The 69,200-nt window shown below is 57.0% G+C and overlaps 2 protein-coding genes across 2 annotated transcripts in view; one reads left to right on the top strand and one right to left on the bottom strand.

Annotated features, from left to right (window-relative positions):
- GTF3C1 (general transcription factor IIIC subunit 1) overlaps positions 1-21,331 on the top strand; it is a 21,982-nt gene extending 651 nt beyond the window's left edge. The window contains exons 1-14 of the mRNA XM_062180283.1: positions 1-651; positions 1,784-1,926; positions 3,794-3,875; positions 5,674-5,786; positions 8,632-8,694; positions 9,400-9,493; positions 11,646-11,818; positions 13,481-13,771; positions 14,289-14,563; positions 16,441-16,721; positions 17,898-18,288; positions 18,750-18,792; positions 19,773-19,965; positions 20,551-21,331. The exon at positions 1-651 is cut by the window's left edge and continues 651 nt beyond it. Coding sequence (XP_062036267.1) covers positions 352-651; positions 1,784-1,926; positions 3,794-3,875; positions 5,674-5,786; positions 8,632-8,694; positions 9,400-9,493; positions 11,646-11,818; positions 13,481-13,771; positions 14,289-14,563; positions 16,441-16,721; positions 17,898-18,288; positions 18,750-18,792; positions 19,773-19,965; positions 20,551-20,772 — 2,664 coding nt within the window. The 5' untranslated portion in view covers positions 1-351 and the 3' untranslated portion in view covers positions 20,773-21,331. The remainder of the gene's footprint in view (positions 652-1,783; positions 1,927-3,793; positions 3,876-5,673; positions 5,787-8,631; positions 8,695-9,399; positions 9,494-11,645; positions 11,819-13,480; positions 13,772-14,288; positions 14,564-16,440; positions 16,722-17,897; positions 18,289-18,749; positions 18,793-19,772; positions 19,966-20,550) is intronic.
- A 6,451-nt stretch (positions 21,332-27,782) lies between these two features.
- Positions 27,783-58,983, bottom strand: IL21R (interleukin 21 receptor). Its single transcript, XM_062180214.1, has 9 exons — positions 58,827-58,983; positions 43,540-43,603; positions 39,845-39,947; positions 38,578-38,777; positions 32,570-32,724; positions 31,305-31,482; positions 30,898-30,997; positions 29,896-29,980; positions 27,783-28,938 (listed from the first exon to the last, which is right to left on the bottom strand). The coding sequence occupies exons 2-9, from the start codon at positions 43,586-43,588 to the stop codon at positions 28,189-28,191; spliced, it is 1,620 nt and encodes a 539-aa protein (XP_062036198.1). The 5' UTR covers positions 43,589-43,603; positions 58,827-58,983; the 3' UTR covers positions 27,783-28,188.
- Between the last annotated feature and the right edge of the window lie 10,217 nt (positions 58,984-69,200).

The following is a 69,200-nucleotide window of genomic DNA, read 5'->3' as shown; positions in this document are numbered from 1 at the left end:
CAGCCAAGCACTGCTAGCAACATAATGCGGGTACCTGCTGTCATTTCCTTCGTAGCTGCCTTGTGCTGGGTGCTGCAGCCTGGAGCGTAGGCCTCATTGTCCCCACAGTGCTCACACATGTTCCACAGCCAGCACCGTGAGGTCACAACAAGGGAGGGCCTCCTATGCAGTGACACCAGCCCGAGGTGATGCTTCTGTGCAAACAGGCGCTAGGCGTGCTCTGTCAACCTCTGCGTAGGCCGCCTTCAGAGGGTTCCCTGTCACATAGGAGAGGCTGGAGACTGGCGGGCAACTCCCTCGAGGCTGCATTGCACTGGCCAGCCTGTCCCTGTGAAGTCTCAGCAAAGAGAAATGCTGAGCAGGGGTGAACGCCAAAACAGAACAGTCAGGGAGGCTCTGGGGCCGGCGCCTTGTCCAGCCCCGAGCAGGGTCAGGAGTGACAGCTGCACACCTGATGCTGGAAGCTCCCTGCTCTCTCCCCTGCTGTTTCTAGAAGAGCCCCCAGAGGAAAAGAGCAAGCGGCTGCGCTACCACGACGAAGCAGACCAGAGCGCCCTGCAGAGGATGACCCAGCTGCGCGTCACCTGGTCCACGCACGAAGACCGGCTCATCATGCTGTGCCGCATAGCCAGCAACATCCTCAACACCAAGGTACCACCTGCTGGCCCTGCCCTGCCCACCTCCCAGCCGCCACAGGTAGTAGCCGCTGGACCCAGGTGCACCAGCAGCTGTGGCCGCAGTCTGGCTCACCAGGTTTCTGTTGTTCACCCCCTTAGCTGTGACCCCGAGTCCCTATAGCCTCTGACATCACTGCCCCCCTGTCACCATCATGTTCCTCCAGGCTCCTCACTGCTGCCCTGGTCTTGCCGTGCAGCAGGGCATGGGGGAGCCGCCAGGGTAGACAAATGGCCCAGCGAGCTGAGAGCAGAGTGAGCCCTGCCCCTATTGGCAGGCAGTGCTACCCTAGGTCAAGGCTGTGTGCCCTTGTTCTCAACTGTGTCAGCCAGAGAAACCCAGAGAGGGGGTCCTGTGCCCACTGGGCGCTTGGCCTGCAGGCTCACCGGGTCGCTTTCTGGAACATTTGTCTCATTATAGCCCCTCACCCCTCAGTCCTCTCCTAAGTTCCTATCCAACCTCGCCTCCCCGGAAGGACCTGGAAGGCAACAGGTTGCTGCCTCCCCGCATTGCTGTCCCCAGTTTCTGCATCTACCATGGCTTCTGCATCACAGCTCTGATGGGAGGGCTGTCCCTACCTTTGACACAGCTGGGGGAGCCAGGAAGGGCCAGCAGACTCCGTGCTGGGGGACCCTGTGCCCTGTTTCTTAGAGTTATAAGAAATCTGTCATCAAGCGGCTTCCTCCCCTTAGCTCTGCCTTCCTGTGCATTGCTATTGGATAACCTGTAACACGAGCTCCAGAGTGGCCCTGCGCAGATGCACTGTGTGACGAGGCCTTCCCAGCCCTCTGACTTCACACGTGTTACACACCTAGAATCTCCCATGATGCATCTCCCTTCCCGTCGGTTCTGCCCAGTGTCCTCGGCGGGCCTCTGTTAGGGTCCTTGCCAGAAACACTGTCTTCCCACTGGACAGCGAAGGCCTGGCCTGCTCTTTTCTGCCCAGTGCCCAGTTCCTGTGGTTGGGTCACCTTGTGAGATGACAGCTTTAGATAGCCATCAAGGCAAGGCGTCCACAGCACACGGTTTCGCCCCTTGCTTTGTGTTAACTCCCCGGACACGGGCTCTGGGGCCACTGATTGCTGTCTCGACTTTGCTTCCAATCCAGGTGAGCGGCCTGTTTGTCCCCTGGCAAGTCGTGCGTGACATTTTGCATGCTACCTTCGAAGAGTCCTTGGATAAAACATCTCACTCGGTTGGAAGAAGAGCTCGCTACATTGTCAAAAATCCACAGACCTATCTGAACTACAAGTAAGCCACTCCCGCACACAGCTGTCTCAGGGCTTCTGGTGCTTTCTGTCTTCTTTCATCGTGCTGGCTCCGACTCAGAGGTCCCCTTCAGGTGGGGCACAGAGCTGCTGGAGCTGAGCGGTGGGGCTGCACTGGTCTCCCAAGGGCCGGCCTAATGCTGCGTGCATGCACATGGTATTCCTTGGACTTCAGAGAACCTAGCAAAGAGGCACTGTCATCCATTCTTCCAGATGGAGAAATGGAAACTGGACTCTGAGCATCACATGACTGGTGTGTGGCAGAGGGAGAGGCCGACTTTCATGGCTATTTTTAGCTCTCAGAGTAGCTCCTGAGAGCTCTGTATTAACAGCCCATCACAGCTCGCTCCAGGAAAAAATCGAGACAAGACCCGGCTCGTTGGACAAAGTGCACTCCACCATGTCCTCCCGTGCTCCAAGAGCTGGGTGTCCCTGAGGGCTTCCAGCCATAGCCTGGAGGTGGGGGTGGGGGTGGGGGTGGAGGTAGGGGTGGGGTGGGGTGTCCTCTGCCCGGGAATCTCAGGGTCGATTGTCTCTTGCCAGTGAGGCTCGCCTGGTCTCCCTCTCCCTGGGCCAAACTGTAGAACACTGCCAGCCCCGGTGTTGAAGCCAGTATGAGTAGGGCCAGCAGGGGACACAGGGCCGGGGCAGGCAGAGACCCCTGCCCCAGCTGCCCGTCATGCCCCAAGTCAGTGAGGGCTGTGCCCCGAGTCTGTGAGCTGGCTCTGAGCCACCCTGGATTGGGCCCTACAGAACCCACATCATAGAGAGGAGTCGGCCCGGCCAACTGACCCTCAGCGCTGTGCACATGCGGGCAGGCCCTCTCCCTGTTGTGGGGCCGTCCTGTGCACTGTGGGATGTTGAGAAGCACCCTCGGCTTTCACACACTGGATGTCAGGAGCACCGCTCTCCCTGCTGTGACAACCAGAGAGGTCTCCAGAAATGCCCTGGAGGCCCGTCGCTGCTGTATGAGCCCATTCCCCTGTGCACTGGCTCTCCGAAGGGCTCTGATCTCCTGATCCAAGCTCTTTGCAGAGACGGAAGCAGGCCTGCGGAGAGAATGCCAGTGGGCCAGGGTGACAGTGAGTTGATAGCAAAAGGAGGGCTGGAATGCGCCTCCCGACCCTGACTCCTGCCCGTACTCTTCCCCCTCGGCAGCTGTGCAGGGAGCTCGGCAGCTCTCCAGGGTCAGCAGCCCTGGGTGGGGCTCCCTCCTCACCCCACATTTCCTGAGGTCAGGCGCCTGGGGCCCGACACATGGGGGCCGTTTCCCCTGATGTGAAGCAGAGCGGCAGTGGTGCTGCTGACCCCACGCCCTGCCTGCCTGCCCACCCCAGGCCTGGGCCGTGTAAGGCCCGAGGGCACCCTGTGCCTCCAGGCACTGCTGGGGAATGACCAGCTCCACCAGCAAGCTCTTTAGACTGCTGCCCGTCTTGCCCTGCTTTTCCTCTGGGACAAAGCACTGTCCGTGTCCATCACATAGATACAGAGATCTGTGGCATGGGCAGAGGAGAGCTGTTTGTCATAGGAATCGCCAGTGCCTGGAGATTGTTAAATTTACAGTACGCTTGCAAATACGTACGGGTGCCTCATGCAGCCCTGGCCGGGGGCCGTGGGCAGCGGGGAGTGGCTGTTCTTAGGTTACCCATGCAGGATGTGAGGTGTGAGCTGGTGTGAGGTGTGAGCAGGTGCTTTCACACGCATGAGCCCAAATCCCTCATTTTCCGAAGCTGTCCCCCTCCAGCAGGCTCATGGGTGAATCCTACTCCACCATTAGCTGAAGCCAGAAAGGTTAGCCCAGAGACCTTCTGAGGCTTCCCTGACTTGGTCTTTGTCTTTGCCTCCCGCAGGGTGTGCCTCGCTGAGGTGTACCAGGACAAAGCCCTCGTCGGAGATTTCATGAATCGAAAGCGTGACTATGAAGACCCAAAGGTGGGCTGTGGGCGGGTGCAGGAGTAGGCCTGCACTGCAGACGGGTCTTGTTTCTAGGGGCTGTCCCCAGGGCCCAGAGCCCCCACCACCCTTGTAAGCATGGCTGTGTTTTCCTATTCCCTGGAGAAATCGCGTGTCAGTTCTCTGGCCTCGGATCTCATTTGATCTGGCTCCAAGCATCCGTTTGTAAAGATGATTAGGATTTGACATGCCACTCTGCAATGCTGCTGCACTTGGAGCTGTTTGGTTAGGAAAATAGGGCAGCGCTTCAGAAATTACACACAGCTGGCCTGTTTCCTGGAAAAGCTGGCTGAGAGGGTTTGGGTTCCTTTGCAGGTTTTCTGTCCAGGTGGGGCCGGGGCAGTGGCTAGCAAGGCAGGAGCTGTTTTTGTGTAGACCTGACTTTCCTGCTCTTTGCTCGCCTGGGCCCTGTTACATGGATCTAGCCTGGTCCAGGCAAGGCCCTTGCTCTGACGACCCCACAAGCAAGTGGCACTTGCAGAGAAGTAGACAGCCATCCCAGCACTGTGCTGTCAGCCCCCAGAGAGAGGCAGGCACAGGCCCGCCTAGGTCAGGCAGTGGATAGCAGAACACTTGGGGTGCAAATAACAGAAAAGTCCAACCCTCTCCTCTCCAGAGCCCCTCTCTGTCCACTCCACAAAGCCAACAGCGGCTTAGGGCTTTGTTTTTCTCCTGTGCCAAGCCTCTGGAAGGAGGCGTCCTGGCTGGTGCAGCCAAGCAAAGGTGTCATCAGGTTCCCAATTGCACGCTCTCACTTTGCTCTCTGTCCCTTGTGGTTAGCTTTCCATCTGTCTGGCTCTCACCCATTGGTTGCTCATTGACCCCTGGAGCTCCGGTCCTCACAACAGAGTCCCAGGGCTTCCCAACAGGTAGTGGAAAGAGGGGCTGGCCAAGCCCTGAGAGGCAGCCTTTCCCACAAGCCCCTGGCAGCTGGGGCCACGTGGCTGGGCAGCAGCTACCTAGCAGAGAGCACTGAGGCTGCCTCAGTTGGCGTGGACGGCCTGCTTCATCCCGGGGCCACATCCTTCCCAGACCGAATCGGAGCCGGGAAGGAAGAATGGGGTGAAAGAAATGAGCTGAGAGAGACTGTGTCTGCCTCAGAGGGCTTTACAAAGGTGTCCGTGCTGGTCCGAGACACAGCAGCCTCAGCCCATGGAGGCAGAGGCAGTGGGAAGAGAGGGCACAGGGCCCCCCGGGACGCAGTGTTAGGGCCACAGACGGATGCTTCAGGGGCTGTGGCCTGCATGGTCTCAGCACCCGAGGGCAAGGTGGGCGTCTACCCTGTCATAGGTAGATGGACACAGGGTGACATGATGAGTTTGCTTCTGGGAGCCGGGTCTGGAATGAGACAGTTGCAGTGTGGATGTGGGGGAAGGGATGGGTTGGGGTCCACCCAGCAAGTAGGGGTCTGGAAGAGGAAGGAGAGCCAGGAGGGGGAGCCAGACCTGGGGGGAGCAAAGTGGTGGGGGATCCCATAGGCACTCTGGGGCCAGCATGGAGCAGGTTTCAGTCTTCCTATCTGGGGTTGCGGAGAGAGCTGATGGCAGGGCCAGCAGTGGGAGATTCCTGAGTGTGGTGCTGAGTGTGCTGCCTTCTCAGGTGACGGGTGACCTCTGGGGACCCGGCGAGACAGGACAGGCAAGGGAGGCAGCACAGTCAGCATTGCCTGTGCTTAGCAGCCACGGCTGTCTGTCACAGGATGTTCTCCCGTGCTTCATAGATGAACATCCCTTCTGGGAACGGAAGGGTTAACATCTCCTTCCCCTCTGTCCAAAAGGTTTGTGCCAGTGAGTTTAAGGAATTTGTGGAGAAGCTGAAAGAGAAGTTCAGTTCCAACCTGAAGAGCCCTGGCCTTGAGATCCCAGACACGCTGCAGGAGCTGTTTGCCAGGTAAGGGCCTTCTGGGAGGTTCCTTGTGATCCTCACAGGGCAAGAAGCCCAGCCCGGCCAGCCGGGACTACCCAGGAAGTGTCCCCTTGGTCAGCAGGGCTGCGTCTGGCTATGCCCTTCACCCTCCTGTCTCTGGATCCCCCAATCTGGCTTGGGGACCAGAGACCGGGGAGGGAGCTGTCATTGCTCACCGCCCCCCACCCGGGCCTCACACCCCCTCTCCCACCGCATCCCTGCTGCCCACTCAGTTCAGGCTCCCACGTCTGGTCGTGCCCTCTACCAGGCTCACTCACTTCCCGGGTGCGGAAACTGCGTGGTGGAAGTGCCGGGCCCAGGGCCACAGAGCGTGTGCGCAGCAGGGCTGGCCCTGGAGCCGAGGCAGGGTCTGACTCCAAAGGCGCGGTTCCTAGCAGCTCAGCCACCCAGCATGTGGCGGAGCAGCCTTGGGTTGTAGAGCACAGAGCCCTGGGAGATGGGAAGGGCTTCCGTTCTGAGAACTAGGCCCACTTTCTTCGCATCGAGGACGACCCTCTCGCCACCGCCGATCTCAATCTCCCTACCAAGAGATGCCGTCCATCCATCAAGTCCTTACCTTGGCGCTCTGCGTTCCAGCCGGGGATCTCATTCCTTCACTCATCCAGTGACCCATCTGTGTGGCGCCCGAGGAGCCAGCTGTGGTCATTTTCAGGGTTGACGCCCTGTAGCTGTTTTCAGGGTTTTATTTTTGTTTCTGCGGCACACTGACTCCCAGAATCCCAAGTGGCGCGGCTGATGTCCCGTCTTCAAGGTAGCTCAACAGCCTGCTTGCCCGTTTGTGATTTACAGCCCCGAGTATTTTCAGCTGAATTATGGGGCAGCGTGTGCTCATAAAAAAGGACAGTTAGAGATTTTTAAAGGAGAGCTTGGGAGCCGTGTAGACGGCAGGGACGTTTGTAGCTGTAACAGCTCAACGCTGGTTTTGATCTTGGCCAAACGGAATGGAAAATGCTTCCATAGTTTTCTTCATTTGACTGAAAAGAGTTCACATGTTGTTACAGGAAGCTCCTTTTTCCTGGCGGTAGATGGAGGCAGTTGCTTTTGCAGAGATGAATTTCTCCATTAGTTTTCTAGAAGCCAAAGACGCGCCTTACAAATGGCCAGGGTCTTTGAGACAGCCCATTGTGTGCGTTATTCCTGGAGGTACTTGCTTGGTGTGAACACAATACAATGATGTTAAATGCAGCTCAGAAAAGAGAAGGAGAAATTGTCTGTTATCCTCCCAACACTTCGTCCTGCCACTGCCTTTAGGTGGCTTCTGCTTGTCTTCTGTTGGCAAATGGTTACATTTATTTATGAGGCACAGTGGGCTATTTTGACGGACGCATGCGTTGTGGGAAGATTGAATCACGCCAATTAACATCTCCATCACCTCACCGCATGTTGGTTTTTTTTTTTTAAATAAAGATTGATTTATTTATTTGAAAGTCAGTTACACAGAGAGAGGAGAGGCAGAGAGAGGTCTTCTATCTGCTGGTTCAGTCCCTAATTGACCACAATAGCTGGAGCTGCGCCGATCCGAAGCCAGGAGCCAGGAGCTTCTTCCAGGTCTCGCACGTGGGTGCAGGGGCCCAAGGACTTGAGCTATCTTGTACTGCTATCCTAGGCCATAGCAGAGAGCTGGATGGGAAGGGGAGCAGCCAGGACTCGAGCCGGCCCCCACATGTTATTTTTTTTTTTGTAGCGAGAACATTAACAACCTATGCTTAGAACAGTCCAGAGATAGACACCGTTACGGCCTGTGTTCCTCCAGCCAGAGACCTGGCAGGCTCGGTGACCAACTCCCCTTCCTCATCCCTCCGCTTCCTCCCTGTCTCTGCTCACCTCCTTTGTACTCTCTTTCTGTGGGATGGACATTTTTAGAGGACTTCGATATTTTCTCCCATTCTTCTGTCGTGTGCTTGTTTTTTAATCACAGTGAGCCCACGGTTTTGTATCTGCTTCCTTAACCGTTAGCAATGGCTCCACACCGGTTTACATTTTTCCATGTTACTTTGTAAGTGAACATTTCTCATTGAAAAAAAAAAAATTTTTTTTTTTTGACAGGCAGAGTAGACAGAGAGACAGAGACAGAGAGAGAAAGGTCTTCCTTTGCCGTTGGTTCACCCTCCAATGGCCACCGCGGCCGGCGCACTGCGGCCGGCACACCGCGCTGATCCGATGACAGGAGCCAGGTGCTTCTCCTGGTCTCCCATGCGGGTGCAGGGCCCAAGCACTTGGGCCATCCTCCACTGCACTCCCGGGCCACAGCAGAGAGCTGGCCTGGAAGAGGGGCAACCGGGACAGGATCCAGCGCCCCGACCGGGACTAGAACCCGGTGTGCCGACGCCGCAAGGCAGAGGATTAGCCTAGTGAGCTGCGACGCTGGCCAAAAAATTTTTAATTATTTATGTGAGCATGAGAGAGAGTGCATGTGTGAACTCCCATCTGCTGGTTCCCTGCAAATGCCTGCAACCCCCTCTGAGAGGCTGCACGGGAGCTGAAGCCAGGAAGCAGGCGCTCAGTGCAGCTCCCCACGTGCGTGGCAGGAACTCGGTCACTTGAGCCATCACAGCTGCCTCCCAGGGTCTGTGTTATCTGGAAGCTGGAGTCAGGAGTCACACCCAGGATTCCAGTGTGGGCAGTGGGTACCTTAACCACCAGGCCAAACACCCTGCAGCCCTCAGTGCTCTCATAAGCAGGTCGCGATGCATCCTTGTTGAAAATGACCTGCATAGTCCTAGCTTTTGGTGAGTTAATTATTTTTGCCGCAGGGAACCATCCTGGGTCTTATTTCCATGATGCATGCTCTCCTTCTGTTCTCTTGCAGATACCGAGTTTTGGCCATCGGAGATGAAAGAGATCAGGTCAGGAAAGAAGACCAACTTCACAGGCAAGTGCTGCTTAGCAGGGAACCTTGTCTTCCGCCACCCGGGTTGGTTGCGTACAGCCTACCACGGGTGTTACCCCAGGGCCAGATCTAGCTGGCTGCCTGTTTGTAAATAAAGTTTTATTGGAACATGGCCATGCCCACACTGCCTGTTACTTGTGCTTGTGGTGGCAGAGTCTCCACAGCCCACAGACGCTGGCATCTGGCCCCATCACAGAGAGACACTGGCCCTAACTGGCACAGAGTGACACTGGCACCTGTTGCTGGCCTGCTCTTGGGACACTGGGAGAGGATCGGAGCTCTCGGCCCCTGGATTTTCCAGGCAGAATGCTCTAGAGAAAGTTCAGCTTTGCCCGCCTACCCATCTCAGAGAATCAGCATTCAGCTTGATTTTCAGCTCTGTTTCAATGAAAAACCAATCCCCTTAGAGGACAGCTTGTTTAGAATCCAAGGGAAAGAAAAGGCGAGTACTCACTGGCTGCTCAGCTGCCCCGTGAACCCACGCTGGCTGCTGCTGCCACTGCTCACCCGCTAGGCGGCGACTTCTTCCTGCAAACTGGTGCAGCCAGTAAGCCCAGAACCGCCCGGGCATTCGTGCTGTGTCACGACTAGTCGGGGCAGATCGGCAGCTCTTCTCAGCCGGGCGTCGCGTCTGCGCCTCCCCCACGGCGAGCCATGCTCACGCTGCCGTGCCCTCTCCCCCTGCAGCTTGGACGACATCCACTTCCTGGTGCTGCAGAACTTGATCCAGAGCACGCTGGCCCTATCGGACAGCCAGATGAAGTCCTGCCAGTCCTTCCAGGTGGGTACCGGCTTCCGGCATTGAAGGTACGTCAGGGCCAGGAGAGGCGTTCGCACCTGTGCTTCTCGGCTTTGCGGTCTCAGGGGACGCCAGCCCTTGCTCCCTTCACCTTATTTTGTTGTTGTTGTCTTATTTATTTGTTTGCATTGTGTAAATTGAAGGCTTGCCACTGGATGATTCAGTGTGTGTATGCCTCCCACTGAGCCAGGGAGCACATCCGTCTCACCTGTGGTGTACTGAGAACGCTCGGGCTCCCATCTCCCAGCACGGTCCACGTGTATGCCGCAGTAGTGCCACCTGCACTGCTGAAACTGTACCCTTTGACCTGTGTCTCCCGGTTTCTGTCTGTCGGCATCAGATCCAGGGACCGCCACAGTTCCTCCCAGGACTGAGGTTCGAAGACTGAAGCGTGCCAGAGGCGTCGATTGTGTTTTCAAAGGCTGACCTGTCAACAGCCGCCCCCCCTCCAAGCCTGACTGCCCAGGGCATCCGTCTCCCCATGTTGAGTGACCACAGCAGTCCAGTCTACCTCGGTGTTTCGTCTCTAAACCCCCAAATCTGCTCCTCTGCCTTACATCACGTTAACTCAATTTGGAGCATGAAGGGGGCAGAATTAAGAAAACAAAAAGATGGTATTTTCTAATCCCATGGATGAATTCCAATGCGTGGAGTCCCAAAGTTCAGGGGGTCTCAGAGAGCCCTGTTAGCTTTGGGGCTTCCCCTCACACAAGGAATTGCTGGTGTGGGCCCAGCAGGGGGCGCTGTAGCATCTCGCAGGCCTGTGCAAAGAGCAAGATGACAGAGTAGGACACAGCCCCAGACAGGTGGCCCACTGACCACAGCTGCTCCCTGGATTTCTTTTTTTGAACCCATACTTGCTTAAAGCAAAGAAACCCCAAAAAGTGATATTTGGGAATTTACCACCAGCATTGCACTTGGCCAGGTTACTGTGAACTAGACCTTCCCACTGTCCTGCTCGTCACTGGGTCAGAGCTGGACAGGACCCCAGGGATTCTTCCCACCACCCCTCAAACGAGAAGGCCCAGCCCTAGAGAGAAGACACTGACGTTCCAACCAGTGACAAAAGCCCGGCCCCGGTGGTCCAGCCAGGGCCCTGTCCCCAGTCTCGTCCTGCTGCCTTGCCTCCAGTTGTGCCTCCAAGTGCCATCTGGTCTCCCTGCGAGCACTGCCACTGCACCGGTCACTGTCCCTGTGGGCACGTGTGTAGCCTACAGGGCCTCTCTTCCCCCCGTAGCAGTGGAATCCTGCCATCTGGCAGTGAGGCCTGGAAAAGCAGCAGCCATGATGCCACAGGCCCAGCAGAACCCCAGTCAACTCTCCCTGCAGCCCAACGCCCCAGGAAACAGAGGAAGTGTGCGGAAGGCCAGCCCTGAGCGGCCAGGCAGCCAGGGGCTCGCTGCCCTGTGACAGCCCCGCCTCTTGGAGATCTGAGTGGGTGAGCCAGGCTCCCACCCCACCCAGCACAGTCTGAGCTCTCCTGTTGCGCAGCAGTGGCCATTTGAGTATGCCTGTCCTGTCGTCACCTTCGAGTGACAGGGAAGAGCAGAAGTCACAGGGGCCTGGCGACAAGTGCTGGACCCAGTGTCCACTCCTGCCGCTGTGGGGAAAGACTGATGATACAACAGCCACCCCGTCCTCTGCCCCATCAGGCCTGACCACACACCCAGGACTGCCGCACAGGTGCCAGCTGGAGAACTCCACCTAGCACAGGCCCCGAGCACCCTCGCTGGCCCTCGCTGGCCTCGACCACCCCCTCTCTGTCCCTCGATGCTGAGGTCACTCTTCTCTCGCTGGTTGTCCCCTGCCTGGGGTCCCACTCAGTGTGTCAGTTAAAGGCTGCGCCCCTCTGTGTCCCCTGACACTCAGAGGGCCTGGGCCAGTGCCATCAGAACCCCGCAAGCCCTGATAGTGACAGCGATGTTTCGTGGCTGGCACTCATGGGAGACTGTGTCACGGGGCCCATCCCTGAGGCCAGTGCATGCTGGGGGTTCAGACACTGCTGCTCGGGCTGACCCTGAGGGCAGGGACAGCCACGCACAGCCCGGCTGGGCCTCCCTGCCACTGACGGATTATTCCCTCGGTGAATGGCGGCTGGCACATCCGTGCATCCACCCTGCCCGCTGTGTTGCAGACCTTCCGCCTGTACCAGGAGTACAAGGACCAAATCCTCGTGAAGGCCTTCCTGGAGTGCCAGAAGAGGAGCCTGGTCAACCGGCGCCGGGTCAGCCACACACAGGGCCCCAAGAAAAACCGGGCCTTGCCCTTCGTGCCCATGTCCTACCAGCTGTCTCAGACCTACTACAGGTAAGCACCTGCCCCCTGGTGCTCCAAGCCCGGGCTCCCAACCAGGAGCAGTGCTGACCTCCTGCAGCACGGGTGCGAAAGGCAGGCTCTGGGCAGGAGTCCCCTCCCCGGGGGAGGAGCAAGGCGACTGCGCACGGTACTCGGAGGGGCCTGACTGTTGTGCGGTGGTCTGTTCTCTTTCCTCCCGTCTGATGGGTAAACTCAGTTCCAGATGGAATAACCGGCTCAGCTGGCAGTGTCCCCTTGGGGCCGGTGTAGCCGGTGTCCCCTTGGGGCCGGTGTTGTAGCACAGGGATTAGGCCACTGCTTGGCTCACCCACATCCTAAATCAGAGTGCTGGTTCAAATGCCGGCTCCCTGCACCTGGGGGGCAGCGGAGGATGGCCCAAGTACTCGGGTGCCTGCCACCCACATGGGAGACCTGGATGGAGTTCGGGCTCCTGGCTTTGGCCTAGCCCAGGCCCAGCTGCTGTAAGCATTTGGAGAGTGAACCAACAGATGAAAGAGCCCTCTCTCTCTCTCTCTCTCTCTCTCTCTCTCTATTATTCTGCCTTTCAAATAAATAATAAATACTTAAAAAAAAAATGAGCTGCCCCCCTCCGCCCCCCACTGGGCATTATCTTGATCACGTCCCCTACAGCTCCGAGACCCAGGTGGCCTGTTACCTCTGCGGTCTCCGAGGTGCAGCCCCAGCAGCCTGCACAGGGCCGGGACATGAGCTGTGCTCAGAGAAGTGTCTCCCCGGAGCCCGCTCCTGAACGCTCGCCCCAGTCAGCGTTGCACGCTAGGCATCCTGCACCCCCAGCCTCCCAGCCACATGCAGGGGGTGTTTCCTGGATGCCTGCCCCTTCTCCACTGTCCTCTCTGGCAGCAGCGAGGGGCTGCATTTAGGCACAGTGACGGCACCAGGTGGGCCCCTTGTCATCCTGGGAGGTGGATGTGGCCACAGAATGTCGAGGGGCACGCTCTCGGACAGACCCGAGGCCCGCCCCTCGCGGTGACCCTGCAGACCTGGTGCAGTTGCACACACTGTCCTGTGTCTCTGTGAGTCCAGGCCCGGTTCTAGGTAAAGCCGAGAGTGACAGAAGTCACAGGCAGCCCTCTGCCCCAGCTCGGCAGCTGTCTGTGGCAAGTGCCCGCACGGCACAGGGTATCAGGTCAGGCTGCACTGGCCAAGGTGACAAGATGGGGCCCTGCCTCGAGGGTGCGCGGTGAGTGGGGCAGACAGACAAGCCCTGGGAGGTTGCAGCAGGCACAGGTTCAGGCACAGCTGCTCAGGCAGCACTTGGGTGGCACCCGTGTCCCGTGTCACAGAGCCTCGTTCACGCCCCGCCTCTGCCTCTGCCCCAGCTTCCTGCCAGGGTGCCTCTTCGGAAGGCCTCGGGTGTTGATTCAAGTACTTAGATCCCTGCCATTGATGTGGAAGACCAGATTGGAATCCTGGCTCCTGGTCCACTCTGGCTTTTGTGGACCTGTAGGGAAGGAACCAGCAGATGGAAGATTCCCTCTCTCTCTCTCTCTCTCTCTCAAAGAACGAAAATAAATTCAAAATTTAAACAAAGCAGCCCCTCAATTTGAGCGGGAGAGGGCGCAGGGGAGAGGTTGGAGGGTCCGGTGGCCCCCCGTGACCCGGCTGGCCCTCAGCGTCCGTCTGTTCTTGCAGGATTTTCACTTGGCGGTTCCCAAGCACCATCTGCTCCGAGTCGTTCCAGTTCTTGGACCGCCTCCGGGCTGCCGGCAGGGTGGACCGGCCCAACAGCTTCTCCTTCCGGGACCAGGATAGCGGCAGCGAGTCCGCGGGCGACATGGTGGCCTTCTCCTTGGACGGCCCTGGTGGACACTGCGTGGCCATCCTCACACTCTTCTCTCTGGGCCTCATCTCTGTGGACGTCAGGATCCCCGAGCAGATCGTGGTGGTGGACAGCTTGATGGTGGAGAACGAGGTCATGAAGAGGTGAGCGGCGGGCCCGGCCTGCTGGGGGCTGAGCGCCTGCGCCGGGCTCTGCGTGGTCATTTCCTCGCCGCCATGGTCATGTTTGCTCAGCTTCCTAGTGGGCTGGGTTGGGGGGTCTTGTGTCTGGCGTTGGGCAAGCAGGGCCTAGCAGTGGCTTTGGGTGCCCGAGGGGAGAGGGTGTCACCCATCAGTAACTGGGGTACAGCACAGCGTCCAGGGAGCCTCCTGGATCCGCCTCCCCGCCGCTCTAGGAAAAATCTGCGCAGGAAACACAGCAGGGAGGGTCGGGCGAGGAGGTGGGATTGGCCCTGGGTCCCCTGAGACTTGAAGGGAGGCAGGGGTTGTACTGGACAGAGCCCCCCCAGGCTGTTCTGGGCACAGCGGGTGGAGCCCGGGAGGTGGGGAGGGAGCCGGGTCAGAGCAGCAGTCCGAGCTGGCCTTCGGGGACATGCTCGCAGCCAGGTCCCAGATCCCGGAGGGAGGCCACGGGGCCTGGTGTCACTCTCTCTCCCCCCAGCCTGGGGAAGGAAGGGAGCTCTGACAAGGACGGGGGCCTGGACGACGACGAGGATGAGGAGGAAGACTTGGACGAAGGCGCAGGGGGCAAACGCCGCAGCTTCGAGGTGAAAGCCCGCCAGGCCTCCCACACCAACTACCTGCTGATGCGGGGCTACTACGCGCCCGGCCTCAGCATGCGCGGCCTCAGCCCCAACGACAGCATCGTGGTCAATTCCTGCCACATGAAGTTCCGGCTGCGCCGCTCGCCAGCACCCATCCACCTGCAGCCCCCCAGTGAGTGCACGCCCTGCTGCTGGGCGGGGCTGTCAGCCCCTGCAGGGGGCACCCGCAGGCCAGGGGCACACAGAGAGACAGAGCCCGTCCTTGGCAGAGGCCTCACAAGGCGTACGTCCTGAGCCGCCTTCCCCGCCTGTCTCACACCTCCTCCGTGGGAGCGTGCGCGCTGCCGCCTCGCCCTGTCGTTTGCGTCAGGGTCACGCACATGTGCACTTAGCGGGTTTTACGGGAAAGCAGCCCCGGCCTCCCCGCCTCCTGCCGTCCCCGTTTTCGTTTCTGCTGGAGACCTTCAGAGCTCCGGCCCCAGGCTTCTGTGCACTTGCTGAGTGCGTCGTGGCCCTGGCCGGGAGAGACCGCGGTCAGCTCACGTCCTGCTCTCCCGCCCGGTGCCCTCCAACACAGACACGTTCTTTTGATGACCTTGGAAACTTTGAAAATTGATTACATGATTCCGTTTTTGAAGTTTATTTATTTGAAAAGCAAACCAACAGAGAGAAAGAGCTCTTCCATCTACTGGTTCACTTCCCAAATGCCTCTAACAGCCCAGACTGGGCTAGGCTGAAACCAGGAGCCAGGAGCTCCATCTGGGTCTCCCATGTGGGGGCCAGGGACCCACGTACTTGAGCCATCACCTGCTACATCACAGGGTGCGTTAGCAGGAAGCTGCATAGGAAGTGGAGGCAGGACTTGGCCCCAGGCACTCCAGAAGATGATGTAGGTGTCCCAAGCAGTGGCTTAACCTGCTGCGCCACAAGCCCTACCCCAGCTTTGAAGCTTTAACAACTTACTGACACTTCGGTTCAGGCCTTCTCTGCCTCCTTCCACCGCCCATAACAGGAGTATCAGGGCCCACTGGCTTCCCTGCTCCTCCTCCTCCATCCCACCCTTTCCTCCCTCAGCCTCAGGGCTGGCCAGGCTGAAGGCAGGGGTCCAAACGCTTGGACCATCTTCTACTGCTTTCCCAGGCGCATTAACAGGAAGCTGGATCAGAAGTTAGGGCAGTTGGGACTCGAACCAGCACCCATACGGGATGCCGGTGTCACAAGCAGAGGCTTAGGCCACTGTGCCACAGCACCGGCCTCATAACCACACTTTGAATTCTGTGTTGTGCCTGCCAGAAGTCTAGTAACAGCATACAGATGTGGTCCTGACAGGGACGTCTGTTACCAGAAACGACAGAAACTAGCGTTGGGGCCAATGTTGGGAATGCTAGGCTAAGCAGCTGCCTGTGACAGTGGCAGCCCATGGAAGAGCAGGTCCCCACTGCTCCAGTTCCAATCCAGCTCTCTGCAAATGCACTGGGGAAGGCAGCGGAAGATGGCCCAAGTGCTTGGACCCCTGCCGCCCACATGGGAGACCCGGATGGAGTTCTAGGACTAGCCCCTGCCAGAGTGGCCATTTGGGAAAGGAACCAACAGATGAAAGATCTTTTCTCTTCCTCTCTCTCTGTCGCTCCACTTTTCAAATAAATAAATATTTTTTTAAAAAGTTTATGGAAAAACTAAAACAACAATAAGAAATCAGGGTAAACACGTGGGGACTTGATGGAGGGGCCTGAACTATCTCACTGGGTCTCAGGAGCCTGTGAGCATCAGAAGGGTGGGCCCAGGGCAGCCAGCTCTCCCCTCCAGAGTCCTCAGACCCCAGGCCATGGCCTCTGGGCCCTTTGCTGTCAGTCTCCAGTGGGGGACCATGCTGGGCTGGGGAACCTAGTGCAGATGGGGTCCTGACTGCCAGGACCCAGTGTCCCCGCAGCAGGCGACCCTGTAGCTGGGGGACAGCAGGGAGTTGGTGCTGCAAAGTGAGCTCCTGGGTGTTGGGTGGGGAGAGGGGCTGCCGCCAGGCTAATCCTGAGCTTCCTCCTGGTTTTGCAGCCTCTTCTCTGGAAGAGCTTTCCATGGGGGGCTCCTGCCTGCCCGCCTCGTTCACCAGGCTGATAGACCCCCAGGAAAGCAGCGGCAGCCTGGAAGAGCTCACCCGCCAGGTGGAGCTGTCTGGGTATACACCTGCAGACGTGGCTGCCGCCTTGGAGATCTGGGGAGCCGTGGCAGCCGCTGGCTGCTTTGGGGTTGACAGGCAGGAGCTAGGCAGACGGTTCTGCGCCTTGGAGAAGCCGGCGGGGGAGCGCACCAGGACGTTCCCGGACTACGTGCAGGTGAGCCGTGCCGGAGGTGAGGCGGAAGTCGCAGCTCCCAGCTCGCATATGCAGGCTGCAGAGGGGCCCGGTGGGGGGCATGGCCTGGCGTGGCACCCTCTGCAGAGCAGCACAGATGGACAGTTAGGAGCCCTGCCTGCCCGGTCCCAGCTGCGTCCTCATCTCTCGCTGTCCCTGCGACTCCCTGGCAACCCACACCTGACCCACTGTACTCACCACTGGCCTGGAACTCACAAAAGAATGAGATAGCAGATGGGTGCTTCGGGACTGCTGTGGCCTCTGTGAGATGTCAGCCGCAGCTGTGGGGCTCAGATTCCTGTCCGCCTCGCAGCCTTCCGTGGAAGGAGGGCTTGGCGCGTGCCGCTCCACGCCCGGGCCTCGAGAGACCTGGAGGACACACAGGCTGTGCCGGGAAGTCTGTCACTTCCTTCCCCAGGCTCAGCGTGGAGGCCAGTGTTGGTCATTGTCAGGGTGTTCCCGGGAGCGCAGGCAGCCCCGTCCCATGGTACTTCATTCCCTAGAAGGCTCTTCTATGGCCGGGGCGGTGGGCAGATGCTCGGAGAGAAGTGAAGGTTTTTCTCACGGCCACCAGGTGGCGCCTGGGTGTCAGAGCCCCACGATGGCGGGGTGATGGCTCAGGCATCAGCCGGGGCCCTGGATGGTGAGCACCCGCAGCACACCTGCCCCCGACCCGCACGGCCCAGCTGAGAGTCCTACTTCCAGGCTATGGGATGGGGCAAATTCCTGCAGCCTGCATCGTGGGGTTCCATAGAAGAATGAAAAGAAAGGTGCTGGGGCAGACAGGTGCCGCCAGGAGCTACAGGTGGCCGTGCTCGGGAATAATAGTGCCTTCTGCAGAAGAACTTGCTAGAACCTGGGCGTCGGGGCCCACGTGAGGACCCTGCCAGGCGGGTGTGCACTCGTGGGTCACGTCAGCTTTGAGAGTGCAGCTGTGGCTGTGAGGTTCGCGTGTGTGACCTGTTTCTTGAACAGCCATGCCAATCCTGGACTGGGAAGGGCGCTGCCACAGCCAGGGGGCGTCCCGGTGGAGCTGGCCTTGTCGCCTGCTCAGGACGCCTGACACGTCGGCCAGGGGGCCGCTCTTCCTCATGCGTCGTGTGAAGCCCGGCTGTCTCTGGTTACCAGACAGACCCTGTGTGTCCCCTGCTTTTCCAGGACCTCTTGGAGCAGAACCAGGTGCTAGAAGTCGGTGGAAACACCGTTCGCCTGGTGACCATGGCCTCTGCCAAGCCTTGGCTCCTGCACTTGGTGCAGCCGAAGGGCCGAGAGGGGGATACCGACGTCCCAAGAGAAGATGCCCAAGGCAGACCCCAGGAGGGGGCCTCCAGCAAGGATGGTGCCCCCGAGAGGCAGGTAACCCCTGCCCAGGGCACCCAGAGCACCAAGAGGCGTGCCAGCTGGACCATGCAGAGCGAGGCCGGCACCGAGAGCTCTGAGAAGCCCCCCGCCAAGAGGCCTGCCCTCCAGGACGTGCGCTTGACCCCTGACCTCAGGCCTGGGCCAGAAGAGAAGATGGAAATGCAGGCTACAGCTCCTGAAGACAAAGGTACAGGGGGACCCAGGAGGTGTTGGGAGTACCCCATTCCTCAGGCCAAGAGCAGCAGCTGCTTCTAGAAGGTTCTGAGATCCCAGCTCTGCTCCCACCCCACCTGTCCTCTGGCCCCAGACCCCTTGGGCCCCATCCCCTCCTCCCAGGTTGGGCACTGGCCCCCTGCCGCCTAAGGGGTTTTCCTGCGGTTTTCCCAGCCTTAACCCCGAGAGGTGACTAAGACATGCCTGCTCCTGTCTGTCCACTAGAGGGCAGAGGCCCCACAGCAAGCTGCTGCCTGCTGCAGTGGCTGCTGCACGTGCTGGCCTTGGCCTCCATGGCCTGGCCCTGCGGCCCCGCAGCATTACCCGGGCTTGTTGGAGGTCTGGGAGGCAGAGCCGCGCCCTCCCGCGTTCTGCGGCTCTGACTTGCGTCTCCTCCGTGTCTGACTTTCGTTTCCTCCATGTCTGGGTGTACAGGGAGCTCCATGGCCAGCAGCTGTTTGCAGGCAGCCCGGGAAAGGTGAGCACAGGACTCCTGATGGGGGCCCTTGGCAGGGCGTGAGCTGCAGGGGAGGTTTGTTCTCGGGGTTCCCAGGCAGGGGGCCCAGCACAGCGCTTCTCCACGCGGGGCCGTGGGCAGGTGCAGTGTGTGAGGCCGGTGCTGCCCGCCGCTTGCCATCCCTGGCTCATCTAGGGCGAGAAGCTGCTCTTTCAGTCCCCAAGTAGCGCACGCCAGGCGCTTTGACGAGCGTGTCCCTGGGCTCTCTTCACAGCCTCCAAGGTGTTCTCACCATTTTACAGGTGAGCAAAGGCCCAGAGAGGTACTGCCCTTGCGCAAGGCCTCACCACCAGACCAGATTAACCCAGAGCGCCTCCTGTAGGCCGCAGGAAGTGCTGTGTCCAGAGCTAACAGGTGCCGCTGGCATGGGAACCCGTGTATCAGGAGGGACCATCCCCATCAGACCCCAAGAGCCCCTTCTGGTACCCTCGCTGCCTCAGGCGCTGACGAGGGCACCTCCAGTGGGCGTGTGTATGGCCCGGACCTTGGCAGGGCCCAGCCACAAAGGTCAGAGCCAGAGGTCCAGCTTGCCTGGGGTCTGCCCCCAGGGCCCCGTGTGGCCAGGCAGCCCACGGCTGAGTAGCAGAGTAAATCACGCCTGGAAGCCCATGCGCGCCAGAAGCAGAGCTTCCTGAGAGGCCTTGGGGGAGCTTGGCCGAGGGCCACCAGCCGTAGGCCAGGGCACTGGGGGAGCCGGCAGACCTGGGACCCTCATCCCTTTCCCGCCAGCGTGCGGGGCGGCACAGGGCCATGGCTCACTGCAGCATCCGTGAGTCCCCACACGCTGTGGCTCCCCTAGGCAGCCATCACGGCCCTCTGTGTCCAGACAGGGGATGGGGAGCTCAGAGCGCAGAGCAGCCCGTGCCCAGGCCTCTGACTCCAGCCAGCATCGCCGCCCCACCCTGACCCCCCGCCCTGACTCCCACCGCCCACCCCCACAGGGACTGCGAGCGCATCTGCTTCGTGAGCCGCCCGTGGCGCGTGGTAGACGGGCAGCTGAACACGCCCGTGTGCAAGGGCATGATGGAGGCCCTGCTGTACCACATCATGAGCAAGCCGGGCATCCCCGAGAGCTGCCTGATGCAGCACTACCAGGGCGTCCTGCAGCCCGTGGCCGTGCTCGAGCTGCTGCAGGTAGGGACCGGGCGGGCCCAGCCGGGGGTGTGGTGGGGGTGGGGAGGCAGGGTGTGCCCCCTGGGGCAGCCAGGCCCCTCCCAAGAGTCTTGCGCTCCTGGTATCCCCCTTGTGAGTTCCCCTTCAGTTCCCTTCCTTCCATCGCTCACCCCTGAACCCCACTCTGAAGAGACCACTGCCTGTAGCCCAGGGGCCCTGCGCTGGCTCTCAGCAGTCTCCCTGCTCAGCCCGCGCTGCTCCGAGCTCTCTGCCTGGCCTCCGGCACCAGCTCCATGCTGCCCCCCGCCCAGGCTGAAAGAGCCTTGAGCCTCCAGCCCCGCCCCCACCATGTGCAGCTGTGCCCAGCCCGGCTGTGGGCTGCCCAGGGTTCCGCAGCAAGCTATAGACTTGAAGTGCAACAGCTGTTTCCTGAACTTGAGTAGACCAAGCAGACCTGGCTGGAGGCAGCTGTGGCCCCAGAACCCACGGGCACCCTGAATGCAGCTCACAGCAACCCATCCTCCCCGCCACTCCCTGCCCCGTGAACCCCTGCCGAGGGCCCTGCCCCAGGCAGCAGCTCCCCAGTAACCTTGTCCATGCCCCCAGGGCCTGGAATTCCTGGGTTGCATCCGGAAACGCTTCCTGGGGAAGCCCCCAGCTGTCTCGCTCTTCTCGGAGCCCAAGGTGGACGGAGAAGAGCACGCGGAGGTGCCCCCCAGCCTCAGCGAGCGCCCCACGGCCTTCTACGAGCCCACACTGGAGTGCACCTTCCGGCTGGGCTGCGTGTTCCCCCCCGAGGTCAACTGGAACAAGTGGATCCACCTGTAGGGCGCCGGCGGCTGGCCCCTCCCCTCCGGCAGCTCTCCATGGGGCTGGAGCTCTGGGAAGAGGGGCCCACGGCCCGCCTGCCCCTGGGAACCTGCTCCATCACACCATGAGTTTGCTGCTGTCCCAGCGCGGTGCAGCCTGGTGGTCCCGCCGCTGTCTCCTCGCCTCGGCCATGGCTGCAGCCGAGAGTCCGTGTTGGGCTCAGGCTGAGGCTGAGGTACCCGGGAGGGGGTCTGCCAGAGCTTCTGGTGACGTCATTGTTGGCAGCCTTGGGCGGTGGGGCTGGGAGTTCGGGGCTCACAGGGCTTGCCCCGTGGTGGCCAGCTCACATTCCAGACTGTCACCGTGGCAGCATCTGCCTGAGGTCCCCCAGGCAGCTGCCCCCGGCTCCTGCGGGCACCCCTGCCTCCCACCCGCCTGGCCACACACGGAGGGGATGGGGGTGGGGGTAGGGTCCCTGTAGTTCTGTTTCATTTCATTTTGTTCTTTTTTGCCTCTTTCCTCATTTAAAAGGGTGGTCCTCCTGGCATGTTTGTATTTATTTTATAATTAAAGTGAAGTGTATTTGAATTTCTCCTACATTTCCTAAAGAATCGCCAATATCTGGAGATTCCTAGCTTTTAGGTGTGGAGCAGCCAGGAGTGGCCATTGTCGGGAAAACCCATGGAGCAGGCACTGGGCTCCGCCAGCCCGGGGCATAGCATCCTGGAGCAGGTGAGGATGCTGGTGGACAGGGAGGGCCACACAGCCCAGCTGTGCCCGGGCCTGCTCCTTCACGGGACAGTGGCCAGCCCAGGCCATGGCCAGCCCCGTCAGCAGGTCACAGCCGCTTGTGGCCTGGGGTGGCAGCAGGGAAGGAGAAAGAAATGGCCCCTTTAGGGTCTCTAGCTCATGTCATTGAGGGCTTTTTAGTTGATTACGAACCTTTTAAACATTTAGAGGATTCTTATTTTAAAAATCATCCCAATTTCTGTCTGTTGACATATAGAAAGTTCCAGCAGCTGTGGGCTTCCCCCTGCCTGTGAGCCAGAAGTGCTGAGCAGGGGCTGTCTTGGGTCCCATGGGCCTCCCCAGTCACCTGCGCCCCACTCCAGCTCCTCTCACTGACCGCCCTGGGGCCGTGTGGCCCAGAGACCCCTAGTCTCCCCGGCAGCATCGGGGCCCCAGTCCCTCGGACGAGGGCGGGCTCGTGAGGGTGAGGCTGGCACAGCCGAGCCTGCCCAAGTCAGCACTGTCCTTTTCTGCTCTTTCAGTTTCATCCCAGTGTAAAGAGCAGTGGGGTTTTCTGGAGGAGATGTTGTGAAATAATGGATGTGAGCTCTAAACAGGAAACACCATGCGATCACTGCCTGTTGTGTGGGGAGAAAGGTGGGTTTGGAGATCTGGTCTTGGCGTTCATCTCTCAGAGCCTTGGTTTTCCCATCTGCAGAATGGGGGTAGAACATCTCGCTTGAGGGAGGCGGGGGAGCTGGGAGATGCCAAGTGCCGGCTCAGAGTAGGGTGCTCAGTGTCTCCTAGAGAAGAGATGAGACACAGCTCCTGAGGAGAGATGGGGTCTGTGAGGACCACCCCACATTCCAGCAGCCATCCTGCCCAAGAATGGCCTGCTCTCTCATGCCCTCCACCCGTCTACCCACCCACTACCTGCCCATCTATCCACCCACCTAACCGTCTGTCCACCCACCCATCCACCTACCCATCCACCCACCTGCCCATCTGTCTACCCACCTACCTACCCATCTGTCCACCCACCTACCTATCCATCTGTCCACCCACCCATCCATCCTTCCATTCAGTCAACCAACCATCCAGCCATCATCTATCCATCCAAGAGAGCTCTCTCCCCTCCAGACTCTAAACAAAGGTCTTCAAAAGCCACTGGTGTTGTACCTGAGCGAGTGCAAACAGGGGAGCACCACACATTGATAAAATGTGATGGTTCTTTGTTGCCAGCAGTGGAGAGTGGACTCGTGTGCTAAAGAACTCTCAACCCCGAAGCTCAAAACAGGGTTTATAAAGGGGAAAACCACAAGGAGGGGAGGGGGAATACGTAGTTGCTGGGTCAAGCTGACCTAAGGCCTATGCGAAACTAGTACCAATTACAGTCTTTTTTTTTTTTTTTAACATTTATTTATTTGAAAGTCAGTTACAGAGAGAGAAGGAGAGGCACGGAGAGAGAGAGAGAGGTCTTCCATCTGCTGGTTCAGTCCCCAGTTGGCCGAAACAGCCGGAGCTGCACCGATCAGGAGCCAGGAGCCAGGAGCTTCTTCCAGGTCTCCCAGACGGGTGCAGGGGCCCAAGGACTTGGGCCATCTTCCATTGCTTTCCCAGGCCAAAGCAGAGAAGTGCAGCAACTGGGACTCGAACTGGTGCCCATATGGGATGCCAGCACTGCAGACAGCAGCTTTACCCGCTACACCACAGCACTGGTCCCCCAATTACAGTCTCAACCATAGGCAAAATTCAATCATGACATTAATCCAGGTGAGCCTATCTGTGTTAAGCAGCCATGCTAGGGAGTTTCTGTGCTCTGCAGAGTGGGATGCAGTGGTCCGTTATCATCTAAGTTTTAGATCATAGTTTCAGACCAGTCTCAGGGTGGGGGTGCCGTCTCAAGATGGAGTCTCGGGTGCTCCAAAATGGAGTCCCTGCTGTGTAGACCAACTGTGAGTGGCAATGCCTGCAGGGCAGATGCCAAAGATGAGGCCTCAAGTCAAATACAAGTGAAAAGTAGCAACTGTGGAAGACAAAAGTGTGCGTGCCCAGGCTATGAGGGGATTCAGATTCAGGAGGAGAGATGCTAACCACGGACCACCAGGTGAAAAGACTCCCAAGGGGCTGAAATGGGTGTGGCCAACGGAGCAGCCTCAGGAGGCTGTATAGGCCACATAGAAGGAGGGGGCACGAGGCAGGTGGACGCATCTTCTCACACCTGGCCAGCTACCCGCACGAGGCGCCGACACCCTTGGCTTTAAGCCCTTGGAGTCGCCCCTCCTCCGCAGTCTCGCCTTCCTCTCTTATTGCTTTCCCTGTTTCCTTAGGCAGAGCAGCCCCCCTCAGTAAGCACAGGGATTGGTTCCAGGACCAACCCCTGTGGAGACTTAAAGCCCAGGCTGCTCAAGTGCCACGTGTCATGTGAGCAGTGTTTGCACACAGCCCCGGCACGTGCGCCTGCTGCTGTCTGTCAACCCTTGGAAGTGCTCTGCAGATGGTTGTTATGCTATATTGTTCAGGGGAAAGCCTTGGGACTGGTGTCTGGTGCAGAGGTGACGACACCACTGAGGACACCCACATCCCATGTTGGAGTGCCTGTATCAGCTGTGATCTGACACAACTTCCTGCTCACAAGCACCTGGGTCCCTGCCTTCCATGTAGGGGACCAAGATGGAGGATACAGAGAGTGCCTGCGTGTTACCCTGTCATTTCAAACACCTGGAGCACTGCGGATACGGCAGAGCCTCTGGGCCCCTCTCCAGGAACCCTTTGCATTGCATTTGTCTTGACGTTTAGCGGCACGCGCCCCCGGGAAGGTGGGGACCCACCCTGCCACAGACAGTGTGCCATTGGTGCAGCTCGCTCGGGCCCAGAAGCACCCCTCGTGCATCTGCTCAGTGTGTAGAGACAGCGACTTCCTTTTGATTTTCTTTATTTGCAAGGCAGAGAGACAGAAACAGAGATAGGCTTGCAACAGGGACTGAGCCAGGAACTCAATCCAGGTCTCCCATGTGGGTGGCAGGGTCCCAAGGATCTGGGCCATCTCCTGCTGCCTTCCCAGGGACATTAACAGGGAGCTGGATCAGAAGCTGAGCAGCAGGAACCCGTCTCTTCCCTGATGGCAAGCATATTACTTGCGCCTCCCAGGGTTCCCACGTGCAGCTCTGCTCTGTGGAACATTCCCCAGCCACCTTGGGCTCGGCCTCCCCTCCTCCCCTTCCTCAGATCATACTCCTCTGCCACTCACAGCCACTTCTGGGGTCCCCAGCCCTCGCTTCCAACCCCAGGCCTGCGATGGCCTCCGGATCAGTGAGCTCATGGCCTCTGTTGGCCCATCTTTCCCTTGGCTCCTGGACAAGCCTCTGCCAGGGGCCTTCCAAATGCAGGTGTGTGTGTGCATGCGCATGTGTGTGCATGCGCTCCCTGCTTACTGTGTGCACGGCAGGTCCACCCATCTAAAGGGCAGAAGTCAGCGTTCATTGAATTTTTAGAAAAAGCTGCCACAGAGGCTCCCCTGCGGAAGCCCCTGGAAGATGCCTGTGTGCACCTGCTGGTGCCGCTGCCTCTCAGCAGGTGGCATCAGCCACCAGGCAGTAGTTGTTTCCTGCTGGCTCCCCCTGGTTTCCTCATGTCTGTGTGAGACTCTCGACAGCTGGCTCAAGTGAGGGCTGCCTTATCTAGAAAAATGATAATACAGGGGCCCGCGTGGTGGTGCAGTGGGTTAAGCTACCGCCTGTGATGCTGGCATCCCACAAGAGCATCAGATCGAGTCCCGGCTGCTCCACTTCCCATACAGATCCCTGCTAATGTGTCTGGGAAAGCAGTAGAAGATGGTCCAAGTGCTTGGGCCTTTGCACCCAGGTGGGAGAAATAAGAGCAACCATCTCTTGCCTTTATACACATGAAGGTCCTTGAAACAGTTCATAGAAAATGGAATTAAAAGATAACTTTATTACCCTGCTCCCTATAAAAATATACAAGTATTACATGTTAATCAAAAAATATACTTAAAATAGTAACAAATTTATTCTGGTGCAAAAAATCTGAAATCTGTGCATCTGCAGGGTCTTCAAAAAAGTTCCTGGAATTCATGGATTTCAGACTTTGCACTCAAATTTAATTTTTCATTTTTTCCACAAACCTTTCAGGGTAATACTGGTATTAACTTCTGGTCCCACAACGGCCCATGAGTAGGCCGGTGGCACGGAGGAGGAAGCTGGAAATGGATCCGCCGTTCTTCCAATCCAGGCTGTCCGGTCCCGAAGCCCCGCCCACACCGCCCCCTTGCAGGGGTGGGGTTTGTCTTGGACCAGTGATGCCCCCTACCCACCCAAGTAGCAGATGGAGATGGCTGCTTCTCTGAGGTCGTTGGTTTCTGCAAGAAAACGCTTCACATTGGTTGCCCCCCCTCCCGGGGATGGGGAACACCCCGACCGGGGGAGGGGCTCCCGCCCCATCACAGCCCTCCCAGGAGGCCCCTCGTTCCCTCTCCGCTCAGGGTTCTGTGCTTTCCAGCTCGTGCCGCCCTTTGCCCGCTACTCGGCCGTGACGCACGCAGTGCGGGTGGAGGGGCTGCTCTGTGCCAGGCACCGCTGGACGCTCCGAGACACCGCAGTCACGCACATCCCTGCTCTAAGGAGCAGGCAGGAAACACGGCGCCGTGGTCTGAGGCTTTGTCTCTGAAACCGAGGCGGAATTGTCCTTGGGATCGCATTAGGATGTACCATCCGCCTTGTGCCCAGAAGACCAAAAGCGAGAAACAGTTGGTGACTGACTAGCGAATGACTTTCACGCTCAAGTGCCTAAAAAGTCCAGGGGAACTAGGGCTTCAGGTCTGGCTGCATCCAGGAACTCCAGAGACATTCCTAGGAAGGCACCTCCCTCCCAACCCTGCCTTCCAGTGTGTGTTGCCTTCCTCTCAGGCCAGCTGACCTCCTACTCCATCCTCCCAGCTCTTCAATGTCCTGCACCCCTGTTCACAAGCTGAGTCCCCTTCAAAGATGGAGCCAGGGAGGAGCCCCCTCCCCCTCCTGGCCCCCATCCCTCTGCCCAGTGTCCCGGTTCCTGCACCCGCAGCCCTGTGGGCTGGACAACCCAGCTGGCTTCCTGGGGAGCCTGGAACCCGTTGTCCCCAGAGGTGTGAGAACCGCAGCACACACTGGGCCCAGTGTGTCTCGGCTGCCTGGGGCTGGGTGGGCCGCTCATGCCTCGAGCAGGAACTGGGCTTTCTTCCATTCTCATGCACCCGTCTGAGCCCCACACACCCCAAGCACAGGTTCACCAGCCCATTCCTAAAACCACCGGTGTTCTAGAAGTTTCCAGGCTCATGCCAAGCGCCAAGGACCCTCATGCACGTCCCTACCCTATTCTCACCACGGAAGAGACATCAGCAGAACCCACTCGTGCTGCCTTCCAGCCGGGCCCGACGGATCCAGCCACGCCAGATGGATCGCCAGCTGGGGGAAGCTGCTGGGGGGGGGGGGGAGGCAGGTGCAGGCCGGGGCAGCCAGGGCACCTGAGCTAAGTCAAGGCTTCTGTGGCTTCAATTTGGTCTTGAAAAACCCGAGGCACCTTGAAGCTAGGTGTTTTTTTTTTCCACACAGGACAAACCAATTGAGAAAAAGAAAAAGAAAAAAGGACCATGATTTTTACGCAATGCCTGGCAGCTCCATCTAGCTCCTATCCCAACCTGACAGCTAGCATGCCACCTTCAAAAGGTTTGTAAGAAGCATGTGCATAGCTTCCTAACAGTGCGCAAGTGCTCTGGGAAACCACAGAGGAATGGCCAGAGTCCCCGCTAACGCCCCGAGTGAGTTGGGAAAACCAGGACTGACTGGGAGGAGGGGAGGGGCTGCAGGCCGGGCCCCGCCCCCTCCCCTGCACTGCCAGGCTCCACCTCGAGTGCCCCCCCTCCCCCGTGCGCACCTGGCGCATGCTTGGCGCGTGATGAATATTTTCTCCTGTGCAGACAGGGGATTTTTTTTAAATAGGCGACAGCAAAGGAAACCTTGGTGGGCGAAGGGCTGTTTTTAGAGACGAGGCGGCCGGCTGTGCAGATTGGAAACCCCCCATGTGGCCCTGTGCGAGGTGGGACAGTCCCGCGCGCCCAGGCTGCTGCGGCTGCCTGGGCCCCTTGCCCCCACCCACCTCCGGCACCTCCCCGGGTCCCAGCCCGCGTGGAAGGCAGGAAGCTGACGTGGTCTCGGGGCTGCCCGGGGCTGCCCACTACACAGAACCAGCGCTCCGACGTCCCCCGTGGCAGGACAGGGAAACTCGGGCTCAGAGGCCAACGGGGCGTCATGCCTGTCCCGGGTGGCACAGCCCGGAGCCAACCCTACTGAAACTCGCCTGCCTCTTCCCCTTGCGATGAGTAGGGATGCGCTAGAGGCTCCAGGAGGCAGGACCTGCGGATTGAGGCTGGGCATGGTGGCAGTGGGTGACTCCCACTCACACCCGTGTGGCCAGGGGACACCTGGCACAGCCCTGGGCACACTGCGTGCTCCCCCAGGAAACACACAGCACTCAGGAGTGCAGGCATGTGGATGTGTGCCCCAGCCACGCACCAGGTCAACATCGGAGTCACCAGCAGTCCCGACAGGCAGAGGCCAAGTCCACAGCCCAGCCCCGGGCGTCCAGGGCGTCCCTGTCCTGTGGCCAGCGGCCCAGCAGTGGGACCAGCCCCGGAGGGCCAGGCAGCCTCGCTTAGCTGGCCTGGGGCCCAGGGCCTGCAGGTGCTGGGGCTATGGCCACCCACTGGCGGAGGTAGCTCCTGGGAGGCCCCTCGTCCACGGGGCTGGCAAAGTTACACTCCACGGGGCTGCCACAGTCCGAGCCTGCAAAGCCACTGTCGAACGTGTCCATGTCCAGGCCTGCGGGTGGTGAGCCTGCCTCGCTCTGGGAGACACCTCCAGGTGACCCTCCTTGCCAGGGAGGGCTGGAGGCCCAGGGCTCCTCCCCGGCAAAGGACAGCTTGACCCTGTCGAGGAGGCCACTCCCAGAGCTGCCCAGCCCCGGCCCACAGGCCGAGACCCAGTGGCAAGGGAGGGCTGTGGTCGCTGAGCCCACCGGCGGGTCCTCGGGCTCTGGGCCTGCCTCCAAGTTGACGTCCAGGTTCAGGGCTGGGTAGCCATCATCCCCACAGGTGCAGAGCCAGGTGCAGGGCCCCTCTGCACCCACCACGGTCACCGTGTCTATGATGGACACCACGCCGTACGGCCGGTCCCTCTCCTGGCTGTCAGCCGAGCTGCCCAGGCTGCTGGCCATGGTGGGGCCCGGCTCAGGCCCGTCTGTCTCCAGCCCTGCTGGCTCGGGCAGCTCCGTAGGTCCCGGGCCCTTGGTGGGACTGTGCAGGGAGTGGTCTTCGTGGTCCTGCACCTCCAGGACCGAGCTCACCCTTGGGGCCCAGGGTCCCTCAGCCAGGCTGGAGGGACTGAAGGGTGTGCCCACCCATTTCTGTGAGAGAGAAAGAGAGAGAGGTGTGCAATGGGGCGGGGCTGAGTTAGAGGTCTGGGGACAGACAGGGACCCAGAGGGCACCAAACACCAGGAGAGAGAGGGTAAGGACAGAGAGTGCAATGTCGGCAATGCTTTGCCCTGGCCAGTGGGTCCCCATCGCTGCCCCCCCACCAGCCTCAGTTTCCCCTCTGGTAGCAGGAAGTGCAGCCCTCAGTGGTCTGCCCACGTGCACAGGTGGTGTCTGAGCATTGGTAAAATTAACCCAGAGTCGCCATGGCGTCTGCAGGTCGGGGAAGAGGAGGGGGCGAGGGGGGTCCCATGTGGGTTGGGGGCCAGGCTCTTCCCAGCCCCACTAAAGTGCCTGCCCCCTTCTGAGCTCCACTGTCTGCATGGGGGACACTGGGGACGATGGCGCACCTGCTCCTGTCCCAGTCCTTCAAGAGCTCCTGGGAGGAAGCACCAGGCAGACAGAAGGCGCTTAATCGTTGCTCCAGGTCCCCACTGTCTGATGTTTAGGCTCAGCCCAGGGAGGCAGGGCTGCCTGTCTTGGCCCTGTCACCACATTCGCTGTGTGGGAGCCCAGCGGGTGACACCTGAGCAGTGGGGGTGCAGGGTGTATGTGGTGGACAGCAGCCAGGTTGAGCTTGCTGGGGGAGTGGTCTATGTGCGGGTGGGGCCAGAGCTTTTCCAAAACTGCTCCCCCTCCAGGCCAAGGGCATCTTGCCAAGGACCAGGGACCTCCTGGCTCACCCCTGCCCCAGCCTGGCTCTGTGGCCTGGGGCTGCTCCAGGATCCTGGCCCAGTCCAATGTCAATGCCGCACCCCTGGAATTAGGGTCTGCACTTCACAGATGGGGAAACTGAGGCCTGGCTGGGACCCAGATGCTCTGGGCCCACAAGGTGGAGTTGGGGTCCTAGGGCAGGAGGGTATGGGGGTTCCTGGGGGTGCTGCTCACCTTGAAGTCTCCACTGTGGCCTTGGTACAGGGGCTGGAAAAACTGCTCCGGGCTGGGCACTGGCACCCACACCTTCTTCCACAGCCTGGGAGGGAGGTGAGGAGGGGGTGAGGCCCCGACAGCACCCAGACCCAGAGGACAGCCTGGCCTCCCACTCGCACACTCCCCAGCTTTCTCCCAAGACACAGCCCAGGCGCCTCCCTTCTCTCCCTGGGCGAGGGAGCAGCGAGACTCTCTCATGGGTTCCTGACAGTGCGTGCAGTTGAAGGACATGGCGGCCAGTTGCCCCACTGAGCCTCAGCTTTCTCATCTCCAGCCAGGGATGGGCAGAGAGCCCCCTACCCGGGGCTAGGGGTTGGATTCAAGAGCGAAGGCCCAGCACCTAGTACCCAGCACCTAGTTCCCAGCACCCAGCACGGTGCTCAGCAGGGTCAGCTGTCATCGACCTCCTTGTCTCACATTCCTCTGCCTGTGTCTTTAAGGATCCAATTGAGGACCAACAAAACGGGCTACATTTGCAGAGCGCCATGCCCAGTGCCTGCTCAGCAAACAGCAGGTGCGGTGCCAGGCTCCGGCGGCAGCACCCATGCGGCTAGGGCATGAGTGACCAACAGCCTTCTTCGCTCAGTGGCAATGGGCAGCAGAAACCCAAGTGGTGAGCCAGATCAAGAATGAGCCTCGGCTGGAGTCCCTGAACAGCTGAGGCCCACTGTGGGCAGCGCAGGGTGTCCATCCGCCTCCTCCAGGCCCCAGCTGTGACTTCCGACAAGGCCCCTGACAGCTCTGTGCCTCTGTTTCCCCGTTTGTAAGAACACAGGTAACTGTGGTGCTCATCGGCTCCTAGGGCCACTGAGAGGGTGCAATGAATACTTTGCATGGGTACACAGGAGCTGCTTGCTGTCGCACTTGCTGTCATGGCCATCAGGTTGACTGGCCTGTCGCCCCCAAGCCCAGTCACAGAGGGGCTGAACCCCTCCCACGTCACTGCTCGCCCGGCCTCACCTCCAAGGCAGATGGATCTTCAGGCCCAAGAAGACAAGGATGGGGGCCATGACAACCAGGAGGAGAAGCAGCAGGTGAGGGTCCCAGCCTCCCTTAGCCTCTGGGAAGGAGGGAAGCAAGTGAGGGGTTAAACCGGACCAACCTCCAATGGGTCTGGGGTGGAGTAGAAGGGAAGGGGGCGGGGCTGCAGGTACCTTGAAGTGTGATCGCACCCAGACAAGGGACTTGGTGTCTCCCAGGGTGTCTCAGAATGGACACCATCATTCGCGAGAGGCAGCAGTCAGCCCCACACCCGGGACCCGGCCTGCAGGGGGCGCCAAAGTGTCGGGCAGTTGCCTCTGGGACCAGGACCCGGACCGGGACTCTGTATCAGGAGTGGGGTGTCCGCCCCCCAGCTGCACGCCCACCTTCTGCCTGGGTCTGAAAGACGACAGGGTCGCTCCACTCGCTCCATGTCCCCCGGAAGAAGGAGCCGGGCTGGGGCCCCGCCCGCACCTGCAGCTCGTAGCTCGAGTTTCTGCGGAACTCCCGGGCCAGGAGGGAGACGCTTCTGGAATCCACCGAGACCAGCTTTCTCCCCGGACTCTGCCAGGAACACACGGGGAGGAACACACCAGTCAACATGGGGAGGAACACACCAGTCAGGGCCCCGCCCCACGGAGAGGCTGAGAATTCCCCAGGTGCCCCAGGGCGCGGCCTGAGTGCTGGCCTTGCATGCCCTGTGGTCAGCCAGCGCTGCCCCCGCAAGGCCCATGATGCACTTGGCTCTCTTTGTCTTGGAGCCCCACTCGCCCCGGGACCGTCCCTGCAGCACTGGGGGTATCCTGGGATTGGGATCTCTCCTGGGAGTGATTAAGTGGAAGTGATCCAGACGGTGGGATTCTGGAATTCTTCGACAGCCCAGACATTCTCCACTGACACGCGTCTGAGCGGACATGGACATTCTCAACAGGGGGTCTTTCTGGGAGTCTACAGCTACGCGTATGGAGTCTGCAGCAATGGATACCTCTGCTTCTGCAAGTCCTGCGCCATGTGTGCATATGCACATGTGTGTGAGTGCACATGCATACATGTGCTCACACGCATGTTCACTGTGTGAGTGCATTGCAATGTGCATGTGTATGTGTGCATGCATGTTTCATGCATACACAATGTGTAGGTGCATGTGTACATGTGTGTGCGCAGCATGTATGAGTATGCATGTGCGTACACATGTATGTGCATGCATGTATGTGCACATGTGTGAGTGCATATCCATGTGTGTGTGCGTGCATGTGTGTGACAGGGACAACATCCTACACGAGGGCATTTATGAAGATCTTTAATAAGCCAGGGCCTTCAGCCACAACTGTTCTAAATAACGGGCCCTCTTAGAGCTTCCCAGCAGCAAGCATCCTAAACACAGGACGCCGCAGCCCTGGGCCGTCCTCCGTGATGACAGCTCCCCACTGTGGCTGCGCCGAGCAGGAAGAAGCTTCTCTCCTCTGACCCTTCAGGGCTTGGGGTGCAGCCTGGGCAGAGACAGCCCCTTCCCCTTTGGGTGCCCTCCCCCAGGAGAAGGGAGGACAGGGCAGTCGGGAGAAGTCCAGCTCATGGGGGGTGTCCTCGGTTTCCCTTTGAGGCCCTGCCCTCCCTCCTCCCGCACCCCCACCCTGCCCTCTGTGGCCCTCACCCGAGCCCAGGGGTCGGCCCGATTCCTGTACTGCACTTCGTACTGCAGCTTGCCCCTCAGTGCGTAGAAGGTGGGGTCGTCATAATCGGATCTCCAAGAGACGTTGTAGTATCCCAGGAAGGTCACGGTCACGTTGAAAGGGGGTGCAGGTTTGACTTGGAGGAGAAACCCCCAGAAGATAAAGCAGGTGAGAAAGATTGGGTGATGGGCAGTGTGAGTCCCGCCCCTCGCCCACGCCTGAGCCCATGTGGAGGGGATCCAGGTGAGCGACCCCGACCCAGGGACTCTGAGCGGCCCCGTCTCTGGGTCTCAGTTTATTCAGCTGAAAAACCAGAGATTCAGGCTGGATCAGGGAAGGCAGGGTGCAAGGCAGGCAGGGACTCAACCCACGTGCAGCGGAGTTTGGGGGTTGTGCTTAAAGAAAGCCAGAGGCCAGGACTCAGGGGCCCGCAGGAGTGCAGATGAGGCAGGTTTTCCAGGAATAAAACCCAGCCGCAGCCTGGAAACAGGTGCAGGTGCAGGTGCAGGTGCAGTCGCTGCAATTCCCAAAGCTCAGACCCACTGAGTGTCAGGGCTGGCTCTGCACACGGCCCCGGCCACCTTGGGCCCCGGCTTCCCCAAGGGGTCAGAGTCTGCGCCATGAGTGAGAAGGGCCCCGGTGTGCAGGGCTGGCCGTCCCACGGGTGCGGCTCACTGTCCCCAGCTCCTCTAGTCCCTGCTGGTACTGCTTCAGAGACAAAGCCCAAGTTCCCGTTTTGCTCCATCTCAAATTTGCGTGATGAACTTGAGCAGCGCAGAGCACGGGCTGGACCTCTACTGCCTCTCCTGGGAAGTGGGACCCTGCCCCTGCCACCTTTTTCCTAGGGCTTCAAATTCACCGGGAGCAGGGTCACAGAGTGGGCGACTTCAAGGGGCCGAAGGGCAAGGGGCCTGCAAGCAGCAGTGGCAGACCTGGCCTCACCCCCATGACCCCCCCTTTCTGTCTGCCACCCCTGATGGGCTGCGTGACTCCTCTGCCACTCTGTCCCGTCTGCCTCCAGCTCTGGGCTCTCAGCAGTCCCCCTGGTTCAACCCGTGCCCCAGCTTCTAGAATAACAGTGCCCGGCACACAGTAGGCCCTGGATAAAGCTTTGCCACATCATCAGAAGACCCTTTGGGGCTACCACAGGGCACTCTGAAGCTGCCCGAGCTTCTGACACACACACGGGGGCTCCCGTGGGGCCTGATGCGGCAGGAGGTGGGCATTTCTCGGACGCCAAAGTCCGTGCGGTACTGTCACTGTCACTACTTCAGTGATGGGACTTTTTGATCAAAATAATTCCTAGCTCCTCTCTTTCTTCCTCTGTGTGTGTGTGCCTCTGAGGCCGTTTAGACTGCACACACACACAGACATTCAGAGACACAGACACACACATACGGACACCCACTGACACATGCATTCAGACACACACAGAGACACATACAGATATACACAGACACACACTGACACACACACAGACATTCAGTCACACAGACACACACATGGACACAGATACCCACTGACACATGCAGACACACAGACACAGAGACACAGACAGATATGCACAGACACATAGACACACATGCAGATACAGATGCACACTGACACGCATACAGACATTCGTACTGAGATGCACACACACAGAGACACCTATTGACACACACAGACACACAGAAACACATACAGTCACACACTGACATATACCAGACATTCAGAGACAGACACACACACAGGCACCCACTGACACATACATTCAGACACACACACACACACAGAGAGAGACACACACTGACACACACTCAGACATTCAGAGACACAGACACACACACATGGACATCCACTGACACATGCATTCAGACACACACACAGAGATACACACACACTGACACACACTCAGACATTCAGAGACACAGACACACACACATGGACATCCATTGACACATGCATTCAGACACACACAGAGACACATACAGATATACACACACAAAGACATTCAGACACACAGACATATACAGATACAGACACATACTGACACATACACAGACATTTAGACAGACACACACACGGAGACCCACTGACACACACATTCAGACACACAAATACACATGCAGATACACACATAGACACCCCAACACATGCATTCAGACATACAGACACAGAGACACATACAGATACACAAACATACAGATACACACACATTCAGACACACACAGAGATATACACACACACAGACACACACTGACACATACATAGAAAAGGAATCTTCAACAAGTTCATGGGAATGTTTATTACATAAAAACTACACATGGATTTCAAACTCTTTTTTGCACCAAACCAAACCCATCCTGTCTTCTTATGCCACATGTGAACAGGCTCCAGGTTGGGACACAAAGAAAGATAAGATGTCAAGTTTGAAAAGAGCCCTTGTCAAAGCAACGGGAATTCTGCTAGAATTAGAACAAACTAAGCACTCAACTTTCGGTCAAATTAGGACAGAAAAATGGCACTGACTCCGGTGCTTTATGGAGAGCTGATGGGGACAGTGCCCAAAGCAGCAGCAGGCGACAGACAGATAGCCGGCAGCAGCGCCACATCACTGGATGAGGAACAAATCCCTCTCACTCTGGGTTGTGTCCTACCCTAGGAAGATGCACAGCCGACACCCTGCACATCTCGATGGGTTCAGCTCACACAATTCCCACCTAAAGCTTAAAGCAGCCATTTCTGCTCAGTGGGTACCCCAGCTGTGACCCCACAGAGAAGCTGCAGACAAGAGCAGCACCATCTGTGGAAACTGGATAGCAAGTGGGACCAAGTTTCTGAAGGATTCCTTCCAGGAGCTGTAACAGGACGTGAGACGTGGCTTTAGCAGTACAATCCTGAAGACAAAGCACGACCACATCAACGGCTACCAAGAGGCAGATGTGGTCCAGTGGAAGCAAGAGCCAGGGTCATGGCCACAGCTTTTCAGGGGAAGCTCAAGGCATTTGCCAGAGGGACACAGAACCACAACATCTGCTTGTTAGGACAGGGTTTTTTGAGGAAGTCAGCCGACACTTTGGCAGAAAAACACCCACGAAAGCTTTACCAGGGCCCTCCTCCACCCTGAAAACACTGCTACTTCTCACTCTCAGCAAGTGCATGATTTTGCAAGGATCTCTACGGGAAGTCATTAGGCATCCCTGATTTGTCTCCTCCTGATTTCTTTGCATTTGCTACTACTAAAAAAAAATCTTCCCCGGAGCACTCACTTCTCTGTAGTGAATAATGTTAAAGAGTTTGTGGACCTGCTCAGAGTCCTGTCCTTGGGCTATGGACTCAGTAGCCAGCATTGCCACAACCACTGAATGAGACTCGACCTTGATGGAGCTCAGGTTGAGAAAGAATGTTCAGATTCTTTAGTTTTATTTTTTAGTTCCATTTTTCCCTCGGTGCTCGACAGACACACGTAAAAGAGGGGCTTCAGAGAGGTGGGGAAATGGAATTGGAAGACAATTCTGGGGAGGGCATTTGGCTTCGTGGTGAAGCTGCTGGTTAGGACACTGTACCAGTGTCCAAGATGGAGGGCCTGGGTTTGAATCCCAGCTCTGGCTCTTGGTTCCAGCTTCTTGCAAATTCTTGGGAGGCAGTGGTCACGGCTCAAACAGTGGGTTCCTGCCACCCATGTGGGAGCTCTCCCAGCTCCTGGCTTCAGCACTGGGGCACCTGGGGAAGTGAGCCAGCAGAGGGGTGCACTCCCTCCTGAATTAAAAAAACTTGTTAAATTTATTTTGCTGCAAAACATTTTTGAAGTCCATGCATGTTTTTTTTTAAATAACAAATATTTTCCATTAACATTTTTTTTTAAATTTTTGACAGGCAGAGTGGACAGTGAGAGAGAGAGAGAGACAGAGAGAAAGGTCTTCCTTTGCCATTGGTTCACCCTCCAATGGCCACTGCGGCCGGCGCGCTGCGGCTGGCACACCACGCTGATCCCAAGGCAGGAGCCAGGTGCTTATCCTGGTCTCCCATGGGGTGCAGGGCCCAAGGACCTGGGCCATCCTCCACTGCACTCCTGGGCCATAGCAGAGAGCTGGCCTGGAAGGGGGCAACTGGGACAGGATCTGGCGCCCCGACTGGGACTAGAACCCAGGGTGCCGGCGCTGCTAGGAGGAGGATTAGCCTGTTGAGCCACGGCGCCGGCTTCCATTAACATTTTTTTTTTTGACAGGCAGAGTGGACAGTGAGAGAGACAGAGAGAAAGGTCTTCCTTTGCCGTTGGTTCACCCTCCAATGGCCACTGCGGCCGGCGCGCTGTGGCCGGCGCACTGCGCTGATCCGAAGGCAGGAGCCAGGTGCTTCTCCTGGTCTCCCATGGGGTGCAGGGCCCAAGCACTTGGGCCATCCTCCACTGCACTCCCGGGCCATAGCAGAGAGCTGGCCTGGAAGAGGGGCAACTGGGACAGAATCTGGCGCCCCGACCAGGACTAGAACCCGGTGTGCCAGCGTCGCTAGGTGGAGGATTAGCCTATTGAGCCAGCCTTCCATTAACATTTTTTTTCTTCCATTAACATTTTAAAGACTCCTTGTATGCATGGATTTCAAAGGCTTTTTTGGCACCAAAATAAACTTGTCTTTTAATTCCATTTTTTTCATAAACTTTTTTTTTTTGACAGGCAGAGTTAGACATTAAGACAGAGAGACAGAAAAAGGTCTTCCTTCCGTTGGTTCATCCCCCAAATGGCTGCTATAGCCGGCATGCTGTGCCAATCCGAAGCCAGGAGCCAGGTGCTTCCTCCTGGTCTCCCATGCAGGTGCAGGGCCCAAGCACTTGGGCCATCCTCCACTGCACTCCCGGGCCACAGCAGAGAGCTGGACTGGAAGAGGAGCAACCGGACAGAACCGGCGCCCCAACTGGGACTAAAACCCGGAGTGCTGGCGCCGCAGTCGGAGGATTAGCCTAGTGAGCCGCGGCGCTGGCCCTTCACAAACTTTTTTAAAATAGATTTTTATTGACTTGAGAGGAAGCGAGGCACAGAGAGAGGGAGAGAGAGAGAGAGAGAGAGAGAGAGAGAGATTTTCCTCCTGCTGGTTCCTTCCCCAAAAATCTGCAACAGCCAGGGCTGGGCCAGGCTGAAGCCAAGAGCTGGGAACTCCATCCAGGTCTCCCATGTGGGCGGCAGGGACCCAACCACTTGAGCCATCACTGCTGCCTCCCAGGGTGAGCATTAGCAGGAAGTCGGAGTTGGGAATGGAGCCAGGACTTGAAGCCAGGTACCCTGATTGGGATGCAGGTGTCCCAAGAGGGGGCCTAAGTGCTGTGCCAAGTATCCACCCCTCCGTGAACTCTCTGGAGTTCCTCATACAGACAGACACACGTGCACAGACACAGACACACGTGGACAGGCACAGACGTGCACAGATACGCATGGACACGCACGGACACACTTCAAACCAAAGCTACCTCTCCAGCCTTCCTTGCCCTCCCTGGTTCTGGGCCTGCACACACAACTACCTCTGCTGGCCAGGTTCCCCTGTCCCCCAACCCTCTGTGCCCACTCCACCCTGGAGGGAAGTCCCAGGCCTCACAGCAGCTAATGAGAAGGAGGGGACTCAGAAGATTCTTCCTGGTGATTCAGTGCCCTGCACGCACCTCCTGGGGACAGAACCCCAGAGGATCTGGATTGAAAGATTTCCCTCTACAAATGGGATGCGCCTCGTTCAAGGTCACTCACACAGGCAGAGGCTGAGCCACAGCTGAAGCCCAGAAGTCCTTGGCCTCAGCCCAGCCCCTGTATGTACATCTGCTGCTTCTCTTAGGGGTTAAGGCCCAACCAAGTATCAACCCATCACACCTTAGTAAAAAGTAGCACCTCCACAAAGCAGAACAGTATGTGGTGGGGAGGGCATAGAACACGCTGGTTTTGACGGAGCAGGGAGAGAGTACACCCAGAGAACAGGGACGTGGGGCACCCAGATTCTGCCCCTCCTGGGGTCCATAGGTACTCACTGCTATCAGCCAGCATGAAGCTGCCACACTCCTGCGAGTTGTTGCCAGTCGGGTCCGTCATGTTGACGCTGAAGATGTCGTCAGCCATGAAGCGGAACACATCCATGCGGCAGGTGTAGCTGGAGTGTGTGGCATTGTGGAAAGACCTGTGCAGGCTGCAGGAGGTGACCTCGTCCTGGAGCTCTCCGTACTGGTCCTGCCTTCAAAGACAGCGGCCAGTCACAGCTGCAGGCTGGGGGGTGCTTGGGACTCAGGGCTCAGGGGTGAGGCCCCACGCCTGCAGCATCCTGGACGCCCTGTGCCAGGCTCAGCTCGCTCACCTCCAGGGCACCAGGCACTCACGACCTCATGAATAAATGCTCTCCAAGCCTCCAGCCTGGACCAGGGGACGGCTGCCTGGATGGGGTCCCTGCCTCGCTTGCCCTCTCTGGAATCCATTCCTCTCACAGAGCAGTCTGGGGACTTGAAAACTCCCTGTTGGTGCTGGCATGGTGCTGCAGTGTGTTAAGCAGCGCCCATGATGCCGGCATTCCTTATGGGATGTGTTTGGGGCCCTGCACCGGGGTGAGAGACCCACATGGAGTTCCTGGCTCCCAGCTTCAGCCTGGCCCGGCCCCAGCTGTTGCTGCCATTTGGGGGATGAACCAGTGGATGGAAGACCTCTCTCTCTCTCTCTCTCTCTCTCTCTCTCACTCTGCCTTTCAAAAAACAAATTGGTTTACTCAGCTCCCTTCACACTGATCTCCTCGCTGTTCTGCACATGCATGGGGCCTTCCCGGGCCAGGGTCTCTGCACCTGCACGGCCCCTCCCCCAGCTCACAGGCTGCCCCCTCTCACGCAGAGGAACCTGCTCTGCCCAGCCTGGCCGCAGCAGAGTCTGCCCCGTGCCACTAGCTCTGCACCCGGCCATGAAGGCCCTTTCCTGCCCGCACCTGCCCGCACCAACAGGTGTCCCGTTTGCTGATCCGGGGTTTGCAGCTGTTCTCTCCCAGATACCACCCGGCTATGTGGGGTCTGGGGGAGCCCTGGGTCCTGCTGGATCCCTGGTACCTGCAGCAGTGTCTGGCAGCAAAGTCATCAGTGTGTCTTGAACGCATGAATGAATGAATGAATCATAGATAACAGAATGAAAGGCATCTGTTTTTTGTTTTTTGGTTTTTTTTTTTGTAGCCTGAGCTGCCCTAGAATGCATGGGATGCACGGTTTCCTGAGGCCCCGTGGGAACCCTGAGTAGCACCCGTGGGGCTGGCAGGGCCTGGCCACTTACCAGGTAAGGGTGAGCAGCCAGGGGTGCAGGGTCCAGGTCTCCAGGACACAGGTGACCGTCTGCAGGTAGTCAGTGTAGCAGGTGAGGTCTTGGCAGCCCCAGCCTGGAGGGTCGGGGGAGAGAGGGCCTGGCTCAGGGGCTGCCCAGGGGCTGGGAGCACACCTCCCCCACTGCCACCTCCCCAAAGGGATGAAGATGGGGACCCAGGGGCCAGTGAGACGTCGGCCTGCAGCACGGGGGGCCTCACCACCCAAGAATTCCCTGCAGGAACCTCAAGGTCAAGACCGGCTGTGGGGACGAGGCCCTCCTGTTAGGAAGTGTAGTGCACTGAGCTGCCCTGAGCCCCAGCCCACTGTCCCTCGGGGCAGTGTCCCGTCCAGCTCCCTACAGGATGGCCCCCGAAGCTGCCCACACTGCGCGACAGCGCCCGGCCCCCATGAAGTCACTGGAAGGCCCTGAGAAGGCATAGGCACCTACACTGCCCTGCAGCTGGCCACGCGGGCAGCACTGCAAAGAGGGAGAACATTCTAGAAGCCTTGACACTGCTCCCAACCTCACCACCACCAAGAGGCCATCGATGGATAGGTGGGCTCCCTGGTGGCCTGGTGACCCTGCCGGCTCGCTCTTCGACTCTGTTCTAAAAGACAGGCGCCCTTGCAGGCTTGGCGCCCAACAACGCTGGACAAAAGGCATGCAATTGTTTTTAGTTCTGCTGGGCAAATGCAAGCCTGACGCATTCCCTGCCCCACCCCCACCCACCTCGATGTACTATAAGCTTGTTCCCTTTTCCACGTAGATCCACTTTCAGTGGCTTTTTCCTGGGCTGGTGAAGATCCAGGAGGTGGTGGCGTCTTCCCTTCCTGGGGGTCACTCTGGGAGCAGAACCTCGACCCAGAGCCAAGAGCTCTGAGGCTGGGAACGACCTTTGCCTGCTCCCATACCCACTGTGCAGACCAGAACACTGAGGCTCTGAGATGAGGCCACGCCGCCGAGGCCGCTGCCCAGGCAGGTCTGTGTGGACTCCTCACACCCGCACCCGTGGCAGACATCAGTAATCGATCACAGCACTCTCTGCCCCTTGACGTGGCCTCAGAATCCCTCTCAACACAAGCCTCCAGGCAGCCACGACCACAGGCTCTGACGTGTGGATGCACATCTCACTCTAGGGTTGGGGGGACTTTCCTCCTCCTCTGGGGAGGCTCACGGGGCTGCCCACCGGCCCGTTCAGGCGCTTTGTGGAGCAAAGAGCACCCATTCGGGCAGACGCTCAACCCAGGGCTGGGGGCCGGCACTTCTGCATGGGGGCGGTTAAGCTGCCGCCTGTGATACCCACATCCCATCCTGGCTGCTCCGCCTCCAGTCCAGCTGCCTGCTGATGCCCCCGGGAAGGCAGCAGAGGATGGCCCAAGTGCTTGGGCCCCTGCACCCACATCGGAGATCTGAATTGGAGGCCCTGGGTCCCGGCTTCAGCCTGGCCCAGCCCCAGCTGTTGTGACCATCTGGGGAGTGAACCAGCCGATGGAAGAGCTCTCTCTGTCTCTCCCTTTCTGTAACTCAAATAAATAAATAAATCCAAGAGTGCAGGAGGCTCCCAGTGGCTGGCTCTCCCCTCGCCGGGCTGCAGGCCATCAAGGGACAGGGTTTGAACCAAACTTGGGCCAGAGTGTTGAGGAAGGAGCAGCAGGGAAGCGACTCAGGTGCCGCAGAGAGTGAAGGCCTGAGGCCGAGACCACGGTGAGGACGCCCGTGTCCCACAGCAGAGGACGTGGGCTCAGTACCTGGCTCCTGGCTCCAGCTCCCTGCTAATGGGCACCCTCGGAGGCAGGGGTGAGCGCTCAAGGGTTTGGGGCTCTGCTCCCATGTGGGAGACCTGGACTGAGTTCCGGGCTCCTGGCTTCAGCCTGGCCCAGTCCAGCTATTACAGGAATTTGGGGAGTGCCTCGGTAGATGTGGGATCTCTCTCTCTCTCTCTCTCTCTCAAGAATAAAACAGTTTGTGTCCACCGAGCAGAGACGCCCGGGGTCAGGACAGCATGCAGGGTGCAGCAGGAAGCACACACAGTGGCTGTGCACCTGCGACTCAGAACTGCTCCTTGTCCCCAGCCCCAGGCCGGCGACACAGGTGCCCCGGGAGCTGTGGAGGTGTTAGACGGGCTCACACCCAGGCGACCCACAGGGGCCTGTACGGGGCAGCCACTCATGAAACTGCAGCAAAGCCCGGTGGAGAGGGCCACGCCACGGCCCTCCTGAGTGTCCCCCACGCTTCCCAGGTTGAGGGGTAGAGCTGGGGAAGCCTGCAGCTCGTCTCAGAGGGCCTGGGTTGGAGTCCTGGCTCTGCTACTGCTCCAGCTTCCTGCTGGTGCGCACCGTGGGAGGCAGCAGAGATGGCTCAAGGACTTGGGTCCCTGCCACTCACATGGGAGACCCGGATGGAGTTCCTGACTCCTGGCTTCAGCCTGGCCCCAGCCAGCCTGGATGCAGACATCCAGGAAGCGAACCAATGGATGGGATCTCCCTCCCTCCCTCTCCCTCTTTCTCTCTCTCTTTCTGCCTTTCAAATAAGCTGGAAATAAAGAAATAATTCCCATGTTGAGATTTAATCACCAACATGGTGCCACTGAGGTTGGCAGCTGGCAACGCGCACGCACGGCTGGGTGACCTCACCAAGGGCTAGAGGCACCCGGTGTCTGCTCCCCTTTGCCCTGGGTCCCTCCTGCCACAGACAGGATGCAATGCCCAAGGCGCCCCCCTGGAAGCAGAGGCCCAGCACCCACCAAACGTGGAAGCTGCTGGCTCCAGGACTGTGAGAAATGCACTTCCATCCTTTAGAAACGGCCCCATCTCCAGCAGGACCGAGGGACTGAGGGTCAGGAGCCCATCACGGCTCTGCCACCGCCCGGCTGTGTGGCTGTGGACCTGTCCCCTGTCCTCTGCAGGCCTCTGCTGAGCCTCTCCTGGAGGGCAGGAGTGGGGGATGGGCACAAGCTGCCCAGGGCCTGGTATACAGCAGGTGCTGGCTGTTCGTTGCCACGTGGTGATGGCTGGGGGGAGGGGGTGCTGTGGTGGCTGCCCCCATGGGGCACTTTAGAGCCGGGACAGAGAGGCCGGCCAGTCAGAAAGAGAAACAGAGCCTGCCAGCTGTTTCCCGAGGGAGCTATTTGAGGCACTGGGTCTTTGGGTAAAACCCAGAGAAAAATGCCAATGAGTCAGCAGAGACGTGCCAGGTTCCTCCTCGCCCTGGGCCAGCCTCTGACCTCTTCACAGGCCCCTCCTCCAGGAAGACCTCCTGGATCACCTATCCCCGGGCAGCACCCCCTTGCTGGGCTGTTGCCCTGCCAGCTTCTTGTGGCCCCCCAGCCCCGCCACCAGCCCCGTGGAGGGAGGGGATGCCAGCACCGTGCAGGCTCCAGTGGTTGCTGCATGAGGAGGAACTGAGGCTAGACCAAAGGCAGGACTTCCTCCCTCAGCCAAGGCCGGGAGCAGCAGCTCCCCAGACACCCACCATCCCTGCTAAGACTTGATCTGAGGCCCCGGGGTCAAGTGCACACTTCTGGGTCCCAGAGCTCTCCCCCCTCCCCCGTCTCAGCCTCCAGGAAATGAATGTTGCAGATTCAGGGTTGGTGGCCTCTGGTCACCTCCGGGAGCCCACCAGGCCAGCTTTGTGGGGGGTGGGGTGGGGGAGGGGCCGTTACTTACCGCCCTGGAGCACCAGCAGGAGCAAGAGGACCGCCCAACCACGTTGCATGCTGACTCCGAGAGCCTGCAAGAGATACACAGTAGCAGGGCTGTGAGCCTGGGCTGGAGGCCTCCCTGGGCAGACCTGCCACCGAGTCTCAGCGTCTGAGTGATGTGTGGACGACGCCCAAGGTCCCGCCTCTGCCTCCAGATGGCTGATTCGTCCCGAGATGGCCCCTTACCCTCCCCCCAGCCCCCATCTCCTCCCTCTGCCCCTGGGCACAGGCACAAACCAGCATTGTAGCTCCTGTGAACTTGAACAGATGTTTGGTGCAGGCATCAAGACGTGAGTCAGGACAGCCACGTCCCACATCTGGGGCCATGGCTGTGATGCCCGGCTCTGGCTCCTGTCTCCAGCGTCTGCCAGTGCAGCCCCTGGGAGGCAGCCAGCGAGGGCTCAAGTGATTGGGCCCCTGCCACCCACGTGGGAGGCCTGGACTGTTTCTGACTCTCAGCTCTGGGGCTGGCTCAGCCCCGGCCATTGCAGGGGAACCGGGAAGTGAACCAAGGGACACGAGCTCTCGCCATGTATCTCAAATAAATAAAGAGAACAGCAGCAGAGAGAGAGGGAGAGGACTGCCTTGGCGAGCAGCTCTACCGACCGCTGGGCGGCTGTGTGCTCGCTCCCATACTCCCAGTGAGCTGGCTTCTTACTGAATAACACACCCAGGTTAGCCCCCTGTGGAACATCTACACTTAGCCCAACAGTAAGGCTTCCGAGTCGGTCACAGAGCCCAGGTTAGCCCACCGGGGACCATACACTTAATTCCTCAGGGGGGGGCAGAGAGCCCCTGGGGAGAACAGGGCAGGCTTCTCCGGGCAGTGTGTGCACACCCCAGGCCTGCAAGGCCAGGCTCCTCCGGGTGCTGTGCCTGTCCCCACGCCCCCGCTCCATCTCTGGGTCTGTGTAGGAAGGGGCCAGCCAGAGGCCAGTGGGGCACCTGCCCAGGCTCAGAAGTCACCCCGAGTAGCAGATGCAGCCACAGGCCGGAGGGATGACAGATTCTGGGACCGTGGTTTTTCCTGGATGTCGTGGCTGACTGTAGGTGGGAAGACTCCCCACACGCACCTGCGGTGCCTCCCCTGGCCCTACCCGAGCTCAGCGTGACCTCCCTAATGAGATTACCCAAGATGCAGTGGGAAAGGGCGCAGGCTGTGGGGCCCCGGAAGTCCAGACCACCAGCTGAGGGGCTGAGGGCCTGGCCCTTGCCCTCTCTGAGCCTTCTAAGTGCAGGCAGGAAAGCCTGCCTCCAGGGTTCTTGTTGAGAATTTCAGGAGATTTGGAGCAAGCCCTGAACAACCACCATGAAGGACACAGAACATAGAACATCTGGAACATTCTAGAAGGATCTAGAATGACCCAAAGGCTCTAGCATTCTTTGCTTTCAAAATGTCTGCCATCTTTATTTGTGCATAATGGGTACTATTATTGATTTTATATATATATATATATATATATATTTGGATAGGCAGAGTTAGACAGTGAGAGAGAAACAGAGAGAAAGGTCCTCCTTCTGTTGGTTCACCCCCCAAATGGTTGCTACAGCTGGCGCGCTGCACCAATCCAAAGCCAGGAGCCAAGTGCTTCCTCCTAGTCTCCCATGCGGGTGCAGGGCCCAAGCACTTGGACCATCCTCCACTGCACTCCCAGGCCATAGCAAAGAGCTGGACTGGAAGAGGAGCAACCAGGACAGAATCCGGCGCCCCGACCGGGACTAGAACCCAGTGTGCCGGTGCCGCAGGCAGAGGATTAGCCTATTGAGCCACGGCGCCGGCCAAATGTATTTTTTATAAATGAACTCACTCAAAAAGTTAACTTCAGTGTCACCTTAAGTAATAACAGCCGTGGTTGTGCTTTTGTGTCTAACATACTTTAAAATGGACAACGCCACTAACTGGGGCCGGCATTAAGCTGCCGCCCGCATCACTGGCACACACACCCCCTCAGACATACAACGGCTCCCTCTTAACAGCGGAGAGAATGCAAACTCCTTTCCCCAGATGGAAGACTCCTCTCCAAATTCCTCAGCTCTGCCTAAAGACGGTCGACTCTGGTGATGAACAGCTGGCACCTGCTGCTTCTGGTTCCCTGCCCTCCACCCCCCACCCCCACCCCCCAGCTTCTTATAAAGTGCTCCAGTCAGAGCTCCCTCTGGTGGTTTGGGTAGAATCGACTCCATCCTCTGCTCTACACAGTGGAGTCCTGGCCAATCACAGCACTCGATGTCGGGTCAAGTGGGCCACTGACCAATCACAACACTCAACATGGCTGGCCACTGACCAATCACAAGCACTCCATGTGGCTGATCACTGACCAATCACAACACTCCATGTGCTGGCCATTGACCAATCACAACACTCCATGTGGTGGGCCACTGACTAATCACAACACTCCATGTGGCTGATCACTGACCAATTACAACACTCCATGTGGCTGATCACTGACCAATCAACACTCCATGTGGCTGGCCAGGATAGGCTGATGAGAGCGGTCCTGGGATATTTTCCCTGGGACTCTAGCAAAGGGGTAGTTTTGGGAGTACCTGCTGGAAGCTGGTAGCCGTCTTTGTCACCACTTGGAGAGAGCCTGTCTGGAAAAGTTGGTCCTCAGACACCACTGGAGTGCCTGGATCTAGCTGCTACTGATGCCCACCTTTGGACTTCTCACACACTGAGCACATGGTCAGCCATGTTGAAGTCGATTTCTGTCGCTTGCCACCCGAGATAAGTTGAGAGAGTTCAGGAGAGACGCGGGTGCAGGACTGGAAGCCTCACGGACCTGGAGCACACAGTAGCTCTTCCCCGGTGCCCTGGCCTCAGTGCTCACATCCAAAGTGGGGATGGTCATGCCCTGTGCACCTGCCAGCTGGGCCGAGCCCGTGAGAAAGCAGGTGCAGCCATGTCCTGGGAGGTGTGAAGAGTTGCAGCAGGGGGCCAAGTTCCTGCTATTACTGGCCCTGGGGGCCTTGTATGACTCACATCTCCCCAGCACCTGGAGCCTCTGCCATGCCTCTGTCTTTGCATAAGCTAGGGCCTCCTCATGGGCCTTTCCTCCTCCCCTCCTCTAAACTCCACAGTCATTGTTCACCTGCTGTAACCCTGCGGCTCTGTTGGAATGTTCCAGAACTTCTGCCACCCACTGAGGACCTTCAAGGTGTTCATGAATGCTATTATTTACTTGCTGGTTAGCTTTACATTTCCTTTGATTTTCGCACTCCAGTAAACTCGTGTCAAAGAAAAAGATTCTCTCCCTGCCATCACCAAGATAACAGAAGGTCCACATGTCCCACCCTGGTTCCAGCACAGCCCAGGGAGCTAGGTTGGCTCAGTGCAAAACCCGGCACTGCCATTTATAGCCTGAGTGACTTAACCTTTGTGGGCCTCAGGGTTCTCGTCTGAGAAATGGGGACAATGACAGCCATCCCTACCTCATGGGGTTCTTGTGAAAATTCATTTAGTCAATACAAGGGTTACTTGATGGAAAACCGAATTAAAGGATGTTTATTCTGGTGCAAAAAATTTTTTGAAATAATGCAAACTTTTTAAAAAAGATTATTTATTTGAAAGGCAGTTGAGAGAGAGAGAGAGAGAGAGAGAAAGAGAGAGAGGTCTTCCATGCATTGGTTCACTCCCCAAATGGTCACAATGGCCAGGGCTTGGCCAGGATGAAGCCAGGGGCCTGGCGCTCTGCCTGGGTCTCCCACATGGGTGGCAGGGGGCCCAAGCACTTGGGCCAACACCTACTGCCTCCCCAGGTGCGTTGGCAGGGAGCTGGATCGGGAGGCGTCACCCGCCTCCCCCCCCCCCCCCCCAGCTCGTGGGCTCGTATTTGCAAAGCATTTAGAATGCTCCGTGCCACATTGAGGATGTTGTACAAATGCTTCCTGAACAAAACGACCAGCTCACTCCAAGACTAAATAGAATGAAAGCCAAAACTAAACAAAAGGAAAGCAAAAGACAGTGGTTCAGTCTTCACAAGCTACTACCAACTGCCTACACCTCCAAGGAGCCGGAGAGGAGCCTGCCTTTGTTTGCAGTGGGGAGGGGCTGGCGGTTCTGTGCCAGGGTTATGGCACCAGTGGGGGCGCCTGCATCTCGTGTCAGCACACTTGGGCTCGAATCCAGGCTCTCCTCCTGATTCCAGCTCCTTGTGACTGTGCATCCCAGCAGGAATTGGGTGATGGATTCCCGCCACCCGTGTGGGAGACCTGGATGGAGTCCCTGGCTCCTGGCTTGGACATGGCTGAGCTCTAGCTGTATGGGTCAACTGGGGAGTGAGCCAGCAGATGGGATCTCTCTCTCTGTTGGCCTTTGAAAGAAATAAATAATTCAGAAATAAAAGGGAAGGCAGGCAAGTAGGGGAGAAGGGCTTTGTGACATGCTGGCATCAAACTGGCTTTTTGTACGTGTCCCTAGTGCAGACAATGGCTCTTTCCCAGTGTCTTTGAAAGACAGAACGAGGTTTAACCATCTCACTGGGGAATCCAGGGGTATTTAGCAGCAGCCAGCGTAAGCCCGTCCCTTGTGGGCCCCATCGGCCTCGGATGCTGGAGACTTCTCCATCACACCCTCCTCCTCTGCCCCCCAGCACCAAGCCAAGACTCCTCATACAGCTCTGACTCTCCACCCTGGCCGGGTGGGTCTCCGGCAGGAAGACCTCTGCCCTCGCAGCCCCCCCCAACGGCTTTGGCGGCCTCCCACGGAGAAGCAAGGTGCACCTGCCTTGGGCCCGCCACATCCCGCCTGTGTGCCCTTGGACAGGCTGCCTAACCTCTCTGATCCACTGTTTTCTTGTCTCTACAATGAAGCAGGCAGGGATGGGGGCGGGGTGGGGGTTCATGCATCTGTGCTGCAGATGTGCTCTGTGTGTGTCTGTGTGTGTGTGTGTGTGAAAGAGAGAGAGAGAGAGAGAGAGAGAGAGAGAGAGAGAGAGAGAAAGCCTGTGACCGCCTCACTCCATTGGGTCCCAGGCTGAGAAATGATCTGGGGGCGGGGGTCACGTGGGCTCCAAGCCGGGCCAAATTCGGGGAGACTCGGGGGGAGGTGGAGAAGCGAGGGGGTGAGAAATCAGATCGAAGCAAGTGCCATAGGGAATAATACACCCAACTCGACAGTCAGCAGGGAAATGCAAATAGAAACCACAATGACACGCCCCTTCAATTCATCAGATTGGCAAAGACTCAAGTCCTGCCGCTACCGCAGTGTCGCCAAGGATGTGATGTAACGGGACTCCCACTGGTCGCCCGTGGAAACTGGTGTGGAAACTCGCTGAACACGGGCCGTGGGACGTGCCTGCCGGAAGACCCAGAGATGTCACTCCCAGCGTCGCTCCTGAAGAAGCCTCTCCCCGAGTGTACAAGGGGCGTGTCCTAAGATGTTTACAGAAACACTACTTTTCTCACAGTGAGAAGTTGGCCTTGGCCTGCAGATGCATCACGGGGAGAATGGAAAGAATAAATTGCTGGGGTCGGCGCCGCGGCGTAGCGGGTTAAAGCCGCCTCCTGCAGTGCCAGCATCCCATATGGGCACTGGTTTGAATCCTGGCTTCTCCACTTCCGATCCAGCCCTCTGTTGTGGCCTGGGAAAGCAGTAGAAGATGGCCCAACTCCTTGGGCCCCTGCACCCACGTGGAAGACCTGGAAGAAGCTCCTGGCTCCTGGCTTCAGTCTAGTCCAGCCCTGATCACTGTGGCTGTTTGGGGAATGAACCAGAGGATGGAAGACCTCTCCGTCTCTTCCCCTCTCTCTCTCTGTAACTCTGACTTTCAATAAAATAACTAAATCTTTTAAAAATTAAATACTAAAAATATATATATATATATATATATACATATATACTTAAAATGCACAAAGATTTTCCTCTTCAAAGAAGAGACTATCAGGTGGTTTTTCAATGGAAAAAAAGGATAGAGTCCAGCGCTGTTGTGCAGTGGGTTAACTCCCTGGCCTGAGGAGCTGGCATCCCATATGGGCGCTGGTTCAAGGCCCGGCTGCTCCACTTCTGATCCAGCTCTCTGCTGTGGCCTGGGAAAGCAGTGGAAGATGGCCCAGGTCTTTGAACCCCTGCACCTGTGTGGGAGACCTGGAAGAAGCTCCTGGCTCCTGGCTTCAGATTGGTGCAGCTCTGATCATTGTGGCCAACTGGGGAGTGAACCATTGGATAGAAGACTTCTCTCTCTCTCTCTCTCTCTCGCTCTCGCTCTCTCTCTGCCCCTCCTCTCTGTGTGGCTCTGACTTTCAAATAAATAAATAAATAAATCTTTTTTTTAAAAAATGTAGGGTAGAAAAGACAATGAAACAACATATTTAAAAGCTGAAGTCTTAATAAGCCTACCTCGACTTTTATATCCAGCAAAACTACCCTGTAAACACACACACACACACACACAGGCAATTCACCATGATAAAGGAAGCTGCATTTAGCCTACTGTGCCACAGCACCAGCCCTACAAATAAATCCTTTTTTAAAAAAAAAAAATCTAAAAACAAAAAACCTCCCAACAAAGAAAAACTTTGGGACCAGATGGCCTTATTAGTGAATTATACCAACCATTGAAAGAATTCCCACCAATTATTTTCATACGCCTCCAGAAAGCTGAGGACGGGGGAACATTTCCAGGTTCATTTCATGAGATTCCCTCCACACTCAATCCAAAGATCCAAGACACCCAATGAAAAATGCTCAACAAAATCCTGGCAAACCGAATTGGACAGCACAATACAAAAATGATACGCTATGACCAAGCAGGATTTAGTCCTGGAATGACGGATGGTTCCAATTAAAAAAAAATCATCAGTGTAGTATCTCACTTTAACAAAGCACAAAAATCTCACGGCCATCTCAGCGGCTGTACAATTGGCATCTGGCAAGATTCAATACCCTGTGCTAACAGAAAACACCCAACAGGCCAGAGATTGCACTAAATGACCTTGCTTTCATAATATTCTGATATTTCAGATATTCTGGCCCTCAGGGTACTGGTAAGAGTGCACACCACTGGGGCCAGTGTCATGGGTAGTGGGTAAAGCCGCTGTCTGCAGTGCTAGCATCCCATATGGGCGCCACTTCAAGTCCCAGATGCTCCACTTCCGATCCGGCTCTCTGCTTTGGCCTGGGAAAGCAGTAGAAGATGGCACAAGTGCTTGGGCCCCTGCACCCGCGTGGGAGACCTGGAAGAGACTCCTGGCTCCTGACTTCAGATCGGCACAGCTCTGGCCATTGTGGCCATTTGGGGAGTGATCCAGCAGATGGAAGACCGACCTCTCTCTCTGCCTCCTAAGAAGAGCTGGATGTTGTGGTTGGAACAAAGGAGCAGCAAAAAGAAATTGAAAGCATCTCAATGGAAAAGAAAGTAAAATTATTTGTTTTATCCTAAAAATTCCATGCAAACAATGAGTTCATCCAATAACAGAGGAGGGGCCGGCACCAGGGTGCAGCAGGTTCAACCGCCGGCTTAGACGCTGGCATCCCAGGTGGGATTCTGTGAAAATACAGACCAGCAAGGGTGAGGCCTCCAGCTCTGTTCATCTCAAGATTGTTTAGGATACCCTGGGGCAGTCCACGTAAATTTTATGATGGACTTTTCTAGCTGTAGAAAGGATGGCTGGGGGTTCACTAGGAACGGCACTAAATCCATGGTCTGCTTTGAGTAGTATCGACATTTTTTTTAAAGATTTATTTATTTGAAAGACAGGGTTACAGAGAGGCAGAGAGAAAGAGAGGTCTTCCATCCACTGGTTCACTCCGCAGATGGCTGCATAAGCCCAAGCTATGCCAATCCTAAGCCAGGAGCCAGGAGCTTCCCCTGGGTCTCCCACGTGGGTGCAGGGGCCCAAGGACTTGGGCCATCTTCTACTGCTTTCCCAGGCCATAGCAGAGAGCTGGATTGGAAGTGGAACAGCCAGGACTTGAACTGGTGCCCATATGGGATGTCGGCACTGCAGGCAGTGGCTTCACCTGCCATGCCACAGTCCCAACTCTTGGAATTGTCTTCTTAATTTCCTGACAGTGCATTGAAACACAGCTAATATTTGAACATTGGTTTTGTATCTTGCAACTTTTTTTTTTTTTTTTTGACAGGCAGAGTGGACAGTGAGAGAGAGAGACAGAGAGAAAGGTCTCCCTTTTGCCGTTGGTTCACCCTCCAATGGCTGCCGCGGTAGGCGTGCTGCGGCCGGCGCACCGCGCTGATCCGATGGCAGGAGCCAGGTGCTTCTCCTGGTCTCCCATGGGGTGCAGGGCCCAAGCACTTGGGCCATCCTCCACTGCACTCCCGGGCCACAGCAGAGAGCTGGCCTGGAAGAGGGGCAACCGGGACAGAATCCGGTGCCCCGACCGGGACTAGAACCCGGTGTGCCGGCGCCGCAAGGCGGAGGATTAGCCTAGTGAGCCGCGGCGCCTGCTTGAGTTCATTTTTTTTAAAAAAAGATTTATTTATTTGTCATTGCGGCTGTTACTGTGGTGTATCGAGTAAAGCCACCACCTGGAATACCAGAATCCCATATGGGCCCTGGTTCATGTCCCGGCTGCTCCACTTCTGGTCCAGCTCCCTGCTGATGGACTGGGAAAAGCAGCGGAAGATGGTCCCAGTGCTTGACCCCCTGCACCCATGTGGGAGACCCAAACAGAGCTCCAGGCTTCTGGCTTTTGCCTGGCATAGTCCTGGCTGTTGGGGCCATTTGGGGCACAAACCAGTGAATGGAAGACCTCTCTCTCTATAACTCTGCCTTTCAGGTAAATAAATAAATCTTAAAAAAAAAAAAACCCGCAAATAACATAATTTAAAAATGGACAAAGAACTTGAATAGACATGTCTCCAAAGAAGCTAAACAAACGGCTAACAAGATTCAAAGATGCTCAGCATCACTGGTCATCAGAGAAACACGCATCAAAGCACAGTGAAATAGCACCTTAAACCTGATCCTAAAAACCAAACTAAAATAGCAAATGTTGGTGAAGATGTAGAGAAATTGGAGCACTGGGGACCTTTCCGTGAGATTGTAAAATACTGCAAAACTTCTTAAGTTAAAAAAAGAAATGATAGGGCCAGAGCTGTGGCGTAGTGGGTTAAAACCCCAGCCTGCAGTGCCAGCATCCCATATGGGCACCACTTCGAGTCCCGGCTGCTCCACTTCCAATCCAGCTCTCTGCTGCGGCTTGGGAAATCAATGGAAGATGGCCCAAGTCCTTTGACCCCTGCACCCCTGAGGGAGACCCGGAAGAAGCTCCTGGCTCCTGGCTTCAGATTGGCCCAGCTCCAGCCATTGCTGCTATTTGGGGAATGAAAAAGTGGATGAAAGACCTCTCTTTCTTTCTCTCTCTCTCCGCCTCTGCCTCTGCCTCTCTGTAACTCTGCCTTCAAATAAATAAATAAATCTTTAAAAATCAAAGAAGTCTTGGTGCTTTGCTTTATGTAAAAAAAGTTCTAGATAGACTGTTGACCTACATGTTTCATCTAGATTAGAAAGCAGAGGGTGACATTTTCCTGACCTTGGGGGCAGGTAGCACTTCTTTTCTTAAAATAGAGAAGAAAGAGAGATCTTTCCCCCCTGGTTCACTCCCCCGGATGCCCACAATAGCGAGGCCAAAGCAGGGAGCCTGGAACTTCACGTGCATCTACCAGAGAGCTCTCACCGTCAAGAAAAAGGCTGATAAGTTGGACATCCATCAAGTGAAGGGTTCTTTTTTTTTTTTTAATTAAAAACATTTCCACTTAGAGAAAATCTCAACAGGGGAGATGAGCCCGCTGAGAGCTAGAAAGTGCAAGGAGTAAGTGGAGTCCCGTCTGCCCTCAGTGGAAATCGATGGACCCACACTGGGAAGCAGCAGCGGCTGTCTAGGTAGAAGAACGGAGCCTGCCCCACGGCCGTGCCCTGAGAGCAGCCTTGTTCCTCGGCGGGAAAGAACCCGAGTTCTTGGTTTCCCTGTATCACCGCTCATCGATGATTCAAGGGTGGGATCCGCCGCGTTCTGCCACTCAGCCGTCTCCCCCACTGCGTCCCAGGTGGGGACTGCAGGGTTGAAAGTGAAAGGCAAGGGGTGTGGTAAAAGTAAAACGGCCCATTTCCCATAGGGACTTGCAGAAGAAAAGGGGTGGGTGAGCAGGGACTCCCCAGCAGAGCCAGAAACCAGAGCCACCAGGTCACCAGAAGCGGAACTGGCAGGCCCGAGGGACTTCCCAAGAGGGAACACAGGACGCCGAGCTCCTGGGTCCTCCTGGGTCTTCCAGGACCCCTGTCCACCTGCTCTCCTGCTGGTCCTCCGGTCTGACCCCACCGCCTCCGGCTGAGACCCCTCCAGCCCAGCCCTCACGCCACTCGTGTCATTCCACAGCTCAGAAAAATCCCAAATTCCTCTGCCTGGCATTCAAGGCTGGCCCCCAACCTTGGACCCAGGCTGCCGACAGTTCCCCTGCACATCCCATGCCCCTGGGTTCACCTTTGCGCGCGCTGGTGCAGCCGCCGAGCCGCGTGCCCTCCGTGACCGACCGTCCGTCTCCTACTCGACCTCTGACACCCAGTTCAAGTGTCGCCTCCCCGTCCTCTGCCGACCTTTGATCTGTCCCGGGAGCGTGAGTCATGCCTTCCTCCGGGGCCCGTCCAGGCCTCCACTGGAGCACATAGCCTGTGCTGTTGTCATCTACGTTCTGAGTGACATCTGGCAGCAACCATGTATCTCTGGGTTACAGCTGAGTACCCAGTGACTAATCAGCAACTGATACGCAGTAGGTGTTCTAAACTCTTGCTACATGGGTGACTAAACGAGAGAGAACTCCATGGCAACGGATGGGGAAGGCCATGTGCTCCATGGTTAAACCTTATCCATTTTCACTCCTCTTTCTTGAATTTACTGCATCAAGGGCCTTATGCACATAATGAGGATAAAATCTCCAATATTCCCACAACTCCCAACCCCAGGACCTTTGCACAGGCTATTCTCGCTGTTTAGAAAACTTTCTCCCCCCCTACCCCACCCTCAGCTTCTTTGCTTTCTCAGGTTTCAAGTTCCACGTTGTCCCTTCAAAGAGGCCACCACCCCTCTCCCGCCCCCACGTGAGATGGGTCTCTTCTGTGGTTCTGTGCGTGACAACCTCCTTGTTTATCTCCCTGGCTGCAGCTGTCATATGGGGATTCATTGAATGTCTCTGCTTCTGTGTTTATGAGTGGTCTTTGTCTTGCAGCCCAAGCCCCCAGGGGGAAGCGGAGCAACTTAATCTCTGCACAGGGTGGAAGCAGCTCGCACTGCAAGCTGTGAGGAAGGATGGAGGAGGAGGTGAGAATTGCAGTGTCCGCTCATACAAAGGGCAGCCCTGAGAGGTTTCGGCTTCCCAGCACCTCCATCGCTATCCCCACTATCAGCTCCCTGAGTGTGTGTGACTGAGTGACCGTACTTGCTGGCATCACATGACTGACCAAGAACTTTCAGAGAGGGACTGTGCATTGCCCGGGGTCACAGAGCAAGTTCTCACCTAAATGAAATTCTCAAGCTGTGGGGGAAAAAACCGACCAGGCAGCTCTGCCTCTAACTCCTACATCGTCTCTGAGCCTTGGTTTTCCTCATCTGTACAAAGGGCACAACAGCCACAGGCCGGGCTGAGGAGCGGGAGGGGTGGGGCTCGTGTTCGTGGCTCTTCACTTGCACTTGACTTCTTGCCCATGGGCCAAGGGCAGCTGTGGTTGTCTGAGGATGGGTGTGCCGGGGCCAGGCAGGACCTGAGCACCCTGTCGGTCCCCAGCCTGTGTCCCCTAGAGGGCTGCGGCTGCCTCTCTGTCTGTCTGTCTCATTAAGCCTGTGTGCACGTGGCCTCTATGAGCTGGAACAACCTGCCCTCGTGGACCGTATCCCAGCCCGTGCGCCCCCTGCAGGCTCTCTGTGACTGTGCAGCTTCTGCCCCGCCTGCACTGGCCAGCCCACTTGACAGATGTGCACATGGAGGTCCAGAGCCTCGTCTGTGGTCACCCACCGGGGAAGGGCCTGGGCCTGAGCGGCGAGGCCGGCAGGTGCAGTGGGCCCGCCTCTCTGGGGGACGATTCGGGTGGCTGGTTCCTTCTAGGAGGCTGCAGAACTCCATGCTTCAGCGGGGCCCCGGCCCCTGCCTGCCCGGGGAATGTTCGCAGTGGGTTCAGAAGTTCCAGGTTTACTCAGAGCGCTCATTTGAGCTGTTGTGAAAAGTCCCTTTGGCCTGGGGCTAGGGTGGGAGTGGGGGCGGGGACACCTTCGAGTCAGGCTTGGGGTGGGTTTTTTCCCAGCTGCCCTGCCCCTCCCCCTCGGTGAAGGCAGTGAGGAAGGGGCAGGGGCTGGGCGGGGGGGGGACAGGGAAGAGACCCCTTCCTGGAGGAACTGTTTGCTTCCCTGGATCCACTGCTGTCTTCTTCCCCTTCTTTTTCTTTAAAAAAAATATGTTTAGGGGCCAGCACTATGGCATAGTGGGTAGAGTTGCCACCTGCATCCCATATGGCGCCAGTTCAAGTCCTGGCTGCTCCTCTTCTGATCCAGCTCCCTGCTGATGGCCTTGGAAAGCAGTGGAAGATGGCCCAAGTCCTTGGGCCCCTGCACCCGCATGAGAGACCCAGAAGAAGCTCCTGGCTCCTGGCTTCGGATCAGCTGAGCTCTGGCTGTTGCAGCCAATTGGGGAGGAACCAGCGGATAGAAGATTTCTCTCTCTCTGCCTCTGCCTCTGCCTCTCTGTAACTCTGCTTTTCAAACAAATAAATAAATCTTATATATATATATGTGTGTGTGTGTGTGTGTGCTTAAAAAACTTATTTGAAAAACAGAGACACAGAGCGAGACAGGCAGACAGAGCTCGCCCAGCTGCTGGTTCCCTCCCCAAATGCCCACAACAGCTGGGGCTGGGCCAGGCTGAAGCCAGGATGTGACCCCACACAGACTCCCACGGGAGTAGGAGGGGCCGGGGCACTTGAGCTCGTCACCGGCCGCCTCCCAGGGTGCGCATCAGCGGGAAGCTGGAGTTGGAAAGTGGAGCTTGCTGGGACTTGAACCCAGCCCATGTGACGCAGGATGTGGACGTCCCAAGCGGTGCCTTAACCACCGCCCAGCCAGCCGCTGCACCTCCCCTTCCAAGCGACTCCCTGGGTAGCCCTGGAAAACCACCCCTGCTCTGGGTCTCAGTTTCCCCGCCTGTGAAAAGGGGCAGCAGGGACATCACAGGAGCTATTGTTCAGTGAGGACTTGGTGCCCTGTGTCCTGGGTGGTAAAGGTGACCACTACCCATACTAGTTAAAGGCTATCTAGTAAAGATGACCACTATCCATACTAGTTAGAGTAACACATAAGAGCCCCATAATAGAAACCCTCTGTGAGCCATGGGCAGGTCATGGCCAAGGTCGTGGCCCTTCTGCACCATGCTGGCTTTGGTCACATGCATACCCCTGAGCCCTGAGGCACACAGTAGGTGCTCAATAAATGCACACCACACCCAGGAGATTGGTGTTTTCATTCCCAGCCTTGCTTTTCTGATCCTTCATCCTGCGGGCCTTAGAGAGGATCCATGGCTCCCGCAGGGCCACGTGGCTGCTGCATGTTGGCGCCGGGACTTGAGCCCCCAGATCACAGTGGCTGGTGTGCTAGAGCCCCAGCTCGGGGGCTGGGGGCGTGCTGCATTTGCCGGGTCCCCTTCCTCCTCCTCCTCACTCACTCGTCAGGCGCCAGGGCAGGCCCCGATGCTGCAGGGAACATGGGGGTCTCAAAGCTGCCTCTTTCCTGCTTGTTCTCTAGTGACCCTGCCCCCACCCCCGCCACGAGCCCCAGGGCAGGCTCCAGCCCCACCCCCACCCCCTCCCCTAGGCTTGAAGTCAACCTGAGTGCCAGGACCTCAGGGCTCAGCCTTGGCCTGGCTCCTCCCTTCTCCCCCATCGCCGGATCTCGGGCCACCTCCCGTCCTCAGGGTCCAGACACCTGGGGAGCCGGGGAACAGGCGCCCAACGCCCGGCTCTGAAGTCACCCCAGGACTCACATCTTCTGTGTCTGCCTATTCCATAGCCCACAGCCTTGCTCTGTGGCTCTGAGTCACAGAGAGCCTGGATGTGACCCCATAGACCCTCAGTCTTCCCATCTGTGCAATGGGCTGGACAAGGCCACCAGTCTTACCCGGTGCTGTGAGGAAATGGGACAGCCTCCAGCACCCCCAACAACAGTGAGCATCGGTGCCCCCACCACAGCGGAGGGCCCTCGGGGTGGCTGAGTGTGTCTCTGTGCTGCCTGCCCACCCTGCCAAGGACCCCAGGGTCCCCAGGAGGCCAGCTCGCTGTCTGAAATGGAAAGGGGCTTCTCCATCACAGCCCTCCCCAACAGCTCTGCCACTTCGTTCCCATTTTCCAGATGAGAAAACCGAGTCCTCACGCAGCAAGACACCGCAGGGAGATGAGGGAGATTTGCCCAAGTTCACCCGCTAGGAAGTCTCATGGCTGCATCCTGACACCCACCCCCCACCCCCGACCAGGATTTCCCCCCACAACACCATGTGCTTCTGAAACCCCCGCTGGCTCTCGGGAGCAAGGCGGCAGCCGGGAGCTGCCTCGTGGCTTCTCGGTGCCCCTGCCCTGGGTCCGTGATGCTGAGGTCCCCGCGCTAGGCACTCCCACCCCGGCCTCCTCCGCCTCTTCCTTCCCAGCAGCTTACCCAGCCTCCCTTCTCCACTCCTCCACGCACTCTGCTTCTTAGCATCTGACCATGCCCTGGCTTCAGGAGCGAGGTGCAGGGACACCTGTGCAGTCGCCCGGCCCCCCGCCCCTGGTGGAGCCACCTGAAGGGACTCATTCTAGCTCGTGGGTCTTCATGGTCTTATCTGGGAAATGGGCACACCTGCTCCCACATGGAAGATTCCAATGAAGTAACAGTGACAAAACACAGAAGATGGCACAAAGTTGGTGCCGCCCCCCCCACCCCCGACAACAAAGGGGCCCCATAGCAGCACCAGCTCCTGTCCTTGCCGGTCACTGCAGGTGACTCACTGCATGCTTGGCCTGGAACTTGCCTTCCTTCCCCAAGCCCCTGCTTCTGGGAGTCCGGCTTCCCCAGATGCGGGGGTCATCTCAGCTCTACCCCTGCCTCCACGCCATGAGACCCTCTGCACACCCACACCAGCCCCAACCCTGCCCAGCCTCAGTGTATAAGCCCCCGATGCCTCAGCGGACCCCGCTGTGACCTGACTTGGGCCAGGTTAGATGCCAGGTTAGGCAAAGGCGGCGGCCAGCGCCCATGGGGAGCCGTGGCTGCGGTCCAGTTACCTGCTGCTTCAGGGTTGCTCTCAGAAATCCATTCTGCGTGCCCGGGTGTGGCAGCTGGCCTCCGCGTGAAGGTGGGAGATGAGGGTCCGAGAAGCAGGGCAGCCGTCCCCGGTCCCCCAGCAGACCCGTCTTCAGCCCTGTCTGTCCCCCAGACCGGCAGCTGGGCTCCCAGCAGGTGACTCGCTTGCAGCTGCCAGCCAGACAGAGGAAGGAGACTGGGGGGGCGGGACCAATCACTGCAGCGGGGATGGACAGCAGACACACAGCCGGCCACGTGGCTGTCGGTCCCACTTGGGGAGGAGCAGGCAGACAGGAGTGGGTGGTGGGGGCCGGGGTGGGAAGACACTGAACCCAGGGTCACTGAGCTGGGAGAGCTGCAGGCTGCTCTCCCAGAGCCCCAGGCGCCTGTGCAGGGCGAGGAGGAAGGGGAGGATGTGGTCGGGACTCGCCCCGCCCTGCCCACTGAGCAGCAGCTGGGCCCCTCCTGGAAGGCAGTGGGGGGGGGGGGGTCGGCGGAAGGCCCACCCCCACCCACCAATCGCCAAAGGTCACCCGCTAGGAAGACATCTGGGGCTATCAGAGTGACATCTGCCTTGGGGGGGGGGGAATGACATCATCCTCCCAGCTCTCACAGTCATGGTCATGACCCATGAGGCAAGCAGTGTGGCAGCCAGCCGCCCTGCCTCCCAGACGTGCAAACTGAGGCTGGGGGTGTGAAGAGGCGGTGCAGCTGGGCAGGGCAGGGCTCAGCAAGTGTGCAAGACAGCTTGGGGCTGTGGTCCCTGCGGCTGCCTGCCCGCCCAGCAGGGTCTGTGCTGGGTTAGGTGGGGGTCAGGGGGCTGCAAAGGCTGGAGCTGCAGAGAGCAGGCCCTGGACTACGGAGCTGGAACTATCTGATGCTTTGATCTGGCCGATGGGACCCCCAGCCACCAGGGAGGCGGGGCGGCCTTTCCCACGGGAGCGCAAGAAGAAAACAGGCTAGGGCCATTCCCCAGAGAGTTCCAGCACGCTGGGGCCTGACATCTCCAGCAGGGGTCTTAGAAGCACGAGAACTGGAGTGGGCCTTTGCACAGTGGTTAAAGACACCATTGGGGCTGCCCGTGGGCCCAGATCAGAGGGCCTGGGTTCGAGTCCTGGCTCTGCTCCTTGCTGGTGCAGGCTCTGGGAGGCAGCAGGCGACGGCTCAGGTGGTCGGTCTCTGCCATCCATGTGGGAGACCTGGATTGGGTTCCTGGCTCCTGGCTTTGACCCAGCCTAACCCTGGCAGCCGATATCTTAGAGATCTGTCTCCCTGCATCTCGAAAACAAAACATGAAAAACAACAACAAAAGTATTACAGCCATGCTAAGGGAGAAACTAACAAGCAGACAAAATGCAGGAAGTCCGTGCCCAGCAGCCTCAAAAGAATAAGAACAAGGAAATAGCTTTTTTTTTCCACCACCACTGCCACAATCCCCTTGATGTTCACTTGCGAGACCGCTTTCTCCTACCGCTCTCCTGAGACACACAAGATGAGACCCATTACACAGATGGCAAGACTGTGGCTCAGAGGGACGCGAAGCCACGCAAGCCAAGAAGTGTGAGAGCTGGGATGGGACCTGGCTACATGCGCTTGCGCCAGCCATGAGAAGGGACCCCAGCCAGGAAGAAATGTCCCCAGGGCGGACAGGGCCAGTTTTGTGCGGTCCTGATGTGTGCGTTGCTGTCAGCCCAGATGCACCTGCTGGCTGCCCACCCAGCCCCCGGCCATCTCAGTTTTTGGGGAAAAAAACAAAACCAGAAAAGAACAACTTGCAGCTGCCCCACGACAGCTCCAGAGACAGAGAGAAAGCCTCTTGCTGTTTATTTCTCAGTGTTTTTGTTTTGTTTTTCCTGGCTGTTTTTGAGGAACTTGGTATAAATTCCCCTATGACTGAGCTGCAGGCTGTCTGACCTGTTAAGTATCTGTTCTCCATCCCAGGACCTCTCGCGCTGTCTGGAGCGCGAATCCTGGGAGGAAGTCAGTTTCTGTTTCTCTTGTTCTTTCTTCATCTTCTTCTTGCAGGGTGACTTCTTGGATCCCATGGACTGGAATTGAAAGATTGGGAGAGGGAAAAGCAAAAAAAAAAAAAAAAAAAAAAAACAGAAAAGAAAAGAAAAGAAAAAAATTGTAAAAAGCCAGTTCTTGCTGAGGACAACTCTGGCCTTAAGGACTTGTAAAAGGTGAACCATCCGACTGGCATCCCAGTCACTTCTGGAACACGGTCGCCACCCTCATCATCATCATCTTCCCTATATTAAGGATGAAAGACTGTGGCTCAGAGAGGTTGAGTGACTTGTCCGAGGTCACACAGCTGGTGAGGGCCAGAGCTGGGATTCCAACTCTCTAGAGCCTACGGAGTAGACAGCCTACTACATTGCCTCTGGACGGGAGATAACACAGGGGAGGTCCCTCTCTCCTCCCTCCCTCCCACTTGCCTTCCTCCTTCCCTTCACCCACCCCACCTGTCCAGCCCCTCCCCATTCTGTTCCTTTTGAGCAGGTCCTAGGCTATGCACTGATTATATTCCACAGAAATACACCCAGTGACAGTCCTGGGGACTGTATTCCCGTGGAGAGAGACACACAACAAGCAGTGTGCAGCAAACTGATGGGGGTCAAGGCCGTGAGGCTTAGGGTAACATGCAAAGGACCCAGCCGTGGGCGAACTGGCGTAGGCAGCAGAACGTGCACGTGCAAAGGCACTGTGGTGGGGAAGAGCGCCGCTTCCTCCAGGAAGCTTGAGAACGGTGGCAGAGCCATGTGAGCGGCGAGGCCACGGAAACCACGCATGCGCGCCACACGGGGCCTCGCAGCCCGCGGCAAGAGAGGTGGAGTTTTGTTCCCAGGGTACTGGGAAGTCATTGGAGGTTGGCTTCATCCAATTAACATTTTCAAAAGAACGCCCCGGCCCCACGACCAGCAGGGTGGGTGCGATGCAGCGGGGCCACCTACTCCTTGGTGTTTAAGAAGCAGCTGCTCCTGCAGCCAGACCTTGGCAGCTGGGGAGCAGGCCGGCGTTCAGGGCAAGGTCCCTGACCCCCTCTAGGTATGCCTGGGAGGGGGGATGGGATAGGAACCTGGAGGCCCCTCCCCCAGCAGCCCCTGGTGCTCAGGACTGGCCAATGGGGAGGAAGTGGTCACATTTGCATTTCAGCCAAGGGGCCTCCTGGGAGAAAAATCATTGTGACAACCCCTCCTTCAACCCATTTCCTCTTTTTTTATTTTTATTTTAACAGCTTTATTGAGGTGTAATTTACATAGCGTACAATCCAGCCGCCGTAAGGGCACAACACAGGGATTTTGAGCCCATGGATCCACGTGAGCAGCTCTCACCGTGGTCTGATTATGAAGCATTTCCATCCACTAACAGACTTTCTGTGCCTACTGGTTTTCCTTTATCTTTGCTGAGCTTTCCCTATAGATTGACTAACCTAATATGCTGTCTCTTGGGTCCGGTCTCTCTCCCTCAGCACAACGTATTTAAGGCTTAATCACGCGATAGTGTATGTTAGCACTGTGTCCACGTCTGTTACAGACTAGCAATCCACCGCATGGTTCCGCCACTTTCTTTTCCCACTCATCAGCTGAAGAACACTGGGGGGGGGGGGCGCTTTTTCACGATCACGGATGAGCGTGCCGTGAATGCTGCACGGGAGTCTTCGTGCAGACGTGCGTTTTCCAATCGCTGGGATACACACCCAGGAGTGCAATGCCCGGATCGGATGGTGCTGATGCAAGGCTTGCCTGGCGGAGTAGCTGCCCCACTGGCTTGCACCGCCAGTGCGCTGCGTTCCATTCCCACCAGCCCCGTAGGAGGGCTCCCGTTTCTCCACATCCTTGTCAACATGTGTTTTCTATTTTCTTCTTTCGCATCTTGTGGGCGCCAAGTGGTGTCTTATTGTGGTTGTGCTTTGCATTTCCCTGATGGTTAATGATGTTGAACCTCTTCTCATGTGCTTGGCCACCACCTGCACACCTTTGCAGACACGTTTGCTCAGGTCCCTTACCAATGCTTAAATACCGTTGCTTGTCACCATGTTAACCTGTAAAAGTTCTTTGTGTATCCTGGATACGAGACCTTTATCAGATATGTGATTTGCAAAAACGCCCTCCCTTGTCTTTGAAGGCAAAGCGTGTTATGTGTTTATGGAGCACAGCTTTCTTGTTCTGTTGCTGCTCGCACTGCTGCTGTCAGATCTAAGGTCATTGCCAGATTTAAGGTCATGCTTTGCTCCTGTGTTTGCTTTATTCTAAGAGTTTTACTGTGTTAGCTGTTCCATGTAGGTCTCTGACTCATTCTGTGTGAATCGTTGTGTATGGCGTGAGGTAGGGATCCTTCTTTGGTGTGTGGCTGTCCAGTTGTCCAAGCACCATTTGTTGAAGTGACTATTCTCACCCCCTTGCCTGGTCTCGGCATTGTTATAAGAAATCAGTTGACTACAGATGCGTGGGTGTTTTTTTTTTTTCTGGACCCTAGGCTTGATTCTATGTAGGTCACATGATTCTGATAACTAGCTCCATTGTAGGTTTTGAAATTGGGAATATGAGACCTCTAACTGTGTTGTTTTTAAAAAATAGTTTTGGCTGTTCTGGATCCCTTCTAATTCCATGTGATATTTTTAAAGATTTATTTATTTATTTGCAAGGCAGAGTCACAGAGGGAAATGGAGAGAGATCTTCCATCCACTGGTTCACTCCCCAAATGGCTACAATAGCTAGGCTGTGCCAGGTCAAAGCCAGGAGCCTGAAACTCCATCTGGGTCTCCTGCCTGGGTTCAAGTCCTCGGGCCATCTTCCACTGCTTTCTCAGGTGCATTAGCAGGGATCTGGATGGGAAGTGGAGCAGCTGGGACTCGAACCAGCATTCTTATGCTATGCTGGTGGGGTGGGCAGCAGCCCAACCCACTGTACCACAACACATGATTTGTTTTTTTTGCAGTTCAGAACTTGGATTCATTCATTAGCTTTAGGTAACCACAATTGAAAAGACTGAAAGGACTCCATATTACGGGAATGTTTAAAATTGACTATCTATACAACAAATGATGAAAACTGAGCAGCATACAACACCATCAGCCAACAAATGGGGCTGGAGTTCAAGGATTCACAACTCATCCATCGCCTTACAGCATCTTCCCCCAAAACGATTAACCCAAGCGAGCTCTGTGGCTGTGTTCATACTCCTCAAGATTCCTACTTCTATGGAGCACGTATTTCTAGCTCACATTTTCTCCTCAAGTTTAAGAGACCACCGGGTGATGCCCGATTTAGACAAACGGTAAGCATTACATTAAGCACAGGGGCCGGTGCTCGGTCATAGTAGGTAAAGCATCCACCTGCAATGCCGGCATCCCACATGGGCGTCACTAAAGAGTCCAGGCTGCTCCTCTTCTGATCCGCCTCCCTGCTAATGCGCCTGGGAAAGCAGTGGAAGATGGCCCAAGTCCTTGGGCCCCTGCACCTGCATGGGAGACCCGGAAGAAGCTCCTGGCTTCAGATCAGCCCAACTCTGGCTGTTGCAGTCATTTGGGGAGTGAATCAGCAGATGGAAGACTCTCTCTCTCTCTCATTTCTTGGTCTCTGTAACACTGCCTCTCAAGTAAATAAATAAATCTTTTAAAAATTACATTGAACAGTCTTACACTAATTATGAACTTCAGGATAAAACGGGATGATTTTCAAAGTGTGGATCACAGGTAAAACCTAACAGGACATAGACAGTAAACATTTTCTAACTCAAAAGACGGTAGCCAACAGAAATGGACTAAGTCTCAACAGCACCTACTCACGTGCAAGCAGAACCAACATAACTTGTAGGAGAGCCAGGGTCAGACCTGGCTTGACCAGGTACCAGGAGCAGGATCTTGGGGGGGTCATTTTGCAGAGGGACAATGAGGAAATCCTCCACGCCATCTTAGGTTCCACCCAGCAAGCCCTTGCAAGGATCGGTTCCCAGCAGCAAGGCAGGAAATGAGAGGGTGCTGCTCCTGCCACAAAGCAAGACCGCTTCAGCTCCTAAACCCTGAAGTTGGAAGCACTTGGCCTTGGAAGTCCCGTGGGTGTCTCATACCTCCACATGGCCTCAGCTGGAGCCAGGGCTACGGGACCAAAGACAGACTAACCAGGCACCAGCAGCCTAACCAGGCATGCCCGGGACGGTTTCCAAGCTGGTTAAAGAAAGCTTCCAATCATGAAAGAAAATGAAGGTTGGAAGTGCCACACACTTAGGGGATGCCAGTTGAGCTTGTGTTAGCCACTTGGTACCTTTTGCGTTGGCGCCCATGGGTGGTAAAGAGAAGACCTTGTAGTTGGTGGAAACCAGACAAATCTGGCATGTGCCCAGGGCCGGGGCTGTGTTTGCCTGTGTGGGAAGGGCTGGCTGTGTAGACAAACTCTGTAACTCAACCCTCAAATCTGCTTTGAAGCGGCGAGGCCAACACCTTGCCCGCTGCCTGCGTCCCCCTGCTGGGTGGCGCTTGCTTGAGGTTTCCCCTTGTTCTAGAGACAATTCGTGGTGTGGCTCGGTGACACTTCCAGCCCATTCTTTGGTTTGTTTTTTTTTTTTGTTTGTTTTTTTTTGGAGGGGGGGAAGGGAGGTGGAAAGAGAGGGAATCAGCAAAATAAGAGCCTCCACAATTCACCCACATAAGATTTTTAGGATTAGTTTCTTCATTTAAAAAAAAAAAAAACAAAGGCCCCTGGTGGGTTGGGCTGTGGTGGTGGAGCAGGTGGAGCCAGTGCCTGGGGCACCCGCCAGTGCCATGGGAGCCCTGGTTCGAGTCCCAGCTTCTCTGTTTCCAATCCAGCTCCCTGCTAACGCGCCTGGGAAACAGCAGGTGATGGTTCAAGCACTCGTGCCCCTGCCACGCACGTGGGAGGCCAGGATGCTGTTCCTGGCTCCTAACTTCGACCTGGCTCTGCCCCGGGTGTTATGGCCCGATGGATGGGAGTTCTCTCCCTCTCTCTCTCTCACTCTGACTTTCAAATGAATGGATGAATGAATGAATGAATGAATGAATCGTTTTTAGAAGACCACTTGACAGCAGATAAGATGTTTCTTGGGGGCCGGCGCCGTGGCTTAACAGGCTAATCCTCCGCCTTGCGGTGCCGGCACACCGGGTTCTAGTCCCGGTTGGGGCGCCGGATTCTATCCCGGTTGCCCCTCTTCCAGGCCAGCTCTCTGCTGTGGCCCAGGAAGGCAGTGGAGGATGGCCCAAATGCTTGGGCCCTGCACCTGCATGGGAGACCAGGAGAAGCACCTGGCTCCTGGCTTCGGATCAGCGAGATGCGCCAGCCGCTGCGGCCATTGGAGGGTGAACCAACGGCAAAAAGGAAGACCTTTCTCTCTGTCTCTCACTCTCACTATCCACTCTGCCTGTAAAAAAAAAAAAAAAAAGAAAAAAGATGTTTCTTGGGACACGTGAATCCCATTCAGAGTGCCAGGTTCGAGTCCCAACTCTGCGTCCAATTGCACTGTCTTGCTAAGGTGCACTCTGACCAGCAGCAGGGAATGCCTCTGGTACCGGGGTCCCTGCCACCCACATGGGAGACCCAGACTGAATTTTTGGCTTTGGCTTGGCCCAGCTGTGGCTGTGGCAGGCATTTGAAGAATGGATAGAAGATCATTCTTTCTTTCTCTCTGTCTCTCACACACACAGTGTGTGTGTGTGTATCTGTCTGTCTTTCAAGTAAAATAAAAATAAATAAAAAGTAAAAATACATAAATGGTAAAGGCCAATAGTATTTTTAAAAAGATTTATTTATTTATATGAAAGGCAGAGAAAGAGAGAGAGAGAGAGAGAGAGAGGTCTTCCATGCATTGGTTTACTCCCCAGATGGCCGCAACGGCCAGAGCTGCGCCGATCCGAAGCCAAGAGCCAGGAGCTTCTTCCGGGTCTCCCACACAAGTGCAGGGGCCCAAAACGTTGGGGCATCTTCTACTGCTTTCCCAGGCCATAGCAGAGAACTGGATCAGAAAAAGATCAGCCAGGACTCCAACCCAAGGCCCATATGGGATGCCGGCACTGCAGGCAGCAGCCTTACCAGCTATGCCAAAGCGCTAGCCCTGATGTCCAACATTTCTAGTGATCAGAGAAATGCAGATCAAAACTGAATTGAGACATCACCTCACTCCAGTCGGACTGGCTGTTATCAAAGACCAAAGACACCGAGTGCCGGTGAGGAGGCAGAGCAAAGGGAGCCCTTGCCTGCTGTTGGTGGGGGTGCAGAATTAACACGCCCACTGCGGAAATCAGCACGGAGGTGCCTCAAGTAACTCAAAACTACAAGTGGAACTGCCGTGTGATCAGCAATCCCATTCCTAGGGATGTGTGCAAGGGAAATAAAATCCCTCTGGGGGACTGGCACCGTGGCTCACTTGGTTAATCCTCCGCCTGCGGCACCGGCATCCCATATGGGCGCCGGGTTCTAGTCCCAGTTGGGGCACCGGGTTCTAGTCCCGGTTGTTCCTCTTCCAGTCCAGCTCTCTGCTGTGGCCTGGGAAAGCCACAGAAGAAGATGGCCAAAGTGCTTGGGCCCCTGCACCCATGTGGGAGACCCAGAAGAAGCTCCTGGCTCCTGGTTTTGGGTTGGTTCAGCTCTAGCCATTGCAGCCATTTGGGGAGTGAACCAGCAGTTGAAAGACCTCTCTCTGTCTCTCCCTCTCTCTATATATAACTCTACCTTTCAAATAAATGAATAAAATCATTTTTAAAAAAACAGGAAGAAAGAATTTTGGATGTTTTCACTGTAAAACGTTTGAGGATATAGACATGCTTGCCCTCACGGGACATTGTACAACGCACACGTGTAAAGAAGCATCGCACGGTACCGATAAAAATACATGACTTCCTGCGTGGCAGTTAAAATCAAATCAGATTTAAAAATAAAAGGATTCCTGCCGAAAGAGGCCGTACTTCTGCATTTGGTGTTTGTTTTATGTGCGCCAAGTCTTCGTTTGTTGCTCAGTGCCTTCATTGTACCCAATCGCTTCTCTTCTCAATGCCTCCTACTGCCTGCCAGTGTATTTTTTAAGTGATTTTCTCAGTGGTTACCTTGGGGTTTATAATTAGATGTTAAAATGTATAACAATACTGATAGAATGGGTACCGACGTAGCTGCAATCATGCACAAGACTCTGCTCCAACACAGCTCCGCCTCTGCCCTTAGGTCACGGTGTAGACACAAAAACTACGTCTGTAGGCAGTGTGCGTCCATGACCGTGTATCTCTGATCACTGTGTGTGCACCTGTCTCTCACAGCCTATATGAAGCAAAACGAGGCATCGCAAACCGACAATAACCGCAATTCCGAGGTTCTTCTGCCGAGGTTCGTCCGTTCCTTCTAGAGCTGCAAGTCACTCTGTCATCTCCCAGTTCAGCCTGGAGATGTCCTGAGGGGTAGTTTATAAATGGCAATGGCCAGGTGGTTTTATTCCGACTTCTGTGTCTTCTACCTGAATCAGTAACTGCCACCCAAAACAAGGTCAAAAAGGCCACGGTTTCCTCTCCCAGCTGGGGCCAGTGCCCGGGCAGCAGCTCTCGTGGCTTCTCTTGGCTGGGTCGGTCCCACACAAGAGGTCAAGAGACTCGGTGGGGCCCCTTGAACCACAGTCAGTAGAATTTGGGATCTGGAGGTGATGAGGGAGGGAACTGAATGGGTGCTCTTTTCTTTGGGCGGGGGAGGGCGGCAGAAATGTTGACTGGGGCAGGAGTGCACTGGAAAGAAAATTCTAGAATGTTTGTGGTTCCTTCTTTTTGGGTCAAAAAGTGGCATTTACTGAAAGGAAAAAAAAAAAAAAGACAAGACAAGATGTCCAGACTTCGGCTCCCTTCTCTCCCCTCCCTGCACCTCAGCCTCCAGCCCACATCCTGCCTGGAGCTGGGGAGCAGGACAGCAGGGGGATGGCCTCTCTGGTGAATTCTGACAAACTGTGGGCAACTGCTCGGAGGTCCCTCTTCTCTCCTGCCACCATGTTAGCATCTACATCCTTATAGTCCAAATGCCCACCCTACTCAGTGCTGTGGCTGTGGCTTTCCCCATTGGTAGGAATGTCCCAACTGAACTCTGTCACACCTCAGGGTCTCTGGCCAGCAGGGAAGTGGTTATCAGTAGTTTGTGAGAACCAGAACAAAACTCTCCACAGAAGTAGGTGGGGCAGTGCTGTGGCACAGCAAGTTAGGCCGCCATCTGCAATGCTGGCTTCCCATATGGGCACTGGTTCCAGTCCTGTTTGTTCCACTCTTGATTAAGTTCCCTGCTAATGCGTCTGGGAGAGCAGCAGAAAATAGCACAAGTCCTTGGGCCCCTGCACCCACGTGGGAGACCTGGAAGAAGCTCCAGGCTCCTGGCTTT

This window comes from Lepus europaeus, chromosome 21, assembly GCF_033115175.1.
Source record: "Lepus europaeus isolate LE1 chromosome 21, mLepTim1.pri, whole genome shotgun sequence".
NCBI classification, from domain to species: Eukaryota; Metazoa; Chordata; class Mammalia; order Lagomorpha; family Leporidae; genus Lepus; species Lepus europaeus.
This window is presented reverse-complemented; position numbering and strand designations above follow the sequence as displayed.

What these genes read in the sequence shown, in the direction of transcription:
- IL21R (XM_062180214.1), bottom strand. Translation starts at nt 43,588, where the DNA reads ATGCAACGTGGTTGGGCGGTCCTCTTGCTCCTGCTGGTGCTCCAGGGC. An exon ending in CTTCATGCTGGCTGATAGCA is followed by an intron (nt 32,725 to 38,577) that starts GTGAGTACCTAT and finishes TTCTCCTCCAAG; the next exon opens with TCAAACCTGCACCCCCTTTC. An exon ending in GGGCCGACCCCTGGGCTCGG is followed by an intron (nt 31,483 to 32,569) that starts GTGAGGGCCACA and finishes TGTTCCTGGCAG; the next exon opens with AGTCCGGGGAGAAAGCTGGT.